Here is a 72,089-nt window from a genome sequence, read left to right on the forward strand (position 1 = left end):
TTTGCCCTGTTTATTTTTTTATAGTGTCTCATGTTTTCAACTCCTCTGTCTAGTATTTGTCAGATTTTTATTCCTGCATTATAATTATTTTCTGTATTTCAAGTTTCTGGTACAGATCTCTCTTGTCTGTACTAGTCTGAACCTTTCTTCTGCTTTGTCAGTGAGATATCCCTCTCAACTTACATATTTTGTTACTGTAAAGAGTGCTGGCCCAGGTAGGCCATTATTCACCATGAATGTTTAATGAGAAGGTTTTCTTTTTCTTGCACATGCTAAAACTGTTAAAATAAGGGAGTGGCCATTGTCATAGTGGACCCTCCTTATGTTATGTTATCATTCATTTATACAGTATACCAGCAGTTTCTATGACAGTGCAGCATGGCAGGAAAGTATGAGGTCCTATTGCATTTGCCAACCAAGATCATATGTCCTTCATTGACCTTTACTCCACTCTTTCAGTGTACTTCCATAACTCAGAGTCATCATAGCCCAAGTGATAGTTCTGATAGAAGATGCTGCTAACTGAACTATAGTGAGGCGTTGCAGTTGTATTTTGTTAGAAAAAGAATAAGGGGAGGCATATTTGGTATCTAAAATGTGTAATGTTTTTTTCTAGCGTCACAGATCACAAGTACCGGGGCCAGTGGCAGGGCCAGTGTGCCAGTCCTGGCAGAGGAGGAGGTTTGAGGGGAAGTCTCAGCAGTGGCAGGAATGTTTGATGGTAAATCACACTGCTTGCTTATCCTCAAATTGAGCATATTCACTGTATTTTGCAGAGCAAGGCAGATATCCCACCCATCATCATTCATTACCTTCCTGCACCATAACATTTTGCCACATGTGACCTAACTGCCATACCTATGAGTTTGGCACTGCAGTGTTGGCTGTGCAATGTGTTACTGGTTCAGTTAATCCAGCATTTATGAAGTTCTCAGTTCATTACATACTGAAAACAAGGGGTGCTCCCCAGTGCCAACGCAGTCAGGAGGTGGTAGACTCATTGCGTGTCATAGGGCAGTTCCTGTATGCTGTGGTGTCTCCGTCTGGTTCTTGTGTGATTTTGAGGTTGCTGAGGTTGGTGTTACTGGTACACTGCTGGGGACAGGGCTGCTGTGTGTAAAGCTGTCATCCTCTTCTTGCTCATCATCTTCACCTCCCACCATGTTTGAAGCTGAATACCCCATAAAAATACCCCACTTTTTGCAGAAAAAAACTTGAAATACAAACTACCGGGTTCCGCCAATCCTACGCCTCCTAAACTGCAGAACAACTAGGTAATGTAGATGGGTGGATCTAAGGTGCCTAGTAGGGATGTACTAGTGGATACAATGTTTTATTAAGACTGGAAGGTTAGTGTGCAAGGCCTTAACAATAGCGCAGCAAGGCTTGTACACGGGTAGACAGTGAAGTTCTTTTGTCACGTCGGAGATATGGCAGTACTTAGTAAATCAGCCTAGCAGCCTAATTGTAGACCAGCACTCAGTGGCAGGCCTTGCCACAAGGTACAATGTGGTCTCCAATTATTTTCATTATATCATAATATTAAAGTTATAACCTTAACCTAATTGTGCACTATCAATAAACATGTTTGTTAAACAATAAGAAAGATGAAGTCATGTTGCTGTGTCTGTGTGAATGTCAAACAATAATTGTACTAAGAATGTTGAAAAGACCCGTACACTTATACATATATAAATGATTTTGTAAAATTATGATAGTAAAATGTGTGGAGTGATTCCCATGCAATGTCAGGCATCTGAGTCCTGAGTAAAGCAAAGAACTTTAATTTGAGGATGTGTGCTGATAGCTCAGTACAGTAACTAAGACACATCAACTGGTATATATAAAAAATAACTCCAAGTATAATGACATCACAACAGTATAGCTGATTTTGTCACACACTGTCTAAATCAAAATAGCTTGTCCATGATACTGGCACACACCAGAATCATGCACAATATGTATGACATTCGGAAAGGATGAGAGGTGATGTATGCCAGTGTATATGTGGACTATCCATAAAATTTCACAACAGAGCCATTATGTTGCACATATTGTGATAGTTAGAAATTATCTATTGACTTTTATTTATGTAAGACTGGTAGATACATTTTGTAGTATCAGACATGGACTAATTGGGACATGTAATTGTGATGATATAAAAATAAAATCGAATTGGGCAGGAATGTGCTGTATCTATGCCTTACAGTGCATCCTTTCTCACTGCACTGGTGCCATTTTGGCTACCTTTCTCCAACGCAGGCACCCTTGTACCAAGGTGCAAGAGTTTCTTTATTGTAGGCAGGATTGTTTTTGTGCAGGAAGGGGCACATTTGGCACAAAAAGAATCCTCAGAGGATTTTTCATCTTTCAATGTGTGCTGCAAATGAAAGAGGAAAAAACAAAGATATTTCTCCTCATTGTGCTTCTCTGGGGAGGCCTAAGGTTTTGATGCATCTCTTGGTATACATGGCCTTGTAAATCTGGGGATGCATCAAGGTTCATTGGTGTTGCATGGGAACATCCACTGTAATGGCAATGGAATGCTTCCCTAATGCAGAATAAGGCAATGCAGTGATTTGCTCTGCATTCCTTTATTCCATATCTATGATGCCATATCAAGCCACGCAAAGTGGCTTCGCATGGCCACATAGATGTGATTGACAGGTTTGCACCACCATTGAGTCAATAAAAGTGATGCGACAGCGGTACAAGCCTCTCATAAATATGCTCCTGAACGTCATGAAAAAGATCAACTGCGGCTTTTCATTTCCTACCGGAAAGAGAGGCAGATTTAAGGAAAGTGGTGCTGCACCAGTGCAGCATCACTTTCCTTGCGCCCCTTGGCACCCCCCTACCCCACCATGTGTGCGCAATATCTATGATACTGTGCACTATGGCAATAAATTCACTTTTATTGATACTATTGATGTACTTTGCAGGAGTAGCCCCAAAATATTAGCGCTACTCCTGCAGAGTACATAGGGCCCATTAAAAATAATAGAAGCCCCGTTTTAACACTTGCCCTGAGCAGGCATTAAAAGTGACATAAAAAATGACACAAAGAAATCCGTTAGATGTTTTTGCCCAATTTTTTCAGCCCCCCTAGCAGGCGAACATCCCCCTTGCATACATCATGCCTGGTGCAGGCATTATGTAGCGCAAAGGGTTACAAGCTGGTGCAATGCATGCATTGCATATCTTTGTAAACATGACCCAAGAATTTTGTCCTTTTCTAATCAGTCTCACAAAGGTACTGCCCATATTACTTTTTGCTGGCGTATAGTCTAATTGTAATTGTCATTGTAATTATATTTATATAGGACTTACTACCACTGACAAGGCATAAAAAAGTGCTTTTCAGTGAGTAGCACGCTACTCCGGAACCCAAGAGGAATTAGTGGTGGATTAGTATAGGGAAAATGGGTACAGTATCAGTACTATCATGAGTTACTTTGAGCAGAGGATATGTGAGTTTATTAGTTGGATTGACTGGAATAATGGAGGGATAGAGGAGGGAAGAATCCAGAAGTGCTCATTGGGAGCTTATAGTAATAAGAAGAGGCTTGGGATGAGTAAAGGAGAGATGGAGGAAGGAAGAGTCTGTGGGAAGGGTAAGGAGGATCATAGTAGCAGAAGGGGTTTGGATGAGTCAAAGGTGAGATAAATGAAGGAGAAATCAGTAGGGTTGTTTGGGAGGTCATGGTAGTAAACTGAGGTTTAGGGTGAGCTAGATGTGATAGAGGGAAGAGCTTTGGCAGTGTTATTTTGGAGATGAAAGTAGTAGAATGGGTTTGGGGTGAGTCAGAGTGGAGATGGAGGATAGATTGATAGAGACATAGGGTGATGGTTAGTAAAGCTTACAAGAGAGTACATTTATATTATTTTGTATTTATTATTTTATTTATATTAATATATATCTTTCTTTATTCATTTATTATTATTTGTTTTCATTTAATTAGTTATAATTTGAATGTTATTTATAGATATATTTTATTTATTTTTATTTAATTTTTAGCTAGTACAGTAGGAGTATAATAATAAATAAATAGATATGTAAATACATAGTAAGGGAATATATGTGCAAGGAATATAATAATGGGTATAATAATATGAGAAGAGAAGTAGAATTGTATAAACACAGACTTTCAGGATTTGTAATATTTGAAGTTAATTAATAAGTTTACTTTTCTAACATTCATTTACCTTTCCTCAAGGTTTTTTTTGTTTAAAATAATTTTATTAAAATATACAAATAACATGTTTAAAGTGATGAGAACAATGATATTAAACAAACTGGGTAAAATATAGGGTCAAACAACTAAGTTGTTGCAAGTATTATGATGATACAAATAATTTACAAGCCAAGACGTAATAACAAAATATGAGAATGAAGAATAGGAAGGGAAAAAAGAAAAGTAAACTGTGAATAAGCATTCCTTAGAATATTAAACTATATTAGCCTTATACATTGAACAGTAAATTGGTAAATATAACTGATTCAACAATTAGCATTAAGATAAGTAAAAAGGGAGATTCAAGGAGGTTTTGACACTCTTTTAAAGATGGGTTGGTGTAAATTAGCTTTTAAAGCATAACAGTTTAGCATATTAGTTGCAGGCAACCAACAGACTTGTCTCTTAATAGCTAAAGATAATAGACTACCAAATTATTATCCAATCTATGATTATGATACGATTGCACCATGTTTGGAAATAAATATTAAGTGCATTTTTCCAATTTTCCGTTATTTGTCGGAAAGCTACAGCAATTAATAAATCCACAATTTGTGCATTCATTTCACAATTTATCCAAATTTCAGAAAGGCTTCCTTAAAAATACATTTGTGAAAGAGAAGGGTATGGAGGTATGAAAAAATCGATTAATTTGAGCCCATTCCTGAAGCTACAATTTATACATATGTGGACATTCAGATAGCATGTGTTTTAAAGTTAAATTAGAAATGTGCATGTCCAACATGTTGACATTATGGTAGAATTGGTTTTATTTAAAATATGTGGTGTAAGTAGTAATCTGTTATATATAAAAAATTATGTTTGAGTAGTGTTAGCAGCACAGGATGTTTTGTAAATTTGAGTCCATATCCTATTTTTTAAAGGAACAGGAAATGAAGGGCCAGATTTAAGGAAGAGTGGTGCAGCGTGGTGCTGCGCCAAAATTGGCAGGGCCGTGCTGTCTTTTTAGAAATGCAGGGATGCGCCATATTTAAGTGAATACGGCACACCCCTGCATTTACCCCTGCGCAGGCGCTGAATTTAGCTGCCAACGCAGGCATCCTTGCACCAGTGTGCAAGGATGTCTGCGTTGAGGGGTGTGATTGTTTATTTGTGGGAAGGTGTCCCTTTCTGCAATCAGCACGCATAGAAAAAACCAAAAACAAGGAGGAATAAAAGTATTCCTCCTCATTGCGCCCTGCTAACGCCATCCCTGTGAGTGGTGTTAGATTTTGGCGCTGCCTCAGGTTTAAAAAATTGCATAAATATGAGGTAGCGTCAAAATGCAATGGGTGTTGCTGTGGCATGCCTACAGCAAAACCCAAGGAACGCCTCTTCCACGCACAATGCTGCGTGGGAATGGGCCGTCTTTACAAGGTGGTGTTAAGCTAAAAAAAGTGTCTTAATGCCAGCTTGTAAATACGGTGCAGTGCTTAGTGCCACAGGAGCGCCACAAAAAGTGACGCTCCTGTAGCCCTAGGGGCCCACAAAAATGGCTTGAAATTTGTAAGACATTTTACCATTGTAATTCCAATGATGTAATCTGTCTAGGTTGAGACACATAGTTAAGATGAGAGTAAATGAGGGAAAGGTTGGTAAAATCTATAGTATGGGGGAAGGCGTAGGAGCTTGGGAAGTTACAGACAAGAGAGAATTATACGATTGTGAAATAGCTGTGGTTAAGAGTTGATATTTGTTTTGAAAAGTGTTAGAAAAGTTAAATAACTGTTTTTCCTGCGCAATGGAAAGTCATGAATGATTATCTAATAATTGAGATATCCATACTGAGCTCTTTTTATGCAAAGACCTAAAAAAAACACACTTATTATTAATCTTAATAAGTTTAATGTACCAAGCTGAGAAATTAGGAAAATGGTCTATATTGGAAAACTTAGAAATAAAATGGGTTTAAATATTTTGCAAGCAGTTTTAAGAACAGGTAAAGACATATTAGCTGGGCATTGAGTTAGAGAAATAAATTCCATAAATGTAAGGATGAATAAAAGATAATTCTAAATCAACCCCTAAAGGTTTTTGATTTAAATGATCTTCTTGATGTAAATGGGATGAATGTTTTAGAAACAAAGCAGTATAATAAAGTTGTAAATTTGGAAAATTAACTCCCTCATCTAGTATAGATTGTTGTACTTTAGTATGAGACATTTGAGGTGTTGTATTATTCCATAAAAAGGAAGTTAAAAAAGAATCACTTTTCTTAAAAACAGAAGAGGAACTACTAATGGGAATATTTGAGAAATTCTTTTTTTACAGGAACAAGCATCATTTTCATAGAATCCAGTCTCCTCCACCATGAAAGAAACAAAGGATTCCATCTTGTTCTTAGATTTTTAAGGGTAGAAAAAAGAGTGTCAAAATTATTAGAAACAGTATCCTTTAGAGAATTAGTGAACCAGATGCCTACATATTTTATTTTTGTATAATTCCAAAGAAAGTTTAAAAATGCAAATTCATGTTTAAAACACCATTTATTAAGTGGAAGAATCTCACTTTTATCTGTATTGAGTTTGGAACCTGAAATTTTTGCAAAGTTCGAGACTGCATCCAAAAAAGTTTTTAAGGAAAGTTCAGGAGAAGATACATATAATAGGATATCATCAGCATATACTGAACATTTGATATGTATGTCTCTATATTTAAATCCTTGCATGTTAGTATTTTAATGAATAGAAGATAAGAAGGGTCCAAATGCCAAAATAAAAAGCAAAGGAGACAGGGGGCATCCTTGTCTAACTCCTCTGTGAAGAGGGAAAGATGGAGAGGTTATACCATTAACAAGAACTGACGCTTTAGGGGAACAATATAGACTAGATCATAGTGTGATAAAGTTCTGGCCAAAACCAAACCATGAAAGGAGAGTGAAGAGATAGTCCCAATTAATGCGATCAAGCACTTTTTTACCATCTAAGGAAATAGCAGCTAATGATTTGGAATATGTTTTAGATTTATTAAAAATATCAAAGAAAGATCTAGTATTATCTGAAAGATATATACCTTTAATAAAACCTGACTGTTCCTTACCTATTACGGTAGGGATGAAAGATTCTAGTCTAATTCCAAAAATTGTGCAAAGATTTTGTAATCAGTATTAATTATGGAGATTGAGCGATAATTTTTGCATAATTTAATATTTTTACCTTCTTTTGGCATAAGGCAAATCAAAGCATCTTGAAAAGTGTCAGACGGTGTTTTAGATGTTGCAAAAAAAGTGAAGAGTTAGAGTAATTTGGGAATTAAAAATATTGAGAAATATAAATGGAACTCTACAGAAAAACAATCTGGTCCAGGAGCTTTATTTGTTATAATAGAATTAATTGCTCCCTGAATGTCCTTGAAAGAAATGTCAGCATCTACAGAAGAAAAATTAATGCTTGAGTCAAACTCTTGTTTAATAGATTTTAAGCACGTAAGAATATCCATATTAGATGGAAAATATTCTGGTGTATAAAGCTTTTTATAGTAATCGTAGAATTCATGCAAGATATCTTTATCGTTGGTTTCTGGGGTGTGATCATCACGTAGAATAATTTCAATTTTAGTTCTATCTTTTTGAATTTTCAGGTAATTTGCTAGGAGCTTGCCAGCTTTATTGTGTCCTCCATAATATTTGGAGCTTGACCAAAGAAAAATGAAGCAGCATTATCTGTAGAGAATTTGTTGAATTGTACAGTATTTTAGCTTTAACTAATTCATTTAGACGTTCTTTGGATTTGGATGAATAATAAGGTTGTTCAAGGAATTTAACATGTTTAACGATGTCAAGTGATTTTTTTATTGTTTGATTTCTTTTTATTAGAGACATATGTCAAAATAAAATCCTGCGAGGCGGCTTTAAAAGCAATCCATGTTATCTGAAAATAGATCTCGGATATATCATTTAATAAAAAATAATTGTGTATAAAATCTTGAAAGTTTTTAATATAGCCTTAGAACCTGCCGTTGCGGGCTCTACCGGCTATTAAAGGCCCACTCCTGCGTTAAGTGCCCGAGCCGAAGGCGAGGGCATTTAACAAGGGAAAGGGCCTTTAATAGCCGGTAGAGCCCTCTAGGGCGGGTTCTAAGGCTATTAGAACATTCTGCCACTCAGGGAACAAAGCGAACATTGGAATGTTGGCGCTGCGGGCTTTTACCGGCCAGTAAAAGCCTGCAGCACTCCATTGTTTTCAATGGAGCTGACAACGTTCGAATGTTCTAATAAATGTAATGTTTGTTAAAAGAGAGGTATTAAAGTGCCAACATTTAATTTGGGAGTAACGGAAGCTAATGCCAGATCTAGTGTGACTGGGGCATGATCTGAAATTAAAATAGTACCAATCTCTGAACCTAAACTATGTTCAGATAATGATTAGGATATAAATAATTAAATAGGAGAAAAAAAAGTGTATTCTTGCAACATGCGATTGCTAAGTCTCTATGAATCAATAAGAGCTCTCTGTGTAATAGTTGAAGCAAATTGTTTATGCATGGATGTAGTAATAAAATTAGTTTTAGAAAAGTGATCTAAAAAAGGATCAAAACAAGATTACAATCACCTCCAAAAACTAAGTAATCATCTGTAATAGACATTAACTTATTGGTAATATTTGGCAAAAAAGTTTTATGTAGACGAGTGGGTGCATATACATTAAACATTGTTATTGGTGTATTATTGATTAATGAGTTTTAAAAATAGCCAACAGCCTTCCATGTCATTTTCTTGTGATAATAATTTAACATATTAAGTTTTTTTACATAAAACAACTACACCATTACGCTTTTCCGTGCCAGGGGTTGTAAACGTATATCCTACCCAATTACGTGTGAGTTTACGAACTTCTTTTTCAATAACATGCGTTTCTAATAATGCTATGTCTGTATTTAATTTGGCTAAATGTGTAAGTATCTTTTGCCTTTTAATAGGTGAGCCTAACCCTTTATAGTTTCATGTAATTATATGAAGAAACATAAGAAATAATTTATGTTAAAATAAAAAAATTCTACAAGAGTAACAATATTTCTGTAATTGGTATACAAATAAACAAATATAGTAACGTCTATAAGAGAACCCTGAGGGTAGAAAGAAAGAACCTGTACACATAGAAGTATATAAAATGTCCATTGAATCAAGGTAATAATTACATATAAAATTAAATAAATTAACAGCATAAAATAATTGAAAATATTTTAATAAACTTAGGAATGCAATATCATTAAAATCAAACAGAAAACAATGACAAAATATATACATAGAGCTATTAAGAAGGGAACTGAGAAAAAGAATGAAGACAAGAAAAAAGAAAGGAGGAAAAAGAGAACAATAAAAGCTGTAATAAAGAAAAACTAGAAGACATAAGATATAGACTAACAAAATGAATATACCTATAAAACACACAAGGCATTGACGGTGGTGACGCCACAAAGAGAAGATGATGCGACTGGAACTTCGACGAAGTCAACAGGAGAGGGATCAGACCAAATACCGAGATAACAATGTAATTGTAGAGATATCTAACAACCAATACCTGATAAGAAAAACAAAATGTTATTAAGAGGTATGCGATACAGGAGGAAAGAAACATAAAGTATTACTTATATTGATAATAATGATTAACTAAACATGAAAAAATTATTATCTAGAAGTGAAAGAAGATTAAATGAAATTCAAGCTGGATGTTATTTTGAGCTGTCCATGTCTTCTCCTATACATGAGTCGATGAAGCGTTGCAAAACCTTGGGATCTTCAAGCATGGTAGTTTTATTTTTATAGGTTATTTGAAAAGAGCATGGATGAAAAGGCCACATCTTGCATTGAGAGTACGAAAGACAGGTCTCATGTCCAAAAAACGTTTTCTTCTATCAGCTGTAGGCTTAGCATAGTCTTGTGGAAAAAACAAATGTGAATTCAACCATGATATTCTTCCTTTCGAGGTAACAGATCTAAGAATTTGAAGAAGTTCAACATATTCTGGAGATTTGCGACCAAGATGCTTGGTGAGACGAATGTCCAAGTCTGTATGCTTGTTGCATATTCAATAATGATGGTGAAGGAAGATCTAAAAGCTTAGCAAGAAAGAATTGAAAAAATGTAATAGGATCTGAGCTTTCCGTTCTTTCTTGTAAGCCATGAATACAATTTTCTAAGTTTTCAGAATGTTTCTTCAGGTGAATTACTTCGGATTTAAGCGATTGGAAAATTTTCACTATATCCTCAACATCACTGACTCGGTGTTCCACTTGAGTGACTCTATTATCCATAAGAGACCACTGATCTGTTAATTCTGCAATTTGTTATTGGTTTCTTCCATAAAAGGTCTTAAGGTTCGGATTTCCTCTAACAGTATCTCCATTGAAATAGCATTAGGAGATTTAATGGGTGATGGATGACAGAGGATCTTTTTTAGCATGCTTAGTTGCTAAAGCCATGCCTGCGATTTTGTTTGGAAGTTGACTTATTACTTTGAGTTAGAGTCCCTTTGTGAGAAGAAGATGCCAAAGTTTCCAAAATATTGTTAGCCATATTTGTTGCAAGTTTTGAGAATTCATTAAATGAGAAGTCCTTGTGCAGCAGCAGCTAAAACAGAAGGTTGTGACAAACTCTTAGTTCTTCCCATAAAATATTTTTCTGTATAATTAAAATTATTAGTTGGGAAGATTGAAAAAATAGATTATTTTCACATATAGAATATATTGCAAGGGATTCTGACTGAATCTAACATAGCAAAATATATGTGTTAACATATTAAAACCATGGAGCCAGAAATGTTGGAACAGATAGTAAAAACTGTTTTATTGAAAACATGAAGAATATTAAAGAGAAAACATTGTTGTTTGTGATGAAATGTAGAGTAACTTGAATACAAAATAATGGCCAGAGTGTCCGCTCCATTAAATAAATATAGGGACGGGCGTGTCATGTCTAAGAACACCGACCTGCTAGGTAGTAGAGATGTTATTTTTATTTTTATTTTTTCTGCGGTCTAATGGATTTTGTCTCCCTTTCTAACATGAAAAATGGGCCTATTTCTCCCACGACTGTGCCAGAGCTCACAGAAGTGCGGCCATCTTGAATCGGCACCAAGTACACCCCTCTCTCCTCAATTTTTAAATAGCAAATTGCTTATGATAATACAACTTTTGATAATTGTGATATAAAACAAAAACAGGTATTCATCAGTATCTAATATACCAACTTAAGCAGGAGCTATGCAATGACCTATGAGCATGTTAAGAATAGAATAAAATACACATATATATATATATATACGTATATATATATATATATATATATATATATATATTTATTTATATATATAGATGCACACACACACAAACATATATCCATACACACATGCATAGACACACACACACACACACACACATATATATATATATATATTTAACTGTGAGTAAATATACATTAGTTAAACAGGCTTAAAGAGTATGTGTATCATTTAATATTATGAAATAGTAATGATACATATTTCTTAAAGAGCTATACATTTCTAGAATATACACATAATCAGATTATAAATATTTATCAACACAGGAATATGCAGTCCGTAGCTATTTGAATATGGTCGTTATGAATGAAAGAGCTAGCTCTTGAGTAGTCTTCTGAAGGCAAGATAGTTATCCGTGGATCTTATATTTGGGGTAAAGAATTCCATAGTTTGGCTGCTTAAATTGAGAAGGATGTACCATCTATTGTCTTTTATTTGTATGGTGGTGTTCTAAGGCAGGGTGCCAATCTTGAGTAGAGGTTTCTTTGTTGAATGTATTTGGTTGTTTTGTTACTGAAGAAAAGTGGCCCTATACCATTGTATAGCATTGTGGGTGATAGAAATCAGCTTGAAGGTGGGTCTTCTGGCAATGGGGTAACCAGTGTAGTGCTCGTAAGGCAGGGGAGATGTAGGATTGTGGCTTTACATGTAATTTCTTAGCCTGGCAGCTGAGCTCTGAATACGTTGTAGTTTTTTCATAATAGATAGAGATGACCCATGGTAGAGGCCATTGCATAAGCCAGTTTCGATAGTATAAGAGAGTTAGTAGCCTGCACCTTGTGTGGAAATTCTGAGTTGGGGGAAGATGCGCTGCAGAGTCTTCAAGGTGATGAAACTTGATTGTGTTAATTTGTCCACATGGGCATTCATTGTTAACTTGGAGTCCATGGTAATTCCAAGGTATTTAACTTCCTTCGGTACTTGAGGATGTGGTCCAAGATCATCAGGCCAGACGCACAGTGGGTCATAATTTTTCTAGTCGCCACATGTGAATATTTCTGTTTTAGAAACATTTTGTTTGACATGGCTCCAAGCCATCCACTGATCAGCCGCTCTGAGGCAACTGAAGATTTGTGAGTTTTCAATGTATTTGGGGTATTCCAATTTAAGTAGTGTTTGTGTGTCATCTACATAGTTGTAGCATGTGAGTTGAAAATCTTGATCAGTTCTGATTATGACATCATGTAGATGTTGAAAAGCATAGGTGAGGTGATTAATCCTTGGGGGACCCCTGCTTTTGTGAAGTAGGTTTCGGACGAGAAGGGGGAAAATACATAATATTAGTTCTGTTTTAAAGGTAGGATGTAATCCAGTTGAGAGAAGTCCCTTCTATGGTGACTTCGTGGAGTTTTTGAATTAGGGTGTCATGGTTAACAAAATTATAAATATTATGATCAGTCAGGATTCATTTATTTTACTTATCATGTGAGCTAAAAAGGTATAAAGATATCTCTTTGACATTTTTTGTGAAATTTTTCATTATACACGCTTATGTAGTACATATAATATTGCAAGAAGATTCCATGAGATTACTTACAGCCTCAATATTACCTTGGCATTTGTTTGTTACTTTATGAAATAATTCATGTGGTGAACTACTCTGGAATAAGGCTGACACATGTTGGCTTAAGGAATATAGGGGGTCATTACAACATTGGCGGTAAAAGCCGCTTACCGCCGTGCAGAAGAGCGCCAACACACCGCCGCGGCCGCGGAATTCCGCCACAGCTATTACGACCCACATCTTGAAATCCGACAAAATTCTGACACCCACACAAGTCCGCCACACCAAAGGTCAGTGATAAACTGGCAAAAACAAAACCTCCACCGTCACGCAAACAGAAATACACCCATGCTATCACGACCTACGAATCCATGTGCGGTACTCCATTGACGGTACACACCACTGCGCTCAAAATACACACACACATACAAAACACTGCCACATTGGACAATTTCAAATACACACACCTGATACACATACACACACCACTCCCACACACTCAATACAATATAAAACACACACCCACATCACCCACAAACCCCTACTACAAAAAATTTCCGAAAGAAGGTCAGAGAGAGACACCACCATCCACAAACTAGCAGCCACAGGCACTCAACACCATCACCCACACAACTTCCACGCACAAAACACCACACACCACTACATATCACAACACTTATCACCACACACACCACCCCACACATCACCCACACCATCCCAAAGACACCCCAGGTTCTCGGAGGAGGAGCTCAGGGTCATGGTGGAGGAAATCATCCGGGTAGATCCACAGCTATTTGGATCACAGGTGCAGCACACCTCCATAGCTAGGAAGATGGAGCTATGGCGAAGAATAGTTGACAGGGTCAACGCAGTGGGACAGCACCCAAGAAATCGGGATGACATCAGGAAGAGGTGGAACGACCTACGTGGGAAGGTGCGTTCTGTGGTCTCAAGACACCAGCTGGCAGTACAGTGGACTGGCAGCAGACCCCCACATCCTCCCCCACAACTAACAACATGGGAGGAGCAGGTCTTGGCGATTCTGCATCCTGAGGGCCTCGCAGGAGTCGGTGGAGGAATGGACTCTGGTAAGTCAAACCTTTAACTATTATATCCCCCACCCTACCTGCATGCTATTACAGACCCCCACCCTTGCCCCCTCCCCTATCACTCCAACTCCTCACATATGTACTAATAACACAAACCACACATCCCAACACCAAGCCCTGCATGACACAACAAAGCATGGACACCCATCACTAAAGCATGCCCACTGCACATACCCATAACACCCCCCTCAAACATCATCACACAAGCCCCCACACAGGAATGCTAGCACTGGGGTACACAGTCACTCACCCATTGCACACCATGACACACACAGATGCAATAATCATGCTTTTACACCCCTGCAGGACCACTACCCAACGTCACCAGACAGGAGGGTCCAAACATCTCCACCCCACCCACAGAAGAGGCCCACAGTGATGACAGCAGCTCTCTCCAACTGGATCCAGATGACCAGCCCGGACCATCGTGGGCCTCAGGACAGTCGGTTCCCCTCACACAGGCACAGCCCACCACAGACCTTCCACCCTCTGGTAACACCAGCACAGCACCCACCCAGCGGGCCCATACCTCCGTCCCCAGGACACGTCAATCAGCTGTGTGTCCACCACTACAGGGAACCCAGGATAACCCACCACCCCAACAACAACAAGGACCTGGGGCATTGGCAGTGGGCACATGGTCCAGGGGACGGAGGCACAGGAACACAGGGGAACTGGGAGGGCTGCCTTGCGACAGGGGGCAGACAGGCCAAGGGAACCCACTCTCCACGAGGCCCTCTCCTCCATCATGGGAGCATACCACCACTCCCAGGAGACGATGACAACGGTCCTGGCCAAGTTTCAGGAGACCCAGCGCATGCAGGAGGAACAGATTTGGGTTTCAGGGAGGAACTCAGAACCATCAGCTCCGCCCTGGGCACCATCGTAGGGGTGCTGAAGGAAATACTTAACACCAGGAGGGACACTGTGGCACTACAAGGGGCCCCTGACACTAGCATGGACGATGAACTGCCCACCACTTCCGCCGGCGCTAGTGGACAGGATGCACTGCCACAGGACCACCACACCAGCACCTCCCCTGCAGACGGAGAACCACCCCGCAAGCGGTCCCTGAGATCCAGGAACAAGACAGAGCACGATGCCAAGACCCCTGCAAAGAAATGAGACCACCCTGATTGTCAAACCACTGTCCCACTTTGTAACCCTGTCCATATTGGAACAGCCCCAGCTCCACTTCCTATGCCAATATGGGCAATGCACCTGTGAGACTAATAGACTGGACTCTGCCATGGACATTCCTCCACCATCACCCCTCACCATTTTACAACCCCCTCCATTATTGAGCACTTCAATAAACACCCTTGAAGCACAAAACAATCTGGAGTCAGTCTGTGATTTCGAAATTGTGTATTAGCAATGACAGTGACAAAATGCTTTTTCTAATTTAATGTCAACATACCTATGTCACACATCTCAAGTCCATGAGGAATCTAAGCAGATGACACACATTTGAAACGACACCTGTGAAACTGTAAGGGAAATGTACAACTCAGTGACCATATACTGGTTGAAATCGACAGACAGGATAGAGGTAGAAGTGTTAAAGTACTTGTAGTAAGCAGGAATGTTTTCTCACCTGTGTGTCACTGGAAATATTGCTGGATGACTGAGTCCCTGTTGTCAATGTCTTCTTCCTCTGCTTCCTCCTCATCACTGTCCACAGGCTCCACAGCTGCCACAACACCGCCATCTGGACCATCCTCCTGCAGAAAAGGCACCTGTCGTCGCAAAGCCAAGTTGTGAAGCATACAGCAGGCCACTATGATCTGGCACACCTTCTTTGGTGAGTAGAATAGGGAACCACCTGTCATATGGAGGCACCTAAACCTGGCCTTCAGGAGGCTGAAGGTGCGTTCGATCACCCTCCTAGTCCGCTCATCGTCCTCATTGTAGCGTTCCTCTGCCCTGGTCCTGGGATTCCACACTGGGGTCAGTAGCCATGACAGGTTGGGGTAACCAGAGTCCACTAATAGCCACACCGATGCCTCTGGAGTTGCCCCATCACATAAGGGATGCTGCTATTCCGCAGGATGTAGGCGTCATGCACAGAGCCAGGGAACATAGCATTTACCTGGGAGATGTACTGATCTGCCAAACATACCATCCGTACATTCATGGAATGATAACTCTTCCGGTTCCTGTACACCTGTTCACTCCTGTTGGGGGGGACCAGAGCTCCATGGGTCCCATCAATGGCACCTATGATGTTGGGGATATGTCCAAGGGCATAGAAGTCACCTTTCACTGTAGGCAAGTCCTCCACCTGAGGGAAAACGATATTGATCCGCATGTGTTTCAGAAGGGCAGACAACACTCTGGACAACACGTTGGAAAACATAGGCTGGGACATCCCTGATGCCATGGCCACTGTTGTTTGAAGTGACCCACTTGCAAGGAAATGGAGTACTGACAGCACCTGCACTTGGTTGGGATTCCTGTTGGATGGCGGATAGCTGACATCAGGTCTGGCTCCAACTGGGCACACAGTTCCAGGATTGTGGCACGATCAAGACTGTAGGTGATGATCACATGTCTTTCCTCCATTGTTGACAGGTCCACCAGCGGTCTGTTCTCCGGAAGATGCCGCCATCTCCTCACATGTATCAGTGGACGGTGCCTATGAAGGACAACAGTGAGCACAGAGTCAACCAACTCAGAGGTACGTACACACAGCTTACACAGAACACGAATCCTAATCTGAAATTTATTTAGGTATGTGTGACGCAGTTAAAAATAAAGCCATGTGGGCCCCTGAAATGGCGGCTGTCTGACCTGTAAAGTGGAACAATGGGATGTGAGGTAACTGCGCTGGTGTTGTAAACCGTTGCGGTAGGCAGTCGAAGACCGCGGCGCAATCCTGCATTGGTTAACATTGGACCCTATGGGTCCCTGGAGCCAATGACGATGTACGCCGGCGGTGACGGTACGCACCGCCGTGGACGTGACCGCCATTTTCTATCTGTTCGATCACTCGATACCTGATCTTTGACAGGAGAGGACCTACACTGCAAGTGCTGCTGTGACCTCGGTCTGTAAGAGACAATGGCTCGTGCGTCTGGGGAAAGTGCCCCTGCCTTCTCATCGGAGGAGTTGGAGAAACTTGTGGATGGGGTCCTCCGCAGTACACGCTACTCTACGGTCCTCCAGAAAAACAGGTAAGTACACTGGGAGCATGCTGTATGGCCTATGCCTGTGTGGAGTGGGGTGGATGAAAGATGGGGGGGGAGATTGAGGCGTACATGAAATGACGGTGAGCGCATGTGCCACATGGGAAGGGTAGGGATGGGGGCCAATGACTGTGACGGTGCAGTTGGTAATAACTTTACTTTTCCCCCTGTTCAATTCTTGTAGGTCAGCGTCCACCAGAAAAAATATATTTGGCGTGCCATCGCCAAAGACGTCCGGACCCTGGGGGTCTACCAGAGACAGAGCACCCACTGCCATAAAAGATGGGAGGCCATTCACCGCTGGAGCAAGAAGACGGCAGAGGCCCAGCTGGGGATGGCCTACCAAAGTGGGAGGGGTTCCCGTTGCACCATGACCCCCCTGATGTTCAGGATCCTGGCAGTGGCGTACCCGGAGTTGGATGGGCGCTTGAGGGTATCACAGCAGCCACAAAGGGGTGAGTACAGTCTCATTTTGCTGATTTAGCGTGCAGTGGAGGGGTCTGGGTGGGGGAGGTGGGCTGTGGGTTTCCCTAGGCCAGGGGTAGTGTGCTAGTTAGGTCCCCTTCTTCTGGCAGACCCTGTGGCACCCCACCCCAGCTGTGTACAGTGCCAACTACGCCTAGTCAGGCTCTTGTGACATCCATGTGTGCAGATGTCGGCTATAGCCTTGTAGGCCATGTCCCAGAGATTGAACAGTGGATCCCAAGTGCGCGTCGTAGTGCAGGGGGTTTCTGTGTCTGTTGTGTCCGCCAACAGTAGCGGTAATGCATGCACTCAACATGTCTTTCTTCTGTCCCCCCCCCTGTTTGTGGTCTCCCTGTTCTTGTGTGCATTAGCATCATCAGGTGGAGGAGCAGTGGCACTGGAGCAGGAGGGAGCTGCATCCCACATGACCCTGGAGGGTGAGACAATGGACTCTGAGTTCACCAGTGGGACGGAGGGCGAGGGGAGCTCCACGGCGGGGATAGGAGCTGACACCAGTGACACGGACTCGTTCTCTGATGGGAGCTCCCTTGTGGTGGTGGCAACATCTGTGCCCCCTGCATCTACAGGTACAGCCGCCACCCCCCCACCAGCACCACCCTCCCAGAGGCCCTCAGCCTTTGCCCTGTGCCCGCTCACCCAGGAGGGTGGGCATCACCTTCGCCCCAGGCACCTCAGGCCCTGCCCCAGTCACCCCTGCTGCCCTCAGTGAGGAGGCTATTGACTTCCTCATGTCCCTCACTGTTGGGCAGTCTACCATTTTGAATGCCATCCAGGGTGTAGAAAGGCAGTTGCAACAAACAAATGCATTCCTGGAGGGCATTCATTCTGGTCAGGCGGCCCTTCAGCAAGCTTTTCAGACTCTGGTCTCAGCACTGATGGCAGCCATTGTCCCTGTGTCTAGCCTCCCCCCTCCAACTTTCTCTACCCAGACCCAATCCCCTCTACCTCAGTCTATCCCAAGCACACCTTCAGACCAGCATGCACACACGTCAACACACAAGGGAAGCTCTGGCAAACATGAGCACCACACATCCCACAGGCACTCACGGAAGCATCACACACATGCAGACACACCAACATCCACTGCCTCCACTGTGTCCCCCTCCTCCTTGTCTCCCTCCTCCCTCCCAGTCTCGTCTACACTCACACCTGCATGCACTACATCGTAAGCCACTACCTCCATCACCAGCACACACACCACCACAGCCCGCTCACATGCAGTCACCACCCCCACTGCCATCCACACGTCCCCTGTGTCCTCTCCCACTATGTCTGTAACCCCACCTCCCAAGATACACAAACGCAGGCACACACCCACCCAACAGCCATCCACCTCACGACAGCCTCCAGCTTATGCACCTTCACCCAAAGTCACCAAACGAAGACCTCCTACAACCACAACCTCTTCCTCCACTCCCAAACCCCTTCCAGCTACCCGTCCCAGTGTTCCCAAGAAACCTTTCCTGTCCATCCTTGACCTCTTTCCCTCATCTTCCCCACCCTGTCCGTCTCCTAGGACTCGACTCTCCAGGTCCCAACCTAGAACCTCAGCCACAACATCTTCGGGACCAGTATTGCCCGTAGTCACCGGAATCTGGAGTGTACCGGCCACCAGGGCAGCCAGTGTGACACGGAGCCACAGCACGGACAGTCCCCCCCCCTGTCAAGCAACAAAAGTTGGCCAGTGCCCGGCGGGAGAGGGGGAAGACTCCAGCCACCAAAGCCACTCCCAGGGGTCCCGGTGGGAGTGTGGAGTCAGCTGTGACTCTTCCAAGGTGGGGAAGGGCCACAAGAAACCCGGCAAGTCTGGGAAGAGCAGCACGGCGGAGAAGACCGCCATCATCCCCCCTGCCCAGGAGGGCACCGCCATCATCCCCGCTGCCCAGGAGGCCACCGCCGGCACCAGCCCTGCTGCCCAGGAGGCCACCGCCATCATCCCCGCTGCCCAGGAGGCAATCGCCATCATCCCCGCTGCCCAGGAGGCCACCGCCAGCACCAACCCTGCTGCCCAGGAGGCCACCGGCATCATCCCTACTGGCCAGGAGGCCACCGCCATCATCCCCGCTGCCCAGGAGGCCACCGCCAGCACCAGCCCTGCTGCTAAGAAGGCCACCGCCATCATCCCCGCTGCCCAGGAGCCACCGCCATTATCCCTGCTTCCCAGGAGGCCACCGCCATCATCCCTGCTGCCCAGGAGGCCACCGCCAGCACCAACCCTGCTGCCCAGGAGGCCACCACCATCATCCCCGCTGCGCAGGAGGTCACTGCCAGCACCAACCCTGCTGCCCAGGACAGGACCGCCAGCACCAGCCCCGCTGGGCCATGAAGGACCGCCAGCACCAGCCCCGCTGGACCAGACAGGACTGCCAGCACCAGCCCCGTTGGGCCATGAAGGACCGCCAGCACCAGCCCGCTGGGCCAGACACGACTGCCAGCAGCTGAGTCACTGCAAAGGACCCCGCCGCCACAAGCACCGCTGAACAGGGCACGCCACCACAAGCACCGCTGAACAGGGCACCGCCGCCACCAGCACCGTTGAACAGGGCACCGCCGCCACAAGCGCCGCTGGCCCATGAGCGCCAAGGGCACTGACGCTACTGAGTCCGTCACGAGCAGGATGAAGACTCTGGGCACAAAGCCCCCTCAAGAACCAGTGGAGTATCACATCCACTACCTCTGTCCTTGGCAGGATGAAGCACTCTGGGCACAAATCCCCCTGCAGAACCAGTGGAGAAAAGTATCCACTACCTCTGTCCTTGGCAGGATGAAGCACTCTGGGCACAAAGCCCCCTCCAGAACCAGTGGAGTATTACATCCACTACCTCTGTCCTTGGCAGGATGAAGCACTCTGGGCCCAAAGAATTTGGAGTTCCGGGTCCATGGTGTCCTCGTGGGGTGTGTAGAGGTGAGCGTTTTCCCTTCGGAATCCTGTTTCCGTCGTGTTTTTATCCGCAGTGAATACGCCCTAGAAAAGGTGGCTGATTGGTGGGTTGTAATAGTGTGGGCGGTGCATTGTCCTCCACCTGTCTGTTAGCGGTGACCGCCAAGCTGTTTGTTTGTACCGCCATGGCGGTCTGAGTGTTAAAGTGTCTGTCTTTGTTGGCAGTTTCCTCCACGGTCGTGATTCCATTTTTTTATCCGCCGGCCTGTTGGCGGTCTTACCGACGCTTTAACACCGCCCGTCAGGGTTGTAATGACCACCTATATTGCTTAAGGATGATTTAACCTTGCTGCACACATTTACCCACTGGTATCCTGTTTAACTATATTTTGGTACATAGCATAAGCAAATACATATGAAAAAACATCCATGGCATAAACCATATATGTAGATGGGGAAATTATAATATGCTTTTTATCACCAGTATTGAAGGAGAGGAAGGGCTCATGATTCTCTTGAGGCTTTAGTTCTCATGAGTTGTGGCCCCTCCACACACCTAACAATGGTAATAGAATAATACACTATGCACATCTGAAGATATGTGTGTGTTAGTGTGTGTCTTAGTGTGTGTGCATGTGCATGTCTGCATTTGTGTGTCTGTATAATATATATGTGTTTGTGGTTATCTTTGATAGAAGGGATATAAGGTGTGAACATGTGTGTATGTGATTAATATGTATGTTTTTGTGGTTATCTTTGATAGATGGGATATAGGTGTTGGATAAAATTATTTCTCAGGGTGAATCCCAGTGTAGGGATCCCATGGTCGAAAAAGCCAAAGTCAGCAGTAATAAGAACCTTGATGAAATTATAAATATTTGTGATGTGCCTTCCGTTCTGTAGGGGAATATCCTGCATTTTTGTTTCCTTCTTTAAATAAATTGATAACAAGATATTTTTAAAAATATTGAATTGACTGGAATAAGACCATGATTGTGCATGTTTCCTGACAACTGAAGCAGCAGGTGCCTTTAACAGCGCTTTGAGTTTTAGAGTTACTATTTAGTTGTGAAGAGTATGGGTGTGAGTTTTGGAGGTTGTATAGGATAATCATAGTTTTTGTGTTGTAGTGGGTTGTTCTGAGTTGTTGCATGAATGGATATGACTGGTAGTAAAGTGAACAGTAGAAGAGGTGTATCTACAAAGAGAGTGGGTTCCCATGGTGGAGTGTGAAATATGAGTGCATGTAAGATTTGGAGTGAGTTTACGAGTAATGGAGTCAAATGCCTGAGTAGTGAAGTGAGGAGGGATACCAGTTAAGAGTCTATGGCCCTCATTCTGACCTTGGCGGGCGGCGGAGGCCGCCCGCCAAAGTCCCGCCGTCAGGTTACCGTTCCGCGGTCGAAAGACCGCGGCGGTAATTCTGACTTTCCCGCTGGGCTGGCGGGCGGTCGCCTTCAGACCGCCAGCCAGCCCAGCGGGAAAGAGGCTTCCACGATGAAGCCGGCTCGGAATCGAGCCGGCGGAGTGGAAGCTGTGCGACGGGTGCAGTTGCACCCGTCGCGTATTTCACTGTCTGCACAGCAGACAGTGAAATACATGTAGGGGCCCTCTTACGGGGGCCCCTGCAATGCCCATGCCAGTGGCATGGGCACTGCAGGGGCCCCCAGGGGCCCCGCGACCCCCCCTACCGCCATCCGGATCTCGGCGGTCCGACCGCCGGGATCTGGATGGCGGTAGTGGGGGTCGGAATCCCCGCGGCGGTGCAGCAAGCTGCGCCGCCGCGGAGGATTCAATGGGGCCGCGGTACACTGGCGAGACCCCGCCAGTGGTGCCGGTCCGACCGCGGCTTTACCGCCGCGGTCGGAATCCCCATTGGAGCACCGCCGGCCTGTCGGCGGTGCTCCCGCGGTCCTCCGCCCTGGCGGTCAAAGACCGCCAGGGTCAGAATGAGGGCCTATGAGTGGTAGAGGGTGGGGATTGTGTTGGGGAAATTATTTGATTGGGTGGGTTTGAGTGAGTGGTGATTATTTAGATGTGAGTTGTACAATGAGGAAAATGAAAGAGTAGAAGTGAGTATAGATTAGCACATGTAGGTGTGCCATGCCAAAAGACAATTAAAATGTCTAAGATGGAAAGATAGCTTCAATCAAAGAAAATATACAAAATGTTAAAGTGGATTTAAATGGGCATCAGAAACAAACTGATCTGGAAAATGTACAGTGATATAACAATTTTGCACTCAGCTCAATGCTGTATGCAGGGTTTTGTCGGTTTTGTGGAGTTTGGAGAGAGAAGTGTGGTAGAGCTAGTAATAATTAAGTTGAGCTAGGCAAAAACAATATAGACCAGTTCTCACGGTCCTAATGCAGAGAGTTTAATGTCTTATCCCTCAGAAGCCTTGGAGATGGGAAGTCCTGGCTATCCTCAAAAATCCTCATTTGGACAATGTGCAATATGCTTTTCTTTTGAAATTGCTTGCATTTGGAATCCTGAAAAGGAAATATGAACATCGGCTTCCATGAGGAGGGCCTAACTATCTTGACTAGTTACTTTCTGGGAGAATTGTGAAGCTTCCTGCATTCAGATACCAGTTTATCACATTTATTACTTTATTTATCTCCTGGACTATTGCAGGAGTTCATTTTGTGTTGCCAGACTCACCTACATCTGGAAAATATATCTGAGATTCAACTCAAAATCAACATTTGTCTTGAAGTTGTTTTTTTATGGATGAAGGAGAGGTTTATCCATTTCCACATAGTGAAAGCAGAACCTAGACTGATCAGGGAGCCCCATGTATGCCACTCTGCCCTAGGGGCCCAAAACTCTGGGACCAGCTCCCAATGACCTGATGTAAGGAAAACAGGAACTGTGTCTGATGATAAACTGCTCTTTTTCCGAGATAAAATGATCTGCTAAAGAGGACAAATTGTAACAGTTAAGGAACATGCCCAAACTGATTCAGCTAGGCCAGCTATTCTTCTACATCAGCATCTTTGGCAGCTTGCCGATTGCAGACATTTCAGAAGTTGGTGGTAAATATGTGTATAAATCCAAAGATATTCAGCCACATTTCTGTGGGTCCCTCCCTTGATTTCATGTATAGCAGTAGATATCACTCAAAAAGTTCTCATGCTAAGTACCCTTGAAGAACCTGTGCTCAAAAAGGCTGCATTACATCCCTGAGCAAGAGAGAGATGAGAGAAGCACATAGAAAAAGCCATCTAGACACCCGGCGACCTATACTGGATCTATTGAGAATAAAGCATTCGATCTCATATTTAGCCTCTGTCCTACAAATCCAGGAAGTCCTGAACACTGCACTTTTCAAGTAAGCAATTAGAGGAATAGTTAACAAAGATTTTGCACCACCTGTGCACCACGCAAAGGAATGCTGGGCAACGTAAAACCTAGAATGAGATTTGCCAAGCAAAGCCACCTTGCGTGGCACTGCCTGGCTTGAGAAATCTGGAATTACGCAAGGCAGCACAAGTTGCTGCCTTGCATTACTCTGCCCCAGGGAGATGTTCCATGGGTGGAATGTAGGTGTTTCAAGGCATCCACCCATGTATTTTGGGCATTCCCAGATTTACCATGAGTGTTAGACCTGGGAATTCATAGAAATGCTGCACCTTCCCACGAGAGACATAACAAAAAGTCCTAAACTGTAAGTTTGGTCTAACCCCCCAGAGGTATCACCTGAGCTTCAGGGATAACTAGAATCAGTCACCCCATTCATTAGTAGATTTTGTGGGCTCATCTAGTAAAGCCTGGATGATTGATAAAGGGCAGCAAAATAAATGACTATGGTGGGCTGTACAATTTGTTTATGATGGAGCCCATTTAATACATTGGTTTACAGAGTTACACCAACACCTGATATATTCCAAGCTAACTGTGCCCAGAGAGATTGGGAAAGAGGCTGACTTTTGGATTAGCACGAGAAGGTCAAAGAAGGTACCTGGGTGGAGCATAGGAAAGGTGTAACAAGTCCTCACCAGCAAAAGGAACGGGGGTCAAAGACAACCAAAGGAGTTCCCTACAGTCTCTCAAAAATGTTTTTAGGAAAGGGAGTCCCATTCCTCTTCAGATGACAAGAAGGAAGGTAGTTGGTCAGGGCAATACCATTTCTCCCAAGAAGAAGCCCCCCCCCCCCACTGGTGAGCCTACACCATGGATTGCTAGTGTAGTGCTGGGGAGGAGATTGCCCCAGTTATCTTTGGTAATAGCTCTGAAGTAACCCTAGTGTTCCATGGTGACAAAGAGATGGCACCCAAGCCCACATGCCTGATAACACCAAAATGTACAACCTCTAGATTACCATCAATGGGAAGAGTGTGAGGGCTCTGAGAGACACAGGAACCAATGTGACAACTGTCAGGTGTCATCTGGTATCCTAAGAGAAGATTGCCCCTAATGTAATCTACCAAGACGTAACAGCTGATGAACAAGTGAGCCACTATCTTGTGACAATGGTTTCCCTGGAGTGGGGTGGGGTCTCTGGCTTTCTGAAGGTAGCTGTGACTCCAGCCTTGCCTGTTCAATGTTTGCTAGGGAATGACCTGGAGCAAACTATCTTGAAAGTGGTGGAGTTCAGGGAGCATGTTAAAAAGCTGGGATTACTTGAGCGGGTGCTCAAGACCACATGGTCCATGGGAACCCGTTAGGGGAGTCAGAAGGCCCTGCAGCCCAAGACAATGGCCCAGATGCCTGCAAATAGGAGATTGGGCAGGAGGTGTGATACAAAATTATTGAACATTCCCATTATCCAGAAAGTATCCAACCATGAGGAGTGGGCCGGTACTCACAGGGGATGATGTATGCCACCAAGGGAGACCTATGACATTTGAGTGGCAAGCTACAGGATGACTATCCCTGACAGAGCTCTGCAAGATGCAGAGAGAGTGCCCCATTCTCAAGGGTTGTTGACAATAGGCCAAGGCCTAGAAAAATGGCAACAGTTTTGGTGACCACCTCATTTATTGGGAGAATAAGGGAGTGAACCTAAGGTCCCTGAAAATACCAATGTGTTGTTGGTCCCCCAGGGGTATCAAGAATTCCTTCTAAAGATGTCTCATGACATTACCTTGGCAGGGCATCTGGGGCAGGCCAAAACATTTGACTGCATAGTCGCCATCTTTTACTGGTCTCAGATGTGGGTCCAGTCAAATGCGTACTGGAGGTTATGTGTGACTTGAGAAGGTGGGTGAGGACATTATTGGGCTTCTAGATCCCATAACAGTCATAGGGAACAGTTTTATCCTGAAGTTGATGGACTATGCCACTCAGTACTGAAAGAGTGGCAGAACCAGTATTTGCCAGGGAACTAAAGTGAATATTCACCCATGTGAGGTTTCCAAAGGAGGTAGTGTTATGGAGGCACCAACGTCATATCAGCCTACAGAAGGGCTGTGTGGGATCATTGAGGGGTTGTCAAAATGTTCTTCACATCATTCCATCCCCATACCAAATGGGCTTATTGATAGATTCAACAAGACCCTAAAGGACATATTGTGGGTATGCCTGAGCCCTTGAGATGCAATTAGGGCAGCCTATTACCATAACTGTTATTTGCTCATAGGGAGGTATACCTCAAAGGTGTGGACATAAGATCTTCTGAGTTACTGACTGGGTGCCCTGTAAGAGGGCCTGAAATTCTTGTGAAGAAGGGTTGGGAGAAAGGGTCCAAGAAACCTCCCCAATATGCTGTTGACTACATGAGAGCCAAGATGGAGTGCTATCTGAAAGAGACCACTGAGAACTTAAGATCCAGCCAGGAGATGATAAAGCAGTGGTATAACCAGTTTGGCACTCTGTTTGAATAACAACAGAGCCAACAGAGTGGGAAATGAAGGCTGTAAAAACCCCAAATCCATTAGGACAAGCGAACAGGGCCCTAAGACATTAATATAAAGAAGAGTGAGGTCACCTACTGGATGGACCTCCAGATACCTAGAAAACCCTTAAGGATCCTGCATGTCAACAGATTGAAAACAGACTTCAAAAGGTCCAAGATTACCATTCTCATAATGACAGATGGTGGTGATGTTAAGGAGAGTGAACCCCTCCCAGTCCTCCTAGCTTACAAGGAGCAATATGGGAGAATTCAGAATGTAATCCTCTCCTCCAATCTGACAGATGGTCCACAGAGGGATTGTCAACAGTTGTTGGGGCTTTTTGCGTCTCTTTTCTCACTAACCCAGGAATCACCAGTTGGTGCACCTATAATATTGACACCTCTCCCGTCTAAGCTCAACCCATCCTGGCTTGGGAACCTCCCAAAATAAAGACCCAAGCGAGAATATTTCTGGGACTTCATGAGCATACATGATATCAACATGGAATTTGTTCTGCACACTGATACTTCCATGTATGGGATTAGGCTTTTCCATCACTACTGAATGAGGAGCACTGAGAAACCTGTAGTCTTCATCAGTGGGGGGATCAGACCAGGCCTGTTTGGGACTCAAACTTAGGTCCAGTCAGACCATAAGCCCTCAAGGAGATTAATGCATATTAATTATTTTTTATTAAAGTGTATTTTTGCATTATTATTTTTTTAATTCACAATAAGTAATACAGATATCTTACAACTGATAATAAATGTACTATTTTCTTTTTTATGTAATATATATTTTAAAAAAATGTTTAGGTTGAAATTCAATTTGATCTACACCGAAAAAAAAATCAAAATTGCATTTAATATATTTTCATTCATTACAATTTTATGTACCCATTAATTTAATAGTACTCTAGCAATTGTGTATTGTGTTCTACCTTTAAAGTGCCAGAGATGAATGCATACTATTAATTTAAATTGGGAAAGGGAGTTACAAGAAATTCCCCAAGACACAGCTGGCTTGTCTGAACTTCAATGTAATATTTTTTTTAAAGATGGTGGTTCCTGTAATGGGATTTGATACAGGAACTACCAACAATATAACCTGAGAGACTGAAGAAGGATTGGGTGTATTGCAGGAACTGGATTACCCCAGTGGAGATTATTGAGAATGTCTGTTCGTATGTGCTAAAAATAAAAATGCCATTCATTAAAATGCCACAAAAATAGGACCTGACCTGCACCAAAAACCTATGCTAATTTTCAGAGAAATGTTAGCTGCTTGTGATGCAACTATGCTTAGTGTGAATTAGCACCAGCACCAGTTTCAAGAGGAGACCGCATGTTCCAGCAGACTCTGGGCCCCAGGAGGCGGCCTCAGGCCCACAGGCACACCAGCAATAACTTGCGCTCACAAGCGCTTTCATTTTCCCACAGTGTGGGACGCTAACAGCACCAGCACCAGTTTTAAGAAAAGACCATAGTTCCCAGCACGCTCAGGGCCCCAGCAGGTGGTCCCAGGCCCACGGGCACACCGGCACTGACTCGTGCTCATAAGCTATTTCATTCTCCCACAGCACAGGATGGTAACAGCACCAGCACCAGTTTCAAGGGGAGACTTCAAGTCCCAGCAGGCTCAGGGCCCCAGGAGGCAGTCCCAGGCCCACTACACACTGGCCCTGACTAATGTTCATAAGCACTTTCATTCTCCCACAGCACGGGACGCTAACAGCACCAGCACCAGTTTCAAGGGGAGACCGCGGGTACCAGCAGGCTCAAGGCCCCAAGAGGTGGTCCCAGGCTTACTGACGCACCAGCACTGACTAGTTCTAATAAGCGCTTTCATTCTCCCGCAGCGCAGGATGTGCCCGGACAAAGCCCAGACCAAGGGCAGGCCAATCCATGCCCTTCGGAGCCCGAAGGAGGCGGGATTGGGCCACCCCTCTAACATCTTCTATTAAGTAGGCTTTTGTAGATTTGGTTCGGTTGCATTTTGGTGGGGGCTGTATTATTGATTTAGTTGATCCAGAAGGGCCTACCCACTTCTTGAATTTAGTATTACTGATGGGTAAAAGGAAGGTGACCAAGGGCACGGCTGGGGTGGTGCACAAGAAAAACATAAGAGGCAAAAGCATGCAGCAAACAATTGCCTAATGGAAAGGATTGATAATCACTTTGCTTGAATGCAGGGAAATGTGAACCTCTCCCCCTGGCAACATTCCTGAAAGCACCCAGAGCATGTGCTCCCCCGCTAACTTGAGGGTATAACACACGAAAATCCCACAGATGTTGAAAAAGCGTGAGATGAAGGATTTAGCATCCATAGGGAAGGGGCAGACCATGTTGTCACCCACATTCCCTCAATACTAGCAAATGAGTCACCATATGATGGTAGTGATGTCCTACCTTGTATTGACTGCTTTAGCTCCTGAAGTGACACTTCAGATCTACATGATGATCCTGATATAGGTACCATGGTAGGTGTGACAGTAGATGCAACTGTCAATTCTATTGTGTCTGAGGCCAGGTACACTTCCCACATACAAGATCTAAAGTGTGAGGTGGGCCAGCTTAAATCTATGGTAACCATCTTAATCTCTATGATCAAACAGATAATGCCAGCAGATGGGACAACTGCCTAGGATCATGCCCATAATTTCACACTTAGGGGCATATTTATGCTATGGTTGTGCCAATTTAGCATCATTTATTTTGATGGTAAAATGGCGCAAACTTAACTCCATATTTATATTTTGACACTAGACACATTTAGTTGCATAATATTGAAGTTAGCACCATGTTTAGGATACACGAAACCACTTTGTGTTAATAAGATGCAAGGTAGGCGTTCCCGTCCTAAACATGACGATAACCCCCTAGCGCCATATTTATTCCCTGATGCAAAAACACCACTAACGAAGGAAACTGGCTCAAAAAATTGTAAAAAGTCAGATTAGCTCCAAAAATGAATGCCTGGTCAGACCTAGGAGCTAAAAAGAGGCTCACACACCATCCACTCGTAGAAAAAACCCAGAAGGAGCTTTAAAAACTGCCAGGACAAAATTGAAATGCTTCTGCTACAGCTTGGCACACGCCGAAGATGTATGCAAAAACAGCAGATCCAACCACCACCACTGCAGAAACCACAAACGCCTCCAGAGGCAGCCTAGAAGGAGGGAGCAAATTTTCCGACAGCGAATCACTATCTTAGGAATGAGGGAACAGGATGTGGTCCGGATGTACAGACTCAACCTGGAGTCCCTCATACACCTGCTGCACCTGGTAGCGCCACACATCACAGCAAGGCTGCAAACTCCCCATAACATCCTACCCACTACAAAACTCCTTGCTGTCCTCCACATGATGGTGTCTGATGGCATCTGGATGATTCCAGACAGTGGGTGCTTTAGTGGTTAGTATCTCCCTGTCATCCTTTTCCGTCTGCCTACCAAAGGTCTCGGACGCAAACCTAAGCCTAACACCACAACACATCTGCTTCCTAAACACCCAGCAGTTGCAACATGGGACCAAGCAAGGTTCCTATCAGATAGCTGGGTTTCCACATGTGCTGGGTGCAATGGACTGTACCCATGTCCAGCTGGTGCCACCTGCAGTTGTAGAACACCTCTATAGGAACCACAAGCACTCACAATGTGCAGGCTATCGTGGACCACCGTGGGCTCTTCACAAACATCCTGGCGAAATATCCTGGCAGTGACCATGACACATACATTTTTTTCAGTTGCACCATCAACCAGTAGTTTCAGGATGGGGAATACGCAATGGCCTACTCATAGGTAAGTCATCATACCACATAACACATGAACCATCAAGGACAAACAAGGCAAACTCAAAAATAAGTACACATGGGCAGGGCCACAGAGATGCACAGGCAACAACTAATAAGCCACATGCCACACCACAGAGCACACATTGCATGTCACAAACACATGCATCATAATCTACATAACACTGCAACACCCTGACTGGCAAACCATGTGTGGAGACATGGAGCCAAGTTTCCTTTGCATGCAGAAGCTGCTCACAAATCACTACATGTGCCCAGAGGTTGACAAATAAATGAAGATCACACACACACACATCACACCAAACAAAGAAGCTTACAGGTATGTCAATGGCATAGGCTATGATCATGACGAAGAAGTCGCACATAGGCACAGTCCTACGTAACTCATGGTGTGTAAGCTTGGGGCTGAACCTAAATCCAGTGCCACCCAAGTGGTACCATAACCAAGTATACATCAGCTGCACATACCTGACATACCTGCAGTGGACACATACACCTGTCTGCTGCATTCTATCCCACAAATAAATCTACAAAAATATTTGCCATTAAAGACCAAAGGGTTGAACCATGAGAAATGGGGCAGCTCCTACTCCAGTGTCACCTCATATGCGCCCCTAGTGCCCACTAAGAGCACCATGTCTGTTGCAACTACACAAAAGGCTCCACCATGGTCTTGTGTTTGTGAAAAAATCACTAACATTCATGGATGACATAGTTGGATGTGTTAGGTGTATATTGGAGATACCTGACCTTATATGCACCGTACTAAGGCACACATGTGAAAAATAGCTGTGCCCCCTCCCAAAGCCAGCATTGTGCATGTGTTGAAAGTGTCTGTCAGAAATCATGGAATAGAAGGCATGCAAAACATCTGCAACAAATTACTTCATCCAAAGAATGTGGGTCACACACTCACGTACACTCTATGGCTGGCACTACCATCATCTGCCACAAAGGGTCTCTAAGGCACATTAATTTAATGGAAAGGACAGAGTGCAGTACTGTGCCAAAATACGCTGTGCAGCCGACCCTCATTTACACAACGCAGGGATGTGCCTAAATTAATAGTATACAGCACACGCCTGTGTTGTCCCCAGGGCCTGCACAAAAATTAGCTACCAGCACCAACCCAGGCATCCTTTCATCATTGTGCAAGGATATCTGCTTTGAGCACTGTGATTGTAAATGTGTGTTAAGGGACTCCTTCCAGCACGGTAACTACCATGTGTAGCATTTTCACCTACAAAGCTTGCTGCAGTATGCAGCACATATCAAATTAGGTAAGACATGAGGAGGAATCAGAGTATACCTTCTTGTTGTGCCTTCCTAATGCCACTTCTGTGGTGGGGTGAGGTGTTGGTGCTTCTTCAGGGTAACAAAAACCTCCAAATCAAAGTCAGCTGGGAATGCTATGGGTGTTGCTGTTGCACACCCACAGCAACACCCACTGCACGCCCATCCCACACAAAGGGGTGTGTGTGAAGGGGCCATAGTCACAAGGTTGCATCAAGCAACAGTAAATGGTATAGTGCCACCTTAAAATATGGGGCAGAGCATAACGCTACCAAAGATTCTATAATAGTGAAGTTCTGGTGGCACTAGGTGCTCAAAATAATGGCCCTAAGTGTCACACTGCATGTGCAGCATGTCAAAAAGAATGGCACACTCTTGCTTTTTAGGGCAACAATGCTGTATTAACAACTGACACCATTGTGCTGCTATGAAGTGATGTGTGCAATGTAATACTAGTACACTGCTCCAAATAGGAACTACACAATACAAGGGCCTAAATCATGACCACCACTACTGGAAACAACATGATAGTTTCTGAGGCCATTGAGCCACTACCCAAGTTTGTCATGTCCATTGACAAAGTTCAAAGAAACCATTTCACAAGAATTGGAACATACAGTACACCACAAGCAAATTTGTGTTACAACTATCAACACCTAGGGGCATATTTATACTCTGTTTGCACCGAATTAGCGTCATTTTTTTTTTACTCTAATTCGGTGCAAAACAAACTCCATTTTTATACTTTGGTGCTAGACCCATCTACCGCCAAATTTATGGAGTTAAAGTCATTTTTTTAGAGTGGAGACCTACCTTGCCTTAATGAGATGCAAGGTAGGTGTTCCCGTGCAAAAAAATGACTCTATGGCCTTAAAGCCCTATTTAGGGGCATATTTATACTCCGAGGCATATTTATACTCTGCCCCGAATTAGTGTTGTTTTTTTTTTTACTCTAATTCGGGGCAAAACTAACTCCATATTTATACTTTGGTGCTAGACCCTTCAAGCACCAAGGCCCTGATTTATACTTTTTTTGTGCCGCATTAACTTCATTTTTTGATGCAAAAGTGGTGCAAACTTACAAAATATTACCCCTTATTTATACTTTTTGCTGCAGAACTGCACTAATTCAGTTTTGCTCCAAAAAGTTTAGCACCGGCTTGCACCATTTCTGTGCACCAGCCGGGCACCATATTTATGGAATGGTGCAAGCCGGTGCAAAGGGTAAGCTAGAGTAAAAAAAAATGACTTTAGTCGGGTGGGGCTGGCAGCATAGAGGAAGAGGGTTTAGCACCAAAAAATGACTTTAGGCAGGTTAGAGTAAAAAAAAAAATGACTAACCAGATTAGCGTAATTTTATGGTGCTAAACCTACCATGCCACATGACTCCTCCCTTAAAAAAGTTATGTTCACCACCCCAATGGCCAGCACAGAGGACAAGGGTCCCCTGGGCATGGCCATTGTATCCTGTGCCATGTCTGGGGGCCCATTTCAGGTCCCCCTATGGCCCTTTCAAAAATTAAAATGCAATCTTACCTATACATACCTGGGATGGAGTCCCCCATCCTCTGCAGTCCCTTTGGTGCCGGGGGGGTGCCCCTGGGGCCTGGGGAGGGCACCAGTGGGCTTATTCAATGGTGTTCCACCATGGAAATAGGCCCACAGGTCCCCTAACGCCTGCCCTGACCAAGGCTTTAAAAAATGGGGCAAAGCAAGCTTTGCCCCATTTCTTGACCCCTCCTCCCTTCTTGCACCATTTTTGCATGGGAGTATAAATATGGCCATAGAGTCATTTTTTGCACAGGACCGCCTACCTTGCATCTCATTAAGGCAAGGTAGGTTTCCACTTCCCAAAAATGACTTTAACTCCATAAATTTGGCGCTAGACAGGTCTAGCACCAAAGTATAAATATGGAGTTAGTTTTGCACTGAATTAGAGTTAAAAAAAATGATGCTAATTCAGTGCAAACAGAGTATAAATATGCTCCTTAGCATCAAAAAATAACGCTAATCTGGTTAGAGTCAATTATTTTGACTCTAACCTACCCAGCGTCATTTTTTTTTTTACGCTAGCCTACCTTTTGCACCGGCTTGCACCATTCCATAAATATGGTGCCCACCTGGTGATAAAAAATGGTGCAAGCCGGTGCAAAACTTTTTGGTGCAAAACTGCGTTAGTGCAGTTTTGCACCAAAAAGTATAAATAAGACCCCTAATGACACATCTCCTCTCTATCCTTTGCAGCTGACCAAGGGTACGGCATCCAGCCATGTGTGATGACCCCATTTGCTAATCCCACAATGGTGGAACAGCTGGCCTACAATGAGGGGCACAGGAAAAACGGCAATATGGTGGAGAGGACATTTGACCAGCTGAAATCCAGGTTCAGGTGGAACATAAACTCAGGGAAGGCCTTACACAGGGTCACATGTATGAAGATTTACCTGAATAGCAGGTTGGTAGTTTGCAGCCCCACAATGATATGGGAAACACCTTGACTCCATAATGAGTGATCAAGCCATGATGTATCACCAGGGTTGTTGAGGAGCTGGATAGCATGCCCATGCCTCCTAATGGCCAGGAAGAAAGTTATTTCAGACCTTTAGAGACATATGATCCTCACTAGTTAGGTGACACAAATGCTGATGAGGGTTGTGTTAGTTCCTGTGAGCCCTGTGTCCTTTTGCTTTTCTATGGATTGCCGTCATATCACTGACATGTACATGATACTGGTGATGCCGGGTTGGTTTTAGACATAGATGAGGTAGAATTCAGTGTTGTGTAATGTATGTGGGACTGTATGTGTTAGTTGCTATTGCAGTGTAAATGTTGATTCTGTACAAACGCCACCCAATGCTGATACTGATGCTTTCTTAACCTCATATTTCAGCTGCCAACATGACTCTTGATCAGTGGTGTGTGTTCATGAAGAGGGCATATCGGTGCCCCCACATCCTAGAAGTGCAAGGGGGATACCGCAGGATGGGCCAGCCTTATAGGCATGACAGAGATTTTGGGGAATGGCATGCTGGTCCCACACTGCAGGCTCCAAGGGACACAGGAGTCAGCACCTCAGGGATGCAGGGGGTCCCTGCTCCACCAACACCATCAACATCAGCACCACCTGTCAGCACACAGCCACAGGTACAGCCACCAGCAGCCAGTGTTCCCACCCAGTTTGAGTTGGACCTCAGGAGGGACTTGAATGCCATCCTCAAACACCTGGAAAAACTGAAAGAGAAGCGTCTGACAACCATAAAATCTTGAAGTTCATTAAGAAGATCAATAAACAGAACAAATGAACTTCAGGACAATTTGGACTACCCTCAGTTCCTTCCCCTCCCATCTGCATCTGAATGTGAAACATCAAAAGGACACACCCTTGTGGCCACAGACCAATGGGCTTGCTAACCATTTTATGGGTATGCTAAAGAAAGCAGTGCATCATTCAACTTCTGAGAAGCTCAATTTGAAAACAGTGCTGAAATCTACTATATGAGCTTATCGTACAACACCCTACTCAATCACAGGAGAAAGTCCTATGATTTTCATGTTCGGGAGAGCAATGGCAACCAAGATACCCCTATGGACCACAAAGAGAGATACTGATGAAACTTGATTCGTATGAGACTGTTGGCTCAAAAACAGAAAATGTAAATGTATGCAGACAAGAGGCGACATGCAAAAGTCCTCTTATTCCAAAGGTAGATTTGGTGATCACTAGACAGCTACAGGAATGAAAATCTGATGCTCCTCAAAATGCTAAACTACTTCAAGTAATGTCTACTAAAGGACATATGGTGACTGCCAACTGACCTGGGAAGTGTCTCACCAGAGACTCTTCTCACTTCTGGCCTGTGTTTCATCGATCTTCAGCTCAAGATGGTAAAAGAAAGACTGATTGTGAAAACTCAATGACTGTTGCTGATTCATTCTCATCCTTGGCAATTTCCAACATTGAAGATGACCATTCACAGCTTCCAGTATCAAGATTGGGTAGACAGATCAAAGCACGAAGCAGAAAAATTAAAGGGGTATATTTGTAAATGTTTCTTTATATATAGAGTTTTTGGATGTTGAATGATTTCTAAAAACAAATTGCAATTTTTCATTTGCCAGAGCGGCAGATGTAGTGTGTTGCATGATTTGAATGGAACCTTTATGGACTCCATATCAGTGATTAACATAATCACTAGAATAGAATGTATGAAAGTTTATTTTAGAATGTTGGAGTTCACATGTACACACTGAGGAATAAAGACATGTGCTTTACAGTTCCGTGTGTGTTCTACTCACTTAGAGGGGACAAGGCTAGTGAAGACACTACACTTAGGTGTGGCAAAAGCACTTTCCAGTGACATGAAGATTTTTCTCTATTAAGTTTCATTACAAATGGTGCACTGTGGAATGGTTTGCAGTGAGGCAAACAGGGTGTATTGCAATCATGAGAAGGTGTGCTTTAGGGGCCTTTTCCCCAATCAACCCCATCCACTGGCTGGTCATTAGAACATAAGTAGCACCTCACCCCGTGGTCCTTAGAACACTTTCTTGACCTCCCCCTTAACAGAAGAATGCTGAACATGTTGTGTTGTCTGAAACCTGTGTGGTGACCTGAAGGCTGGATCTGCATCCACTTGTACCCAGTAGAAAATAAATTGACTGAAAAAGTCAATTTGCTACTCTGTAGCTACAGGTGCATTGACATAACAAGCTGCAAGAGGCATTTCTCCTGGAGTGACCAGTAAACTAGTAACTGGAACTAGACTGGACCTTGTTGATGGACACTGCGCATTCTTGTCCTTAAGTATTGTGCCTGAGGTCTTGGAGCTTTAGAAGTGATGAAGAGGAGGTGATCCTCAAACTTCGAAAAGTTGGGACTTCCAAGACCTCTGAGCACCATTAGGAACTCATGGTAAAGGTATTGGATTTCAAAGTAACTTGATCAGATACAGCTTCATCTTTGTCCTGCTGAGGGTGTTGTGCTTCAGAAGGCAGACTAATCCAGAAGACTGTGAGTTTCTCCCACTCACAGTTTCAGCAAGACCTTGTCCAGTGCTATTTTAGATTTAGGGGTACTTTGGCAGATACAGCCTTCCGCCTTCCCCCACTCGAATATTCTGACATCCATTTAAGAGAATAAGTCAGAAGGTAAAATCTTTAACTGGAGTGAACCTGCAGGTGTACTTGCCTGGTGCTCCACTGTTGGCCTAAAATGGCACCTAAGTCTTGGTTAACTAAGAATAGTGACTACTGATGGTCAATATACTATTTTGTGCTGTTTTTGCCTTAAATATTTAAAAAGTCTTGTTGCCAGTCCCCTTATTGTTTTTGTCATTTTGGTGTCATTTTCCTTAATGCAATTTTCTCCATTTTTAGAAATTGATTGCAGGATTTCTACTGAGTTGTTTTTGAAATGTTTAACTCTTCTAGTTTTCCTAAACACCTTGGACATTTTCCTAGGGTAAGCATGTCTGCTCTGTGTCATACCTACCAGTGGCTCTTCCCAGGATTTGGGACTTATTGCATAGGTAGAATTCACATTCTCCCTAACTAATAACCGATTGTCTTACAGTGATGTTAGCATTATCCATATTGGGAGCAATGTCTCAGCAAGGGATTTGAAGGTGGTACTAATGGTAAGTTTGTAATGCCATTTGGTGAATTTGACATACACCGCTTTTCTATACAGCAATATTACAAAGAGAGATGCCAAGCAATATTTGTGACATCTAAATGGGGATATGGGGATGAAGTGTGAGGTACCGCTTGCAAGGAATGCTAAGTCAGCAGTAAAAAGAACATTTTTGTCTCCTGCAGTTTTTCATAGGAAACCTTGAAAAAAGTTGGCAATAGATATCATTTGTCAGTTAGACATTCTGGGCCTGCTTCCCACAAATATTTTCAGAGTTCAACTGAGGTCTAGAAAAGGTAAAGTATAAGCATGGAAGTGTTATGATTTAGAAGTATAAACGTGTCAAGGTCAGGACCACTCAACTTAAATCCAGGCTTCTGCTGGAGCAAAGCTTGAGTGCCCATACCCCTCTGACCTGATCCTCCACTCCCGAAGTACACAGAGTGTGGGCGATTAGTCCCGAGGATGGAGGGGTAATGATGGGGGAATGGGAGAAGGAGGAGATAAGACACGGTTCTGCAGTTTCAGGGGCTGGTGACTGGGTGAGCCGCAGTGTGCAGGACTGTGTTGACCTTGCTAATAAAACGAAAACACAATTAGCAAGTTACAGTTCACATTAAACAAATCCAAAATAATCTTAAACTGGTGTTGACTACTGCTGTTAATGTAGCCAGAACTCACCCCAATACACGCCTTTAAGAAATGGGGTGTTAAACAAGACCGGGTGAATCAGAACAGATCAGGGTGTCATGGAAGGAAAACAAATGTGCCATATTTCTGTTGGCCGGTTACATTGAGACCATGAACTCAAATGGCTTCCTTTACTCAACAGATTTTGTGGGTCATTAAACCTATTGCAAGTATAAGGGAATAGTTGCCATAACTGTTCATCAAAGTCACTGCAATCCTATTGTAAGCACAGGTGAATCATTAGCAGAACTGGTCATCAAAATCACTGCAAGCCTATTGGAAGCATATCCGAATCATTGACACCACTGCTTATGAAAAATACTTATGAGCCTGTTGTGCCTATAATATGAAAGTACCTTGTTCCTGGCTCATACTAGTCTTTAAGTAAAAGGGGAGGGTTGTATGTTTTAAAACATTCTGGGAACAGACCTTGTTTCTCCTCGAGGCACAGGGCACACTGGTGAATGTTTATCTCTCTTTCCTTTGCAGGGACCTGATGATGCCGCCGGAGCCTAGTGCCAGCTGCCGGAGCCTGGAGCCGGAGTTCAGTAGGCATAATGACCCGGAACTGGAGGAGTCAGGAAGACGATGGGAGCCAAGTGGCAGGTAAGGAAGTCTTAAGGACAAGCAGTGCCAGTGGCCACGGAAGCGGTTTAGATAATAAGCGCTCGCAAGTTGGCTCTCCGGGTGGGGCAGCATTACACTGTCAAGCACTTCTCCCGCTCACTTGCACTTGAGTCTAAATGTCAAAACACAACATTTACAAGGCAAGTCCACTTGCATGGGCATTAGTAAGCCCAACTGTCAAATACCAAATACCACGTGCACAAGATATGACTGAATAACATGTGAGGGTCATACTGTCACTGTTTTCACTGGGCTTACCGTCGAAGTTGATGAGGGTTGGGGAACGACCCCGATTCCGGCAGGTTCTGCTCTGGCTGAGGTAGGGGCGACCCCTTCCGGTAGCCACAGTGCTGTTTGACAATAGCAAGCCACTACAATCCGTGCCCTCCAGAAGGAGTCCCAGAGGAAAAAACCCAAAATGGTAAAAAAAACTCCAACAGGAACTCCCTGAAACAAAAGGATGACACAAGGACGTTAGAACTGAAGATCCGAGAGTACAGGAAAACTGGAGACGAAGACAGGTCAGGAATAACTGGATCCACAGGAGGAAACCAGCCGGAGCGTGACTACCACCAAAGGAGTGTTGCAACGCAATGAGCAAGAAGCTGAATTCCCCTGATATGCCCCTAGACAGGAAGTAGAAAACAGGAAGTAGAAACACCACCATCTTGGATTGGGGAAGAGATTATAACAATGAATAAACAACATGCGTCCAAACAAAGAAAAACAATGCATGCTGGGAAGAAAGGAAGTGAGCAGCATGCTGGGAAAGAGAAGGACATGTGTAAAAGAGAATCATGTGCAAACATCCGGCTTTTGCTTGTACGGCCGGTAAGTGGTGGAAAAAGAGGGTTTCCTAATATGCCTAATGTGCCAGAATGTTAAGCGCACTAAATGCGCCATGCGCGGCAGGTTCGAGACCCAACTCGGGGTCTCATCTCCTGCCGCGTCTGCCCTTGCAGCAGAAACAAAAGAAGGGGGCACGGCGAGTGCTGCAACCCCTGGCCGGACTCGCGGCTTCCCCCGCGGCCCGCTTGCAAGCCGCGGCTTCCCCCGTGGCTTGCCTGCAGGCTGCTGTGTTTACCGAATGCCGCGCGGCGGTGGCCCGTGCTTGCGGCCGCCGCGGCGCGACAGTAGGTCCCCCCCCCAAAGCCCCAGGTTTGTGAGGGAAAAGCCGAAAAAACCGACGGACTAAAAGAGGGGCATAAACCGAATGGGCATCCTCCCAGGAACAGTCACTCATAGGGTAGCCCCTCCAATGAATTAGATATTGGAGGCGGCCATGGAAAAACCGAGAGTCACAGATCTCCTGGACCTCGTACTCAGGCACATTATCAATCAACAGAGGGGGAGGACAGGAGAATTGTCTGTGAAAAGGATCAAGAAGGTAAGGTTTGAGTTGAGAGACATGGAATACAGAGTGTATCTTCCAAGTCTAGGGCAGGCGAAGACGCACAGACACTGAGTTAATCTTTTTGAGAATCAGGAAGGGACCATAATTAAGGGGATTTAAATTTGTTCTGAGTAAGACGGAGAGGCAGAAATCTAGAGGAAAGCCAAACCTTATCATGGACCTGATAGTGAGGAGCCTCACAACGTCTCTTATCAGCCATCTTTTTCATGCGTGACTTAGTGGCCACAAGGTTTGAATGGATAACACGTTGGACACCCCGTAGCTGTCGAACATAAGAGGAGATAGCAGGAAGATTGGAGGTATCTTTCAGGGGAGTCGGGAAGGCCTTAGGATGGAAACCGTAAGAGCCATAGAAAGGGAAGACTTTCGAGGCACTGTGTATGGAGTTGTTGTAGGAAAATTCTGCAAGTGGTAAACAGGTAGACCAATTACTCTGCGTAGCATTGCAGAAGCTACGTAAATATTGTTCGAGGCCTTGATTGAGTCGTTCCGTCTGTCCGTTTGTTTGAGGATGGAACCCTGATGATAAGGCCACTTCGATTCCCAAGGTCTTACAGAATTGTTTCCAGAATCGGGAGATATATTGAGGACCCCTATCCGATATAATGACCTGAGGTAATCCATGAAGTTGAAAGATTTCTTGTGTAAAGATTTGACTTAATTCTTTTGCCGTTGGTAACTTTCTTAAGGCCTTGAAGTGAGCCATTTTAGTGAAGGAGTCCACGGTTACCATAATTACTTGATTTCCCATTGAAGAGGGTAAAGAGCACATGAAATCCGTGGAGATAGTGTGCCATGGACCTGGGGAACTGGTAGTGGGCGAAGTAATCTTACTGGTTTAGTACGGGGTGTCTTGGCTTGAGCACATATAGGACAGGATGATACATAATCTTCAGTATCTGTCTTGAGAGTTGGCCACCAGAAGGAGCGAAGCAGAAGTTCGTGGGTAGCTTTCATTCCTCGATGACCTGCGATGGGGAAATCATGGCACATACATAAGGCTTCAGTCTGTACTAGCTTAGTGGGCAAGAACAGGGACTTATCATGATAATAATACCCTTGATCTATATGAAGTTGCGGACACAACTTATTCAGCTCTGTATCTTCTAGACGGGAATATTCGGACTTGACTTGGTCTAAAAAAGTCCGTACTAAACCAATGATCTTGTTATTGTCAAATAGGTTCTGTACAGGAGAATCGCTACACTCAGGGTAACGTCGGGACAAGGCATCTGCCAGGATGTTCTGAGAACCAGGGATGTATGTGATATAAAAGTCATATTGGCTGAAAAAGAAAGCCCATCGAGCCTGCCGGCTAGTCTGACACTGAAAGTTTCTCAAGCATTGTAGATTTCTGTGGTCTGTCTGGGCTTCAAAGGGTTCTTTCGAGCCCATCAGAAAGTGTCTCCATTCTGTGCACGCGGTCTTTAAGGCGAGTAATTCACGTTCTAGCACGGAATAGTTCTGTTCTGAATCGGATAAAATGTGTGACAGGTAGTATACAGGGTGCTCTGAATCATCATCGTCTTGTTTTTGCAGTAAGGCAGCCCCAATGGCTCTTTCTGAGGCATCTGCGACAACAATGAATTTTTGCTGGTGTCTGGGTGTCATAGAATAGGAGCTTGAATAAAGGCTTTCTTTAAGTCTTGAAAGGCTAACTCTGCGTCTTGTGTCCAACAAAAGCCCTTCTTTAGATTGTCTTTTTTAAGGGTTTGAGTAATGTAGCTGGTTCTCTGGGCAAAGTCTGCTATAAATTGGTGATAGAAATTGGCTAATCCCAAAAAACACTGAGGGGGTGATTCTAACCCCGGCGGTCTTAGACTGCCGGGGCCAGGGTCGGCGGGAGCACCGCCGACAGACCGGCGGTGCCCCGCAGGGCATTCTGACCGCGGCGCTTTGGCCGCGGTCAGTGCAGGAAAACCGGCGGTCTCCCGCCGGTTTTCCGCTGCCCCTTGGAATCCTCCAAGGCGGCGCAGCTTGCTGCGCCGCCGAGGGGATTCCGACCCCCCCTACCGCCATCCAGTTCCCGGCGGTCCGCCCGCCGGGAACCGGATGGCGGTAGGGGGGGGTCGCGGGGCCCCTGGGGGCCCCTGCAGTGCCCATGCCACTGGCATGGGCACTGCAGGGGCCCCCGTAAGAGGGCCCCTAAATGTATTTCACTGTCTGCTGCGCAGACAGTGAAATACGCGACGGGTGCAACTGCACCCGTCGCACAGCTTCCACTCCGCCGGCTCGATTCCGAGCCGGCTTCATCGTGGAAGCCTCTTTCCCGCTGGGCTGGCGGGCGGCCTGAAGGCGGCCGCCCGCCAGCGGCCTGAAGGCGGCCGCCCGCCAGCCCAGCGGGAATGTCAGAATTACCGCCGCGGTCTTTCGACCGCGGAACGGTAACCTGACGGCGGGACTTTGGCGGGCGGCCTCCGCCGCCCGCCAAGGTCAGGATGAGGGCCTGAGTCTCCTTGATGGAAGAGGGAGATGGCCAATCCAATATAGCTTGCACCTTGTCTAAATCCATGGCGACCCCAGTTTGGTTAATGCAATATCCCAAGTATTTTACCTCTGTCTGATCAAACTCGCACTTTTCGGGTTTGCAAAATAAATGGTGTTGTCTGAGTCTCTCTAGAACTTGGCGAACATGCTTAGAGTGTTGCTCTGGGTGGACAGAAAATATTAAAATGTTGTCGAGATAAACAACCACTGTTTGTTGTAGAAGATGGGAAAAAATAGAATCCATGAACCTTTGAAAAATGGAAGGGGCATTGGTGAGTCCGAATGGCATTACTCGATATTCGTAGTGACCGAAGGGTGTTTTAAAAGCGGTCTTCCACTCATCACCTTCTTTGATCCTTAAAAGATAGTATGCTCCTCTGAGATCCAGCTTGGTGAATCTCTTTGCCCCTCTGACTGCTTCTAGGATGTCCTTAATAAGGGGTAACGGGTACCGATCCTTAATAGTGATCTTGTTTAATCCTCTGAAATCAATACAGGGACGCAAATCTTTTGTCTTCTTAGGCACAAAGAAGAGAGGAGCCCCTGCAGGTGAAGAGGAGGGAGCAATCAATCCGCTCTGTATGTTCTCATCAAGGTATTCCTTAAGAATCTGCTTCTTAGGTTCTGTTAGAGAGTACATTCGCCCAAAAGGAACCACTGTATCTGGTTCTAAAGGAATGGCGCAATCGTATACTCTATGGGGTGGCAGTTCAGGTTTTTCTTGCTTCTGGAACACATTGGCATATTCTTGATAATGACTGGGTACTCCCTGTAGGACGTTAATAGAGCATCCAACCTTAGGGGGTGCTGCTTAGAAACCTTTTGGGGACCAATAATCTCCTGCTAGGTAGCAGTGGTGTTGGCAGAAGTGAGAGGATAAAGAAATAGTTCTTGTTTCCCAGTTGATGTAAGGGATGTGCCGTGTGAGCCATGGAATTCCCAGGATCATGACGTGGTGTGGTGATGAAATTAAATCAAACAAAAGATTTTCTTGGTGTTTCCCAAACTGGAGACAGAAAGTAGGGGTGGTATACTGTACGGGTCCTGAGGCCAAGAGTGATCCATCCACAGTGTGGACTTGTTCTGGTACTTCCTTAGGTATTTGTGCTATCTGTCGTTCTTTGGCCCATGCTTAATCTAATTAGATGCCACTGGCTCCGCAGTCCAATAAAGCCAGGGTTCTTTCTTCCCGGCCATCAGTTAAGTGAAGGATAACTGGTAAAAGAAAAAGAGCAGTTCCTTCCTCCCTGGAAGAACAAATGGAAGGTATTTCACGATATCCCGTCCTCACCCTTCTCACTGAGGACGGGAGTTGGCGTTTCCCAAAGACTTGGCTGGACGAATGGGGCAGGTGAGAATTAGGTGACCAGCTGCACCACAATACAGACAAAGTCCCTTCCTTCGTCTGTGTTCTCTTTCACTAGCTGATAAAGGTCCTCGAGCCGTATCAATTTGCATCGGCTCTTCCTCGGTAGCCCCCTTAGGTTCAGGACAGACTTCTTCGGTACGATGAGGGAAGGTGCGAGACGTCACTGAGTGTGATGGCAAACGACTCTTCCTTTTCTCTATTCTTCGCTCATTCAACCGATATTCTATTGTCAGGGTCTGATACATCAATCCTTTAAGGTTCTCTATTCTAGCAGAGTGCACCAGTTCATCCTTAATGTCCTCTCTGAGACCCCTGCGGAACAGTGTCACCAAGGTACGTTCCACCCAGGATGTTTCTGCTGCTAATTGTCTGAAACGGGTGATGTATTGTAATACATCTTGATTTCCTTGTTGGATATCGCAGAGAGCTTCTTCTGCTGAAGACTCGAGTCCAGGGCGCTCAAATATCTGTTTAAAGATAGTGACAAAGTTGGAATAATTAGACAGGCAGGGGTAATTTCTTGTCACTAAAGGAGTGGCCCAAGCCAAGGCTGGCCCCGATAAAGCGCTAATCAAATACCCCACCTTGGTCTTGTCTTGCACAAATTGTGAGGGGCGAAAAGCAAAATAAACCGTCAAGGCATCCAGGAATTCTCTCAATTTGTTAGGATCCCCGGAGAAACGAGGTGTAGCGGCAGATATTGAGGGGACATCAGTGGTCCTGGATGCAAAGGCTTGTCGATAGACGGTGTTTTCAGTACGTAGCTGTTGGAGTTCTTGAGCATGTTGTTGTATAGTCATGAGCAGGGTCTGACTGGTGGGTTCCGTATTTGCCACTGGATTATCCATGGTTCTGGACTGCAACTGGATTTTTGGGCGTTGCAATCTGTCACGGTTTTCACTGGGCTTACCGTCGAAGTTGATGAGGGTTGGGGAACGACCCTGATTCCAGCAGGTTCTGCTCTGGCCGAGGTAGGGGTGACCCCTTCCCGTAGCCACGGTGCTGTTTGACAATAGCAAGCCACTACAGTCCGTGCCCTCCAGAAGGAGTCCCAGAGGAAAAACCCCAAAAGGGTAAAAAACCTCCAACAGGAACTCCCTGAAACAGAAGGACACAAGGACGTTAGAACTGAAAATCCGAGAGTACAGGAAAACTGGAGACGAAGACAGGTCAGGAATAACTGGATCCACAAGAGGAAACCAGCCGGAGCGTGACTACCACCAAAGGAGTGTTGCAACGCAATGAGCAAGAAGCTGAATTTCCCTTATATACCCCTAGACAGGAAGTAGAAAACAAGAAGTAGAAACACCACCATCTTGGATTGGGGAAGAGATTATAACAATGAATAAACAACATGCATCCAAACAAAGAGAAACAATGCATGCTGGGAAGAGAGGAAGTGAGCAGCATGCTGGGAAAGAGAAGGACATGTGTAAAAGAGAATCATGTGCAAACATCCGGCTTTTGCTTGTACGGCCGGTAAGTGGTGGAAAAAGAGGGTTTCCTAATATGCCTAATGTGCCAGAATGTTAAGCGCACTAAATGCGCCATGCGCGGCAGGTTCGAGACCCAACTCGGGGTCTCATCTCCTGCCGTGTCTGCCCTTGCAGCAGAAACAAAAGAAGGGGGCGTGGCGAGTGCCGCGACCCCTGGCCGGACTCGCGGCTTCCCCCGCGGCCCGCTTGCAAGCCGCGGCTTCCCCCGTGGCTTGCCTGCAGGCCGCGGTGTTTACCGAATGCCGCGCGGCGGTGGCCCGTGCTTGCGGCCGCCGCGGCGCGACAGTAGGTCCCCCCCCAAAGCCCCAGGTTTGTGAGGGAAAAGCCGAAAAAACCGACGGACTAAAAAAGGGGCATAAACCGAATGGGCATCCTCCCAGGAACAGTCACTCATAGGGTAGCCCCTCCAATGAATTAGATATTGGAGGCGGCCATGGAAAAACCGAGAGTCACAGATCTCCTGGACCTCGTACTCAGGCACATTATCAATCAACAGAGGGGGAGGACAGGAGAATTGTCTGTGAAAAGGATCAAGAAGGTAAGGTTTGAGTTGAGAGACATGGAATACAGAGTGTATCTTCCAAGTCTAGGGCAGGCGAAGACGCACAGACACTGAGTTAATCTTTTTGAGAATCAGGAAGGGACCATAATTAAGGGGATTTAAATTTGTTCTGAGTAAGACGGAGAGGCAGAAATCTAGAGGAAAGCCAAACCTTATCATGGACCTGATAGTGAGGAGCCTCACAACGTCTCTTATCAGCCATCTTTTTCATGCGTGACTTAGTGGCCACAAGGTTTGAATGGATAACACGTTGGACACCCCGTAGCTGTCGAACATAAGAGGAGATAGCAGGAAGATTGGAGGTATCTTTCAGGGGAGTCGGGAAGGCCTTAGGATGGAAACCGTAAGAGCCATAGAAAGGGAAGACTTTCGAGGCACTGTGTATGGAGTTGTTGTAGGAAAATTCTGCAAGTGGTAAACAGGTAGACCAATTACTCTGCGTAGCATTGCAGAAGCTACGTAAATATTGTTCGAGGCCTTGATTGAGTCGTTCCGTCTGTCCGTTTGTTTGAGGATGGAACCCTGATGATAAGGCCACTTCGATTCCCAAGGTCTTACAGAATTGTTTCCAGAATCGGGAGATATATTGAGGACCCCTATCCGATATAATGACCTGAGGTAATCCATGAAGTTGAAAGATTTCTTGTGTAAAGATTTGACTTAATTCTTTTGCCGTTGGTAACTTTCTTAAGGCCTTGAAGTGAGCCATTTTAGTGAAGGAGTCCACGGTTACCATAATTACTTGATTTCCCATTGAAGAGGGTAAAGAGCACATGAAATCCGTGGAGATAGTGTGCCATGGACCTGGGGAACTGGTAGTGGGCGAAGTAATCTTACTGGTTTAGTACGGGGTGTCTTGGCTTGAGCACATATAGGACAGGATGATACATAATCTTCAGTATCTGTCTTGAGAGTTGGCCACCAGAAGAAGCGAAGCAGAAGTTCTTGGGTAGCTTTCATTCCTCGATGACCTGCGATGGGGAAATCATGGCACATACGTAAGGCTTCAGTCTGTACTAGCTTAGTGGGCAAGAAAGGGCCTTATCATGATAATAATACCCTTGATCTATATGAAGTTGCGGACACAACTTATTCAGCTCTGTATCTTCTAGACGGGAATATTCGGACTTGACTTGGTCTAAAAAAGTCCGTACTAAACCAATGATCTTGTTATTGTCAAATAGGTTCTGTACAGGAGAATCGCTACACTCAGGGTAACGTCGGGACAAGGCATCTGCCAGGATGTTCTGAGAACCAGGGATGTATGTGATATAAAAGTCATATTGGCTGAAAAAGAAAGCCCATCGAGCCTGCCGGCTAGTCTGACACTGAAAGTTTCTCAAGCATTGTAGATTTCTGTGGTCTGTCCGGGCTTCAAAGGGTTCTTTCGAGCCCATCAGAAAGTGTCTCCATTCTGTGCACGCGGTCTTTAAGGCGAGTAATTCACGTTCTAGCACGGAATAGTTCTGTTCTGAATCGGATAAAATGTGTGACAGGTAGTATACAGGGTGCTCTAAATCATCATCGTCTTGTTTTTGCAGTAAGGCAGCCCCAATGGCTCTTTCTGAGGCATCTGCGACAACAATGAATTTTTGCTGGTGTCTGGGTGTCATAGAATAGGAGCTTGAATAAAGGCTTTCTTTAAGTCTTGAAAGGCTAACTCTGCGTCTTGTGTCCAACAAAAGCCCTTCTTTAGATTGTCTTTTTTAAGGGTTTGAGTAATGTAGCTGGTTCTCTGGGCAAAGTCTGCTATAAATTGGTGATAGAAATTGGCTAATCCCAAAAAACACTGAGGGGGTGATTCTAACCCCGGCGGTCTTAGACTGCCGGGGCCAGGGTCGGCGGGAGCACTGCCGACAGACCGGCGGTGCCCCGCAGGGCATTCTGACCGCGGCGCTTTGGCCGCGGTCAGTGCAGGAAAACCGGCGGTCTCCCGCCGGTTTTCCGCTGCCCCTTGGAATCCTCCAAGGCGGCGCAGCTTGCTGCGCCGCCGAGGGGATTCCGACCCCCCCTACCGCCATCCAGTTCCCGGCGGTCCGCCCGCCGGGAACCGGATGGCGGTAGGGGGGGTCGCGGGGCCCCTGGGGGCCCCTGCAGTGCCCATGCCACTGGCATGGGCACTGCAGGGGCCCCCGTAAGAGGGCCCCTAAATGTATTTCACTGTCTGCTGCGCAGACAGTGAAATACGCGACGGGTGCAACTGCACCCGTCGCACAGCTTCCACTCCGCCGGCTCGATTCCGAGCCGGCTTCATCGTGGAAGCCTCTTTCCCGCTGGGCTGGCGGGCGGCCTGAAGGCGGCCGCCCGCCAGCGGCCTGAAGGCGGCCGCCCGCCAGCCCAGCGGGAATGTCAGAATTACCGCCGCGGTCTTTCGACCGCGGAACGGTAACCTGACGGCGGGACTTTGCCGGGCGGCCTCCGCCGCCCGCCAAGGTCAGGATGAGGGCCTGAGTCTCCTTGATGGAAGAGGGAGATGGCCAATCCAATATAGCTTGCACCTTGTCTAAATCCATGGCGACCCCAGTTTGGTTAATGCAATATCCCAAGTATTTTACCTCTGTCTGATCAAACTCGCACTTTTCGGGTTTGCAAAATAAATGGTGTTGTCTGAGTCTCTCTAGAACTTGGCGAAAATGCTTAGAGTGTTGCTCTGGGTGGACAGAAAATATTAAAATGTTGTCGAGATAAACAACCACTGTTTGTTGTAGAAGATGGGAAAAAATAGAATCCATGAACCTTTGAAAAATGGAAGGGGCATTGGTGAGTCCGAATGGCATTACTCGATATTCGTAGTGACCGAAGGGTGTTTTAAAAGCGGTCTTCCACTCATCACCTTCTTTGATCCTTAAAAGATAGTATGCTCCTCTGAGATCCAGCTTGGTGAATCTCTTTGCCCCTCTGACTGCTTCTAGGATGTCCTTAATAAGGGGTAACGGGTACCGATCCTTAATAGTGATCTTGTTTAATCCTCTGAAATCAATACAGGGACGCAAATCTTTTGTCTTCTTAGGCACAAAGAAGAGAGGAGCCCCTGCAGGTGAAGAGGAGGGAGCAATCAATCCGCTCTGTATGTTCTCATCAAGGTATTCCTTAAGAATCTGCTTCTTAGGTTCTGTTAGAGAGTACATTCGCCCAAAAGGAACCACTGTATCTGGTTCTAAAGGAATGGCGCAATCGTATACTCTATGGGGTGGCAGTTCAGGTTTTTCTTGCTTCTGGAACACATTGGCATATTCTTGATAATGACTGGGTACTCCCTGTAGGACGTTAATAGAGCATCCAACCTTAGGGGGTGCTGCTTAGAAACCTTTTGGGGACCAATAATCTCCTGCTAGGTAGCAGTGGTGTTGGCAGAAGTGAGAGGATAAAGAAATAGTTCTTGTTTCCCAGTTGATGTAAGGGATGTGCCGTGTGAGCCATGGAATTCCCAGGATCATGACGTGGTGTGGTGATGAAATTAAATCAAACAAAAGATTTTCTTGGTGTTTCCCAAACTGGAGACAGAAAGTAGGGGTGGTATACTGTACGGGTCCTGAGGCCAAGAGTGATCCATCCACAGTGTGGACTTGTTCTGGTACTTCCTTAGGTATTTGTGCTATCTGTCGTTCTTTGGCCCATGCTTAATCTAATTAGATGCCACTGGCTCCGCAGTCCAATAAAGCCAGGGTTCTTTCTTCCCGGCCATCAGTTAAGTGAAGGATAACTGGTAAAAGAAAAAGAGCAGTTCCTTCCTCCCTGGAAGAACAAATGGAAGGTATTTCACGATATCCCGTCCTCACCCTTCTCACTGAGGACGGGAGTTGGCGTTTCCCAAAGACTTGGCTGGACGAATGGGGCAGGTGAGAATTAGGTGACCAGCTGCACCACAATACAGACAAAGTCCCTTCCTTCGTCTGTGTTCTCTTTCACTAGCTGATAAAGGTCCTCGAGCCGTATCAATTTGCATCGGCTCTTCCTCGGTAGCCCCCTTAGGTTCAGGACAGACTTCTTCGGTACGATGAGGGAAGGTGCGAGACGTCACTGAGTGTGATGGCAAACGACTCTTCCTTTTCTCTATTCTTCGCTCATTCAACCGATATTCTATTGTCAGGGTCTGATACATCAATCCTTTAAGGTTCTCTATTCTAGCAGAGTGCACCAGTTCATCCTTAATGTCCTCTCTGAGACCCCTGCGGAACAGTGTCACCAAGGTACGTTCCACCCAGGATGTTTCTGCTGCTAATTGTCTGAAACGGGTGATGTATTGTAATACATCTTGATTTCCTTGTTGGATATCGCAGAGAGCTTCTTCTGCTGAAGACTCGAGTCCAGGGCGCTCAAATATCTGTTTAAAGATAGTGACAAAGTTGGAATAATTAGACAGGCAGGGGTAATTTCTTGTCACTAAAGGAGTGGCCCAAGCCAAGGCTGGCCCCGATAAAGCGCTAATCAAATACCCCACCTTGGTCTTGTCTTGCACAAATTGTGAGGGGCGAAAAGCAAAATAAACCGTCAAGGCATCCAGGAATTCTCTCAATTTGTTAGGATCCCCGGAGAAACGAGGTGTAGCGGCAGATACTGAGGGGACATCAGTGGTCCTGGATGCAAAGGCTTGTCGATAGACGGTGTTTTCAGTACGTAGCTGTTGGAGTTCTTGAGCATGTTGTTGTATAGTCATGAGCAGGGTCTGACTGGTGGGTTCCGTATTTGCCACTGGATTATCCATGGTTCTGGACTGCAACTGGATTTTTGGGCGTTGCAATCTGTCACGGTTTTCACTGGGCTTACCGTCGAAGTTGATGAGGGTTGGGGAACGACCCTGATTCCGGCAGGTTCTGCTCTGGCCGAGGTAGGGGTGACCCCTTCCCGTAGCCACGGTGCTGTTTGACAATAGCAAGCCACTACAGTCCGTGCCCTCCAGAAGGAGTCCCAGAGGAAAAACCCCAAAAGGGTAAAAAACCTCCAACAGGAACTCCCTGAAACAGAAGGACACAAGGACGTTAGAACTGAAAATCCGAGAGTACAGGAAAACTGGAGACGAAGACAGGTCAGGAATAACTGGATCAACAAAAGGAAACCAGCCGGAGCGTGACTACCACCAAAGGAGTGTTGCAACGCAATGAGCAAGAAGCTGAATTTCCCTTATATACCCCTAGACAGGAAGTAGAAAACAAGAAGTAGAAACACCACCATCTTGGATTGGGGAAGAGATTATAACAATGAATAAACAACATGCATCCAAACAAAGAGAAACAATGCATGCTGGGAAGAGAGGAAGTGAGCAGCATGCTGGGAAAGAGAAGGACATGTATAAAAGAGAATCATGTGCAAACATCCAGCTTTTGCTTGTATGGCCGGTAAGTGGTGGAAAAAGAGGGTTTCCTAATATGCCTAATGTGCCAGAATGGTAAGCGCACTAAATGCGCTATGCGCGGCAGGTTCGAGACCCAACTCGGGGTCTCATCTCCTGCCGTGTCTGCCCTTGCAGCAGAAACAAAAGAAGGGGGCGTGGCGAGTGCCGCGACCCCTGGCCGGACTCGCGGCTTCCCCCGCGGCCCGCTTGCAAGCTGCGGCTTCCCCCGCTGCTTGCCTGCAGGCCGCGGTGTTTACCGAATGCCGCGCCGCGGCGGCCCGTGCTTGCGCCCGCAGCCGCCGCCGCGTAACACATACACCATTAGAAATATTAAGAATCAAAGGTGTCTATGATTATCTGGAAACTAAGGGCCTTATTAATACTTTTTGGTGCAAAACTGCACTAACGCAGTTATGCACCAAAAAGTTTTGCACCGGCTTGCACCATTTGTTAGCACCAGCTGGGCACCATATTTATGGAATGGTGCAAATCGGTGCAAAGGGTAGGCTAGCGTAAAAAAAAAAATTACGCTGGTTAGGTTAGAGTCAAAATAAATGACTCTAATCAGATTAGCGTCATTTTTTTATGCTAAGGGGCATATTTATACTCTGTTTGCACTGAATTAGCGTCATTTTTTTTTTACTCTAATTCGTTGCAAAACTAACTCCATATTTATACTTTGGTGCTAGACCCATCTAGTACCAAATTTATGGAGTTAAAGTCATTTTTTGGAAGTGGAAACCTACCTTGCCTTAATGAGATGCAAGGTAGGCGGTCCAGGGCAAAAAATGACTCTATGGCCTTAACGCCACATTTATACTCCCATTCAAAAATGGTGCAAGGGAGGGAGGAGGGGTCCAGAAATGGGACAAAGCTTGCTTTGCCCCATTTTTTAAAGCCTGGGTCAGGGCAGGCGTTAGGGGACCTGTGGGCCTATTTCCATGGTGGAACACCATGTAATAAGCCCACAGGTGCCCTCCCCAGGACCCAGGGGCACCCCACCCACACCAGAGGGACTGCAGAGGATGGGGGACTCCATCCCAGGTAAGTATAGGTAAGATTGCATTTTATTTTTGAAAGTACCATAGGGGGCCCTGAAATGGGCCCCCATACATGGCCCAGGATGCAATGGCCATGCCCAGGGGACCCTTGTCCTCTGTGCTGGCCATTGGGGTGGTGGAAATGACTCCTGCCTTTTTTACGGCAGGAGTCATGTGGCATGGTAGGTTTAGCACCATAAAATGATGCTAATCTGGTTAGAGTAATTTTTGTTTACTCTAACCTGCCTAAAGTCATTTTTTGGTGCTAAACCCTCTTCTTCTATACTGCCAGCCCCACCCGACTAAAGTCATTTTTTTTTACTCTAGCCTACCCTTTGGACTTGCTGGCACCATTCCATAAATATGGTGCCCGCCTGGTGCACAGAAATGGTGTAAGCCGGTACTAAACTTTTTGGTGCAAAACTGAATTAGTGCAGTTCTGCAGCAAAAAATATAAATAAGGGGCAATATTTTGTAAGGTTGCACCACTTTTGCGTCAAAAAATGACATTAATGCGGCACAAAAAAAGAACAAATCAGGGTCTTGGTGCTAGAAGGGTCTAGCACCAAAGTATAAATATGGAGTTAGTTTTGTCCCGAATTAGAGTAAAAACAAAACGACGCTAATTCTATGCAAATGGAGTAGAAATATGCCGCTGAGTATAAATATGGCGTTAAGGCCAAAGAGTCATTTTTTTGCACGGGAACGCCTACCTTGCATCTCATTAAGGCAAGGTAGGTCTCCACTTCCAAAAAACTACTTTAACTCCATAAATTTGGCGCTAGACGGGTCTAGCACCAAAATATAAATATGGAGTTAGTTTTGCATTGAATTAGAGTAAAAAAAATGGCGCTAATTCGGTGCAAACAGAGTATAAATATGCCCCTAAGTACATATCCAAACAATGGTCAAGGAGGATGCATAGCACTAAAAAGGGAAAGGGGGCCATGGGGGCATTAAGGATACATGAGAACACATGACAACACATTAATCATTCTCCCAGCATTCCGAAAATGCGTAGTTGGCCTAAGGGGCCGGTTAGATGGTGCATAAGGCGTGCGTCGTAACGAAATGCAAGCTTCGAAAACAAATCGCAAGTTTTACCAATAAGTATTAGTACTCACCTGTAAAATTCCACAAGTATATAGCAATTTATGTGGTAATAAATCTACTACCTGGGAGTGGAGTGGGTGATTCAGGGACAGGAATACCATTGGAGGATCACTCGAAACATATGAACACGTGGTTGTCAAACAACCTTTTCACAATCCAATGACACCCTTGATATGGTGGGGGATTTTGTGTGGGTATGTGGCAAGGGTTTTTTACATGTAGAATAACAATTTAGCTGTAGAGAAAAAAGTTCACTTTTTTCTAGGTATTTACACCTGTGTATATGTGAAATGTTTATTGAAACAATTGCAAACACCTATATTTCTGAGCAGCTCTTGAAAGCTGAAATTGTCACTCCTTCTCAGCAGTCTTCCTAGACGTTTCAAGAATTCCAAAAATAAAATGATACATTTAATCTAAACTTAAGTCTACAGGAGTAAAGGTACATTTCTTTTATGAATTGGGTCCCTCAGGTGTCAAGAGAAAATAGTACTAGTTTTAGAAACTGAGGTATCTGTTGCCTTTTGTTTTGTAAACAGACGCACTTTAAACCTTGGTGGAATTTCAATTATAACGGAGTAATTGGAGTAATTTTTGTAATTCCATGGAACTCATTGATGCAGAATTAACAATAATAATGTGATTACTCCTGCTTGCATAATTTAATTTGAGGAAAAAATCTTACCACAAGAGTACATTATGCTTGTGCGCTGCTCACGGTTGTTATCTGTGTTCCGCTGCATTAAGCGCGATCTCTTAACTCAAAATGAATGCTTGCATCCATTTTGCACAGTAGCGCTACATGCAGGTATTAAGTTGAGCAAAAATCCTACCTCAAGAGCACATTTTAGAGAGTATGAAGGCTGCTTATGCTCAATATTTGTGTTCTGTTGTGGTTAGCACTGTATGCTAGAGCAAGATGCATCCTTGCACCCATTTTTTCAATAAGAAATAGTGCCTAATGCAGAATAACTCTTCTTTCATAATTTGCATAATCTTGCTGAATTCTTAAGTAATACTGTGTGCTTGTGCTACACAGAATTATGTAAATTACATTCACCATTACTTTCCATTATGGATGCACTTAGGAGCAGATTTATAGAAAAGTTGCACTGCACAAGTCAGCGCCACTTCACTACACCCCTTAGTGCCCCGTACCACCACCATGTGTGCGCTGTATTTAAAATGCAGCACACCATGGCGCAGGGTAGAGGACAATAGCATAATTATTTATGACGCTATTGATGTACTCTGCAGGAGTAGCTCCAAAATATTAGCTTTACTCCTGCAGAGTACATAGGGGCCCATTATAAATCTTGGAAGCCCCCTTTTAATGCCTGCTCTGAGCAGGCGTTAAAAGTGCCATACAAAATGACGCAACGAAATCTCTTAGATCTCCATGTGCCATTTTTTCAGCCTCCTTAACGGAAGAATGGCCCCTTTGCATACATTATGCCAGGCGCAGGCATAATGTAGCACAAAGGGTTATGAAGTGGCACAATGCATGTGTTGCGCCACTTTGTAAATATGGCGCTAAGATTTTGGCCTCGTTGGACCACATTAGCGTAAAGAAAAAAGGTGCTAATGGGGTGGAAGGTGGCGCTAATGGCTTATAAATATGCCCTCTAGTGTGATGCAGTCAATGGAGCTAAAGTATTTAGAAGTGATGTAGTATTCCTTGAGAAGTTTTGCTATAGAACATCAGACAACTGCATTCTAAAATCTAAAAGAGTCAGTGGGGGGATTATTGATGTTAAAATTATCAGTGAACCATAGGAATGTATGACTGTTAAAATAAGTTGCACATAGTCAACAGTGGTTTTGTGTAACAGTGCTTTTTATTGAGCCTATGAAAGGGAGATACATTTTTATCAGTGTCCATTGGGTGAAAAAGAAGAACGGGGGCCATTATGTGACTCAGAATGTTGTTTAGGCTACTCTGAAGTACCAAGAGTATTGTAAGCAGTGGAATGGAATGACAAGGGTGCTGTATATTAGTACACTTCCAGGGGCATATGGGCAAAACTCACAAAGTTACTATGGATACCAAAAACTATTACCATGTTGAAAAGTAACATTTTTGGGGCCTGGAAGTTTGAAGTGTGTGGAGTCTGTCCATGGTGAGCAGGTTATATGCTAAATGCCTGGCTGTGGATATTACCATTTGGGATTATCAGAAAGAGAAATCTCCGGATGTTCTCTATGGGTATATTCAGGAGAATAAACAAGGGCCCAACCTCGTTGCTGAAAGTGCACTGCATAGTGTCTTCTATTCAGCAATGTTTGTATGGTCTAAGCATATGTATTGTGTTAATTGTGGATTTGAGTATTTTTTGTTTACAAAGAGAAATACTATGATGAGAGTTAATGAGTGTCAAACAATGATGTAGTGAAGCCTTAAATTTGGATATGTTGTATTTTGCTGATGTGATGTTGAGCTGGCAGCAGATGGCAGAGGAGAAAATGTATTGATTGAACACTTTTATTGTAAATACAAATTATGTTACAATCTTACAAAGGAATTGCATTTTCCTCGTTTGACGCAAATTCTTATCTGAAAGTTACTAAGCCACGCAAATCCACTTTGTATGGCTTTGCATGGTTTAGTAAACACTCAGTAACACAACACATCACGTAGTGCTTCCTTGTGTTACTTTGCATCAGAGAGTCGTTACAAGGGTGGAGCACTGGTGTTCACATGCATCCATACATGGATATTGATGCAATCATAGATTTACTAAGAACAGTAAACCTGGGATTGTGCCAAATGGTGCACCTCTCAGCCCTAGTTGTAAATAAAATATATTTCATTATTTCTGGTACTTCTATGTGTGATGCATTCCTTATCATACATGGAAAAAAGGAAAATGCATTTAAGGGTTGATTTTGTGTAGAAAGGTAATCCTTCCTGCACAAAGGCATTCCAGCTTATAACCTAGGCACCCTTGCAGCATGCCATAAGGGTGCTGGGTTGGCACTAGGCATCACACATTGCACCAGTGCTATGAGGGAGCAAAGGGGCTCCATATCGTAGTAGATATAGCACATTTCTGCTCTGTTTCACTCAATGCAGCATCTTTGCTTACTGGCCTGCATTGTGTAAAATGTTAGCAAATATTTGCCTAAAGATCTTCATGAGCTGCAACTACATTCCTAGCATGAGTGCCAACAGTGCACAAGAGAAAGGCCAAGTTTACTTTTCTCTGTCAATTATAAGCACTTGCAATGTTAGATGCACTACAATCTCTTCTAAAGTTAACCCGCAGGCACCCTTGCACCACTGTAAGGCATTTTTCTCTTTCCCTGTTTGCTGCATAATGCAGCACAGATAGAAAGTGGAAAGTTTTCAGTGCAGCCATGTACTCTGACAGTTCTTACTTTGCCAGGCGCTCTAGAGACAGTACTGATGAAAGAGGGGGTCTCTGTTTGAAACTGGCTCCATTTTTCAGTAGAGTCGGACCAGCTTTTGTTCGAAAAAGTTAAAAGGCATCTCCGTGAAGGTGAGCGGAGCATCTTACTACATCCACGTGCAGAGAAATGATGAGGGTCACTGGGATCCCCTTTCTACCCTTTCCACCCTTTCCACCCTTTCCACCCTTAAACCATGCTCTGTTTTTAATTGTTAAAGAATGTCTCCAATGTTAATTCGAATGAAATCGACCCTCTCCCATCCTTCTAATACAAGCAGTAAGCATTACAAACGACAATATGTGCAGGAATATCTAAACTTTATATCTTTTGCTGAGTTCTCAGGACACAAAAAAGATGCTCACCTATTAGGACTTCAATTGCATATTGAAATAGAATAAATTTCGATGTTTAGTTCCTTAGAATTGTATGTATATCGCATATTAGTGCCTGTTAACTGAATTACAATACTATGACTATGAAGGCAGCCATAATTTCAAAATGGTGTAATGGTACAAATATATCTCTCGTGTGTTTATGATTACCAGTTTGCTTTCAACTGTAAAATATTTAAATATATGCAAATTCTCTCCTAAGCTTCCACTTACTGTCATATGTCATCCTATCTAAGAGACCATAAAACAGCAGGAATAGACCAGTCTGAAACAGTGAGAACATGAAAAAGGTTCTGATTCATGCAAATGGATGTAAATATATGTATATTTAAAGAAGGTTTACCCAACATAATTTTATTATACAGTTGTGACATTTATATCAGAAACAAATATTAGGTAAATATATATACAAGGTCAACAATTAAAAGGGCACGCTGTATTTCAGAAGAGTGGTTTTCGTTCAAAGTATCTCTTTCTAATTCAAAGACAAGGCTTTATTGTATTCTACTGATTGTACGCTTAACAAACCTCAATAGAAAAAGACTGCTAGAACACAAAGGTCTATTTTGTGGTTAATTGGTAAAAGAATTAATGATGTTGCCCATAGCTCTGCTTAAAGCCTTCGGAAGGTGATATTAGATTTTGGTGCGTAAAATACCAAGGCTGGCTAGTTTTAAATCCACCTCATAATCAAATACGAGACAGCCCCAGTCCCTATATCTCACGTGCAGATTCATGTTTTGTCCCTTTCTCGAATTTTTTTTGTCATTCTCGTTCTGTGTCTTTCCACTTTGTGTTTTTCACTCTCTTGCTCTTTGTAAATGATGTCTAATGGGGAAAAATAAGTGCCGGACCCTAAAAACTTTTTCCGGGCGGCCCCTCCGGCAACCACGGCTCAAATTAAACACTCTGGGTGTACATTTACAAGCCTCTTGCACTGCCATAGCATAATTTTTTTTGACACTACAGCAGCTCAAAACAATCTCCCACACAGTGCCGTATTTGCAAACTGGTGCAATGTCACCATTCCACCAGTTTGTAAACCCTTGTGCCACATTATACCTGTGCCAGGTATAATGTATGCAAAGCAGGAATTCCCCCGCAGGGAGGCCCAAAAAATGGCACAGTGAAGATTTTGCTGTGCCATTCTAGTGGCATTTTAACGCCTCCCCGCGGCAGGTGTTAAACTGCAGCTAGGCTATTTTCAATGAGCCTCCCCGAGCTTTGCTGGATTAGAGTCAAGGTTTTTGATGCTAGTCCAGCAAAGCACCACAACTGTATCAAACGTTTTTACGCAGTTGTGCTAATGAGCGCCTTGGTGCACTATATTATAAATCCAGGTCTACCATGGTGTCATTAGGGGAGCACCGGGTGACGCAAGGAATCTGGCGCATCAGAGCCAATGAGCCAGTCCCTTGTAGATGAAGCACTGATGGCCTTATTTATACTTTTTGGTGCAAAACTGCACTAACGCAGTTTTGCACCAAAAAGTTTTGCACTGGCTTTACCTATTTTTTAGCACCAGCTGGGCACCATATTTATGGAATGGTGCAAGCCAGTGCAAAGGATAGGCTATCGTGAAAAAATGACGTTAGGTAGGTTTAGAGTCAAAATAAATGACTCTAACCAGATTAGCGTCATTTTTTGATGCTAAGGGGCATATTTATACTCTGTTTGCACTGAATTAGCGTCATTTTTTTTAACTCTAATTCGGTGCAAAACTAACTCCATATTTATACTTTGGTGCTAGACCCGTCTAGTGACAAATTTATGGAGCTAAAGTCATCTTTTGGAAGTGGAAACCTACCTTGCCTTAATGAGATGCAAGGTAGGCGTTCCTGTACAAAAAATGACTCTATGGCCTTAACGCCATATTTAGGGGCATATTTATGGCATTGTCATTTTTTGCACGGGAACGCCTACCTTGCATCTCATTAAGGCAAGGTAGGTCTCCACTTCCCAAAAATTACCTTAACTCCATAAATTTGGCGCTAGACGGGTCTAGCACCAAAGTATAAATATGGAGTTAGTTTTGCACCGAATTAGAGTAAAAAAAATGACACTAATTTGGTGCAAACAGAGTATAAATATGCCTCTGAATTTCTTACTGCTCTGTTTGAAGACGGCAGTTGGAGGCTTTGGCGGATTATTAGTAGGGCTGTCGGTTTTACGGTATTTATTTTTATGACATTTCCGTCTGTATTTATCCATATTTATTTTTTTGTCACTTTATCTGTATTTATCTACGTTTATTTTGTTTGCGGGGCAAAGGAGGTGGTGTTGGTAGTATTTTTCCACATTTAACCGCTTCTATGCCTTGGACGAGATGATCTCGTCCAAGGCTACAGTTCCCCTGTGCCTTGGATGAGATCATCTCGTCCTAGGCACAGGGGAACTTGGGGGAGCGCTAGCGCGCCTCCCGTGCACCCCCCTCCCCCCCAGGCGGGGATGGAAGGGGAAGACCTTCCCCTTCCACCCCCGCCCCCCCCACGGCAATCCGATGACGTCAGCACGTGCACAGCGCGCTGACGTCATCTAGTGTTGCTGGGCGCGCTGGAAGCCATTTGCTTCCAGCGCGTCTTCGGAGAAGGACACAAAAGGTGAGTCCTTTCCGTTTTTGGGGGGCGGGGGGTGGTGAAAACAGACACCGGGGAAAGGAAAGGGTTTTTCCTTTCCCACTGTGCCTGTTTTCACAAGATTCCTGCTCCACGATCGCGGAGCAGGAGAGGAATCTCCACTAGGACACCAGGGATTTTCTTTTTTGTTTATTTTGGGGGCGACCCCTTGGGCAAGGGTCGCCCCCCCCGGGGCCATTGTTTTTAGTATTTTGCCCCCCCCCCCCCCGGGGGCAGATCTGCAGATTTTTCGGCGGATCTGCCCGCAGGGGGGGGGGCGAAAACCACTAGACACCAGGGATGTTATTTTTTGTGTGTATTTTGGGGGCGACCCCTTGGGCAAGGGTCGCCCCCCCGGGGGCAATTTTTTTTTGTATTTGGCCCCCCCCCCGGGGGCAGATCCGCCGATTTTTTGGTGGATCTGCCCCCATGGGGGGCGAAAACAACTAGACACCAGGGATTTTATTTTTGGTGTGTATTTTGGGGGCGACCCCTTGGGCAAGGGTCGACCCCCGCCTGGGGGCAATTTTTTTTTGTATTCGGCGGATCTGCCCCCGGGGGGGGGCGAAAACCACTCGACACCAGGGATTTATTTTTATTGTAAAGTTTTTTTGGGGGGCGACCCCTTGGGCAAGGGGCGCCCCACTGGGGGCTATATTTTTAGTATTTCGCCCCCCCCCCCCTGGGGGCAGATTGCCAATTTTTGGGCTGATCTGCTGCCAGGGGGGGGGGAAATAAACTAGACACCAGGGATTTTGTTTTTATTGTTTATTTTGGGGGCAACCCCTTGGGCAAGGGTCGATCCCCTGGGGAGCTATTTTTTTTTTCTGTTTCGGCCCCCCCGATGGCAGACCAGCCATTTTTTGGACGATCTGGCCCCCGGGGGGGTGGAAGCACACTAGGCGCCAGGGATTGTGTGGTGTGTGTGTGTGGTGTGTGTTTGGGGGCACCCCTTGGGCAACGGTCGCCCCCCTAAGGTGGGGAAAATTCGTATTGGCCATCTCTGCCCCTAATTTTGTAGGCCCATCTGCCCCCAAGGAGGGCAGAACCTCCAATACGGCAGGGATTTTTTTGTTTTGTTTTGTTTTGTGTTGTGCTGGGGGTGCCCCCTTTAGGAAGGGTCGCCACCTAAAGGGGGGCACAGAGGTGTTGCCCATTTCTGCCCCCCTTGGGGGCAGATTGGCCAATTTGTTTACGCCCATCTACCACCGAGGGGGGCAGGATCCGCCTAGGTACCAGGGACAACTTCTAAGTTCTTGGTGGTGTCTTGGTGGTGGGGTGTTTGTCAACTGGCAAAGTATTTGTATTTGTGATTATAGCAATTTATTTCTTCTTTTTCTTCTAGTTCAACGCTTTTGCTTTCTTTGCTGTGGATCTTTGCGGTTTTGGCAGTAGTTGTCCTGCGGTTTGCATAGTTGCATGTTTTAGGTAAGTGAAAGCAATTTACTCCAAAGGAGTATTGTTGACATGCATGAATGACATGTTTGTAGGTGGTGTACTAAATGCAGTATTGTGTGTTTGACATTGTCCTTAGATTTGAGCACAGTGATGTTTGTGTTGTCATATGTCTAATTTGCTTTTTTCTTTTTAGTGGGATATCATCGGTGATTGCTGTGTCTGTGCAGAGTAGTTGCTTGGTGAGTAGCTATTTCAGGCAACTGAGTGGTATAGTTTTTTGTAGTACATAACTCTTTGTGATAAAGCTACACTTTGTTTATTACTTATTTTAGTGCTAGTTGTTGTTGGCAATCCATTTGTTGTTAGGATCATGGCTAGCCGCAAAGTCACCGCTCAGCAGGTTGTTCGCATGCTCTTTGAGTCATCTTCAGACCATGATTACAACACTGACTCTGCATCTGAGGCAGAGGAGGAAGCAGGAGATTCTGGAAGTGAGTTTTCTGTCCGAGAGTATTCTTCTGATGAGGAAGCAACTCTCAGTGCAGATGAAGGGCCTGTGTTAGAGGAGGACATTGATGTGCCAAGAGTGCAGCAGCTTGGGGCTGAAGGGTTTCCCATTGGAAGACCTGACACCTGGATTGCCCCAAACATGGAGCAGCCACAATTACCTGCATTTACTGGTCTCCCAGGGTGTAGAGTTAATACGGAAAACTTTTTGCCTTTCCATTTCTTTCACTTGTTTATGGACGATGTATTTTTGGAAGAGATTGTGGAGCAGACAAATGTGTATGCAGAGCAATATTTGCGGGACAACGCTGCCAGACTTAAGCCTCAGTCTAGAGCTACTCAATGGGTTCCCACATATCTGGAAGAGATGAAAAGATTTTTAGGTTTGTCTTTTTTGATGGGGTTGATCAGGAAGCCGTCACTGGCTTCTTATTGGTCTACTAGTCCCTTGATGGCAACTGCTATATTTCCTGCAACTATGACACGTAATCGGTATTTGCTTCTTCTTCGTATGCTGCATTTTGTAGACAATGCTTTAGCCTTGCCACGAGATCACCCTGATTGTGACCGCCTTTTTAAGATTAGGCCTGTCCTTGATCATTTTGTGGATCGGTTTTCAGAGGTCTATGTTCCAGGCAAAGAGATAAGTGTGGACGAGTCTTTGGTCCTTTTCAAGGGGCGTTTAGTTTTTAAGCAGTACATTCCTAGTAAGAGGGCACGGTATGGGATTAAATTGTATCTGCTGTCAGAAAGCAGTACAGGATATGTGTATAATTTCCGGGTCTACACTGGTAAGGATTCCAGTATTGACCCTCCTGGTTGTCCGGCCACTTTTGGAGTTAGCGATAAAATTGTGTGGGAACTTGCTAGATGGCTGTTTAACAAAGGTCACCATTTGTACGTAGATAATTTCTACACTGGAGTGCAGTTGTTCAAGGAGTTGTTTAGGGTGGACACTGTTGCTTGTGGCACATTCCGTTCTAACCGGAAAGGCTATCCAAGGGAGCTTGTCTGTAAAAAACTTGAGAGGGGACAGTGCAGTGCCTTGCGGAATAATGAGCTGCTAGCTCTGAAATTTTCAGACAGGAGGGATGTGTACATGCTATCGACCATCCATGATGAGAGTACTTCCCCTGTGGCTGTTTGGGGTCAGGTTGCGGAAGTGCGCAAACCTGCGTGCATTTTGGACTACAATAGGCACATGGGTGGTGTTGATAGAGTAGATCAGAGGTTGGAACCTTACACTGCTCTTCGTAAGTCTTATGTGTGGTATAAAAAGTTGGCCCTACATTTATTTCATTTGGCAACTTTTAATGCCTTTATTGTATACAAGGATTGTTCACCTGAGTCAAGGATGACATTTGTTAAATTTCAGGAGTCGGTGATAGAAAGCCTTATTGTGGTGGAACCGGCAAGAGTTCCTAGAGTAGAAGTGGTGGAGGATGTGGCTAGATTGAAAGATCGGCACTTTCCAGATCACATTCCTCCCACTCCCAAAAAAGACATGCCCACAAAGAAATGTAGAGTATGTGCCCGGAGATTAATCCGGAGGGAGAGCCGGATGTACTGCCCCGACTGCCCTTCAAAGCCTGGGCTGTGTGTGCCCGGCTGTTACAGAAGTTACCATACCAAAAAAAAATTCTGGGAAATACCTTGAGCGTAAGCTGTCTGTTTTATATTTTCATATGTTTCACGGTTGGCATCTCTGTCATGTATTTAGTTACAGCTTTTGTGTTTGTAGTTTTGTGCTTATTTTATAATTAGTGGTTTCACAAAAAAAGTGATGGTGGTGTGCTTGGGGTGGCGCTTGGCTGGCGGTGTGCGTGGGGTGGCGCTTGTCTGGCGGTGTGCTTGGGGTGGCACTTGGCTGGCGGTGTGCGTGGGGTGGCACTTGGCTGACAGTGTGCGTGGGGTGGTGCTTGGCTGGCAGTGTGCGTGGGGTGGCGCTTGGCTGGTGGTGTGCGTGGGGTGGCGCTTGGCTGGCGGTGTGTTTGGTGTGGCGCTTGGCTGGCGGTGTGCTTGGGGTGGCGCTTGGCTGGCGGTGTCCTTGGGGTGGCGCTTGGCTGGCGGTGTGCTTGTGGTGGCGCTTGGCTGGCGGTGTGCTTGGGGTGGTGCTTGGCTGGCGGTGTGCTTGGGGTGGCGCTTGGCTGGCGGTGTGCGTGGGGTGGCGCCTGGCTAGCGGTGTGCGTGGGGTGGCGCTTGGCTGGCAGTGTGCGTGGGGTGTCGCTTGGCTGGCGGTGTGCTTGGGGTGGCGCTTGGCTGGCGGTGTGTGTGGGGTGGCGCTTGGCTGGCGGTGCCAGCCAAACGGCAGTCCACACTCCCATCAGCTGGTGTGATTCTTGTATCAGGCATGTGGGCGTATGTAAGTGATGGGCCCTTGAGTGGCGCGGTCTGTCGATGTGAGTGTTGTAATGTGCTGGGCCCGTGGCTGGCGGTGTGAATGGTCTTGTGCGTGTCATGTATGAAAGGTGTGTGAATGGACAGTAAAGCGGTTGGTGCCTTGTCGCAGCTTTACAGCTCACGAGCTGTGAGTCATTGGTTCAGTTTTTTGCCTTTCAGTTATTAGCAGTGCATTTCATTTTTGTGAAATCTCTTGTTAATAAAATTTGATCCACTGAACCATCATTCACCCTCGTGCCAAATCTAACCAGTATGTGTGGTAAAAATGACAAAACCTGCTCCGCTGTAATCAGGCGTCGCAGCACACCTGTGATACGCTAGGTGCCTCGGGTGGGACCCCGATGATGAAGCATGCCACCAACTTGGTTGGTGGGTGAGGGGTCTTCTTCACATAACCTAAGTGTGTTTCTTTTCACAATTTTAGTGTTTGGCACATCACGGACATATGTGCACACATCAATATGATATATTACAAAAATACCTGTTTTTGGGGGGGAGGGCCCACCTATGTTTTTGGTCCTGGGTGCGGCCTTCATCTAGGGAAACCTACAAAACCCAGACATTTTTTAAAACTAGACACCCCAAGGAGTCTAGGGAGGTGTGGCTTGCATGGCTCCCCCAACATTTTCTTACACAGACTCCTCTGTAAACCTCAAAATGTGCATAAAAAAGTATATTTTCCTGACTTTTCTTAGTAGGATCACCGCTCCAGCACAAAATTCCTACTCCCCAGTTTTCCCCTCAGTCTCCCAAGTAAAATGACACCTCACTTATGTGGGTCCCCAAAGCAGAGTCCGTCTAAAGATGTATAAAATAATATACCCTTATAAACTCGCTGTGCTATCCCTTCTATCTCTTCAAGTTTTGGGCCTTATTCTGTTGCAGGCACCTGGCCCACCCACACAAGTGAGGTATAATTTTTATCGGGAGACTTGGGGGAACGCAGGGTGGAAGGAGATTTGTGGCTCCTCTCAGATTCCAGAACTTTCTGTCACTGAAATGAGAGGAAAGGGTGTTTTTTTAGCCAAACTTTGAGGTTTGCAAAGGATTCTGGGTAACAGAACCTGGTTCGAGCACCACAAGTCACCCCATCTTGGATTCCCTAGGTCTCTAGTTTTCAAACATGCACAGGGTTGGTAGGTTTCCCTAGGTGCCGGCTGAGCTACAGGCCAAAATCCACAGGTAGGCACTGTTTCCTTTCAAAAAAAGGGATGTGTCCACGTTGCGCTTTGGGGCGTTTCCTGTCGCGGGCGCTAGGCCTACCCACACAAGTGAGGTATCATTTTTATCGGGAGACTTGGGGGAACGCTAGGTGGAAGGAAATTTGTGGCTCCTCTCAGATTGCAGAACTTTCTGCCACAGAAATGTGAGGAACATGTGTTTTTTTAGCCAAATTTTGAGGTTTGCAAAGGATTCTGGGTAACAGAACCTGGTCCAAGCCCCGCAAGTCATCCCTCCTTGGATTCCCCTAGGTCTCTAGTTTTCAGAAATGCACAGGTTTGGTAGGTTTCCCTAGGTGCCGTCTGAGCTAGAGGCCAAAATCTACAGGTAGGCACTTCGCAAAAAACACCTCTGTTTTCTTCCAAACATTTGGATGTGTCCACGTTGCGCTTTGGGGCGTTTCCTGTCGCGGGCACTAGGCCTACCCACACAAGTGAGGTATCATTTTTATCGGGAGACTTGGGGGAACAATGGGTGGAAGGAAATTTGTGGCTCCTCTCAGATTCCAGAACTTTCTGCCACAGAAATTTGAGGAACATGTGTTTTTTTAGCCAAATTTTGAGGTTTGCAAAGGATTCTGGGTAACAGAACCTGGTCCGAGCCCCGCAAGTCACCCCTCCTTGGATTCCCCTAGGTCTCTAGATTTCAGAAATGCACAGGTTTGGTAGGTTTCCCTAGGTGCCGGCTGAGCTAGAGGCCAAAATCTACAGGTAGGCACTTCGCAAAAAACACCTCAGTTTTCTTCCAAAAATTTGGATGTGTCCACGTTGCGCTTTGGGGCGTTTCCTGTCGCGGGCGCTAGGCCTACCCACACAAGTGAGGTATCATTTTTATCGAGAGACTTGGGGGAACGATGGGTGGAAGGAAATTTGTGGCTCCTCTCAGATTCCAGAACTTTCTGCCACAGAAATGTGAGGAACATGTGTTTTTGTATCCAAATTTTGAGGTTTGCAAAGGATTCTGGGTAACAGAACCTGGTCCGAGGCCCTCAAGTCACCCCTCCTTGGATTCCCCTAGGTCTATAGTTTTCAGAAATGCACAGGTTTGGTAGGTTTCCCTAGGTGCCGGCTGAGCTAGAGGCCAAAATCTACAGGTAGGCACTTCGCAAAAAACACCTCTGTTTTCCTCCAAAAAATTGGATGTGTCTACGTTGCGCTTTGGGGCGTTTCCTGTCGCGGGCGCTAGGCCTACCCACACAAGTGAGGTATCATTTTTATCGGGAGACTTGGGGGAACGCTGGGTGGAAGGAAATTTGTGGCTCCTCTCAGATTCCAGAACTTTCTGCCTCAGAAATGTGAGGAACATGTGTTTTTTTAGCCAAATTTTGAGGTTTGCAAAGGATTCTGGGTAACAAAACCTGGTCCGAGCCCCGCAAGTCACCCCTCCTTGGATTCCCCTAGGCCTCTAGTTTTCAGAAATGCACAGGTTTGGTAGGTTTCCCTAGGTGCCGGCTGAGCTAGAGGCCAAAATCTACAGGTAGGCACTTCGCAAAAAACACCTCTGTTTTCTTCCAAAAATTTGGATGTGTCCACGTTGCGCTTTGGGGCGTTTCCTATCGTGGGCGCTAGGCCTACCCACACAAGTGAGGTATCATTTTTATCGGGAGACTTGGGGGAACGCTGGGAGGATGGAAATTTGTGGCTCCTCTCAGATTCCAAAACTTTCTGCCACAGAAATGTGAGGAACGTGTTTTTTTAGCCAAATTTTGAGGTTTGCAAAGGATTCTGGGTAACAGAACCTGGTCCGAGCCCCGCAAGTCACCCCTCCTTGGATTCCCCTAGGTCTCTAGTTATCAGAAATGCAAAGGTTTGGTAGGTTTCCCTAGGTGCTGGCTGAGCTAGAGGCCAAAATCTACAGGTAGGCACTTCGCAAAAAACACCTCTGTTTTCTTCCCAAAATTTGGATGTGTCCACGTTGCGCTTTGGGGCGTTTCCTGTCGCCGGCGCTAGGCCTACCCACACAATCGAGGTATTATTTTTATCGGGAGACTTTGGGTAACGCTGGGTGGAAGGAAATTTGTGGCTCCTCTCAGATTCCAGAACTTTCTGCCACAGAAATGTGAAGAACGTGTGTTTTTTTAGCCAAATTTTGAGGTTTGCAAAGGATTCTTGGTAACAGAACCTTGTCCGAGCCCCGCAAGTCACCCCTCCTTGTATTCCCCTAGGTCTCTAGTTTTCAGAAATGCACATGTTTGTTAGGTTTCCCTAGGTGCCGGCTGAGCTAGAGGCCAAAATCTACAGGTAGGCACTTCGCAAAAAACACCTCTGTTTTCTTCCAAACATTTGGATGTGTCCACGTTGCGCTTTGGGGCGTTTCCTGTCGCGGGCACTAGGCCTACCCACACAAGTGAGGTATCATTTTTATCGGGAGACTTGGGGGAACAATGGGTGGAAGGAAATTTGTGGCTCCTCTCAGATTCCAGAACTTTCTGCCACAGAAATTTGAGGAACATGTGTTTTTTTAGCCAAATTTTGAGGTTTGCAAAGGATTCTGGGTAACAGAACCTGGTCCGAGCCCCGCAAGTCACCCCTCCTTGGATTCCCCTAGGTCTCTAGATTTCAGAAATGCACAGGTTTGGTAGGTTTCCCTAGGTGCCGGCTGAGCTAGAGGCCAAAATCTACAGGTAGGCACTTCGCAAAAAACACCTCAGTTTTCTTCCAAAAATTTGGATGTGTCCACGTTGCGCTTTGGGGCGTTTCCTGTCGCGGGCGCTAGGCCTACCCACACAAGTGAGGTATCATTTTTATCGAGAGACTTGGGGGAACGATGGGTGGAAGGAAATTTGTGGCTCCTCTCAGATTCCAGAACTTTCTGCCACAGAAATGTGAGGAACATGTGTTTTTGTATCCAAATTTTGAGGTTTGCAAAGGATTCTGGGTAACAGAACCTGGTCCGAGGCCCTCAAGTCACCCCTCCTTGGATTCCCCTAGGTCTATAGTTTTCAGAAATGCACAGGTTTGGTAGGTTTCCCTAGGTGCCGGCTGAGCTAGAGGCCAAAATCTACAGGTAGGCACTTCGCAAAAAACACCTCTGTTTTCCTCCAAAAAATTGGATGTGTCTACGTTGCGCTTTGGGGCGTTTCCTGTCGCGGGCGCTAGGCCTACCCACACAAGTGAGGTATCATTTTTATCGGGAGACTTGGGGGAACGCTGGGTGGAAGGAAATTTGTGGCTCCTCTCAGATTCCAGAACTTTCTGCCTCAGAAATGTGAGGAACATGTGTTTTTTTAGCCAAATTTTGAGGTTTGCAAAGGATTCTGGGTAACAAAACCTGGTCCGAGCCCCGCAAGTCACCCCTCCTTGGATTCCCCTAGGCCTCTAGTTTTCAGAAATGCACAGGTTTGGTAGGTTTCCCTAGGTGCCGGCTGAGCTAGAGGCCAAAATCTACAGGTAGGCACTTCGCAAAAAACACCTCTGTTTTCTTCCAAAAATTTGGATGTGTCCACGTTGCGCTTTGGGGCGTTTCCTATCGTGGGCGCTAGGCCTACCCACACAAGTGAGGTATCATTTTTATCGGGAGACTTGGGGGAACGCTGGGAGGATGGAAATTTGTGGCTCCTCTCAGATTCCAAAACTTTCTGCCACAGAAATGTGAGGAACGTGTTTTTTTAGCCAAATTTTGAGGTTTGCAAAGGATTCTGGGTAACAGAACCTGGTCCGAGCCCCGCAAGTCACCCCTCCTTGGATTCCCCTAGGTCTCTAGTTATCAGAAATGCAAAGGTTTGGTAGGTTTCCCTAGGTGCTGGCTGAGCTAGAGGCCAAAATCTACAGGTAGGCACTTCGCAAAAAACACCTCTGTTTTCTTCCCAAAATTTGGATGTGTCCACGTTGCGCTTTGGGGCGTTTCCTGTCGCCGGCGCTAGGCCTACCCACACAATCGAGGTATTATTTTTATCGGGAGACTTTGGGTAACGCTGGGTGGAAGGAAATTTGTGGCTCCTCTCAGATTCCAGAACTTTCTGCCACAGAAATGTGAAGAACGTGTGTTTTTTTAGCCAAATTTTGAGGTTTGCAAAGGATTCTTGGTAACAGAACCTTGTCCGAGCCCCGCAAGTCACCCCTCCTTGTATTCCCCTAGGTCTCTAGTTTTCAGAAATGCACATGTTTGTTAGGTTTCCCTAGGTGCCGGCTGAGCTAGAGGCCAAAATCTACAGGTAGGCACTTCGCAAAAAACACCTCTGTTTTCTTCCAAAAATGTGGATGTGTCCATGTTGCGCTTTGGGGCGTTTCCTGTTGCGGGCGCTAGGCCTACCCACACAACTGAGGTATCATTTTTATCGGGAGACTTGGGGGAACGCTTGGCGGCAGGAAATTTGTGGCTCCTCTCAGATTCCAGAACTTTCTGCCACAGAAATGTGAGGAACATGTGTTTTTTTAGCCAAATTTTGAGGTTTGCAAAGGATTCTGGGTAACAGAACCTGGTCCGAGCTCCGCAAGTCACCCCATCTTGGATTCCCCTTGGTCTCTAGTTTTCAGAAATGCACAGGTTTGGTAGGTTTCCCTAGGTGCCGGCTGAGCTAGAGGCCAAAATCTACAGGTAGGCACTGCGCAAAAAACACCTCTGTTTTCTTTCAAAAATGTGGATGTGTCCACGTTGCGCTTTGGGGCGTTTCCTGTTGCGGGCGCTAGGCCTACCCACACAAGTGAGGTATCATTTTTATCGGGAGACTTGTGGGAACGCTGGGTGGAAGGAAATTTGTGGCTCCTCTCAGATTCCAGAACTTTCTGCCACAGAAATGTGAGGAACATGTGTTTTTTTAGCCAAAATTTGAGGTTTGCAAAGGATTCTGGGTAACAAAACCTGGTCCGAGCCCCACAAGTCACCCCTCCTTGGATTCCCCTAGGTCTCTAGTTTTCAGAAATGCACAGGTTTGGTAGGTTTCCCTAGGTGCCGGCTGAGCTAGAGGCCAAAATCTACAGGTAGGCACTTCGCAAAAAACACCTCTGTTTTCTTCCAAAAATTGGGATGTGTCCACGTTGCGCTTTGGGGCGTTTCCTGTCGCGGGCGCTAGGCCTACCCACACAAGTGACGTATCATTTTTATCGGGAGACTTGGGGGAACGCTGGGTGGAAGGAAATTTGTGGCTCCTCTCAGATTCCAGAACTTTCTGCCACAGAAATGTGAGGAAAATGTGTTTTTTTAGCCAAATTTTGAGGTTTGCAAAGGATTCTGGGTAACAGAACCTGGTCCGAGCCCCGCAAGTCACCCCTCCTTGGATTCCCCTAGGTCTCTAGTTTTCAGAAATGCACAGGTTTGGTAGGTTTCCCTAGGTGCCGGCTGAGCTAGAGGCCAAAATCTACAGGTAGGCACTTCGAAAAAAACACCTTTGTTTTCTTTCAAAAATTTGGATGTGTCCACGTTGCGCTTTGGGGCGTTTCCTGTCGCCGTCGCTAGGCCTACCCACACAAGCGAGGTATCATTTTTATCGGGAGACTTGGGGGAACGCTGGGTGGAAGGAAATTTGTGGCTCCTCTCAGATTCCAGAACTTTCTGCCACAGAAATGTGAGGAACATGTGTTTTTTTATCCAAATTTTGAGGTTTGCAAAGGATTCTGGGTAACAGAACCTGGTCCGAGCTCCGCAAGTCACCCCATCTTGGATTCCCCTTGGTCTCTAGTTTTCAGAAATGCACAGGTTTGGTAGGTTTCCCTAGGTGCCGGCTGAGCTAGAGGCCAAAATCTACAGGTAGGCACTTCGCAAAAAACACCTCTGTTTTCTTCCAAAAATTTGGATGTGTCCACGTTGCGCTTTGGGGCGTTTCCTGTCGCGGGCGCTAGGCCTACCCACACAAGTGAGGTATCATTTTTATCGGGAGACTTGGGGGAACGCTGGGTGGAAGGAAATTTGTGGCTCCTCTAAGATTCCAGATCTTTCTGCCACAGAAATGTGAGGAACATGTGTTTTTTTAGCCAAATTTTGAGGTTTGCAAAGGATTCTGGGTAACAGAACCTGGTCCGAGCCCCGCAAGTCACCCCTCCTTGGATTCCCCTAGGTCTCTAGTTTTCAGAAATGCACAGGTTTGGTAGGTTTCAATAGGTGCCGGCTGAGCTAGAGGCCAAAATCTACATGTAGGCCCTTCGCAAAAAACACCTCTGTTTTCTTCAAAAAATTTGGATGTGTCCACGTTGCGCTTTGGGGCGTTTCCTGTCGCCGGCGCTAGGCCTACCCACACAAGCGAGGTATCATTTTTATCGGGAGACTTGGGGGAATGCTGGGTGGAAGGAAATTTGTGGCTCCTCTCAGATTCCAGAACTTTCTGCCACAGATATGTGAGGAACATGTGTTTTTTTAGCCAAATTTTGAGGTTTGCAAAGGATTCTGGGTAACAGAACCTGGTCCGAGCCCCGCAAGTCACCCCTCCTTGGATTCCCCTAGGTCTCTAGTTTTCAGAAATGCACATGTTTGGTAGGTTTCCCTAGGTGCCGGCTGAGCTAGAGGCCAAAATCTACAGGTAGGCATTTCGCAAAAAACACCTCAGTTTTCTTCCAAAAATTTGGATGTATCCACGTTGCGCTTTGGGGCGTTTCCTGTCGCGGGCGCTAGGCCTAACCACACAAGTGAGGTATCATTTTTATCGGGAGACTTGGGGGAACGATGGATAGAAGGAAATTTGTGGCTCCTCTCAGATTCCAGAACTTTCTGCCACAGAAATGTGAGGAACATGTGTTTTTTTAGCCAAATTTTGAGGTTTGCAAAGGATTCTGGGTAACAGAACCTGGTCCGAGGCCCTCAAGTCACCCCTCCTTGGATTCCGCCTACA

The sequence above is a fragment of the Pleurodeles waltl genome, chromosome 2_2, assembly GCF_031143425.1.
Source record: "Pleurodeles waltl isolate 20211129_DDA chromosome 2_2, aPleWal1.hap1.20221129, whole genome shotgun sequence".
In the NCBI taxonomy this organism is placed as follows: Eukaryota; Metazoa; Chordata; class Amphibia; order Caudata; family Salamandridae; genus Pleurodeles; species Pleurodeles waltl.